Source organism: Pteronotus mesoamericanus, unplaced genomic scaffold, assembly GCF_021234165.1.
Source record: "Pteronotus mesoamericanus isolate MK-2021 breed Mesoamerican mustached bat unplaced genomic scaffold, CSHL_Meso_final contig_68, whole genome shotgun sequence".
Taxonomy (NCBI): Eukaryota; Metazoa; Chordata; class Mammalia; order Chiroptera; family Mormoopidae; genus Pteronotus; species Pteronotus mesoamericanus.
The window spans coordinates 6,445,990-6,517,390 of record NW_026555234.1 but is presented as its reverse complement, the minus strand read 5'-3'; the positions used below and the strand labels follow the sequence as shown (position 1 = coordinate 6,517,390).

The 71,401-nt window shown below is 44.9% G+C and overlaps 1 protein-coding gene across 1 annotated transcript; it reads left to right on the top strand.

Moving 5' to 3' along the window:
* Window positions 1-19,598: 19,598 nt before the first annotated feature.
* On the top strand, window positions 19,599-69,228 carry BOD1L1 (biorientation of chromosomes in cell division 1 like 1). The gene is made up of 26 exons (XM_054581943.1): window positions 19,599-19,969; window positions 25,636-25,760; window positions 29,737-29,927; window positions 30,418-31,029; window positions 31,625-31,774; window positions 33,709-33,875; window positions 34,971-35,082; window positions 36,085-36,223; window positions 37,219-37,291; window positions 38,457-44,472; window positions 46,286-46,350; window positions 47,731-47,815; window positions 51,151-51,194; window positions 52,813-52,873; window positions 54,365-54,435; window positions 55,029-55,101; window positions 56,437-56,516; window positions 58,031-58,115; window positions 58,475-58,548; window positions 59,562-59,637; window positions 59,720-59,754; window positions 60,715-60,760; window positions 62,619-62,668; window positions 62,766-62,850; window positions 63,266-63,419; window positions 67,899-69,228. Exons 1-26 carry the CDS (start codon window positions 19,733-19,735, stop codon window positions 68,017-68,019), a joined length of 9,027 nt encoding a protein of 3,008 aa, XP_054437918.1. The 5' UTR covers window positions 19,599-19,732; the 3' UTR covers window positions 68,020-69,228.
* Window positions 69,229-71,401: the final 2,173 nt, after the last annotated feature.

Sequence of the window (71,401 nt, the reverse complement as noted above, 5' to 3'; positions counted from 1 at the left end):
CCTTTCTGGGCCTGGTTTCCCTTGTCCACAAATAAAGCCATGTACATTAATACTAATTGAGTTGGTACCCTGTGTTGGACACTGGGCCCTGCACCATGCAACAGGATTAGAGAGGTTAATCGACATAAAGCTCTTCGTTCTGAATCCAACGCAGGGTAAGCATTTACAAAAATAAATGGTGGTGGTTGTTAAGAAAGACGGCATCCCTACAGCCCACAGTCAGAGGGGCTAACAGGTTTTTTATTTATCAGAAAGCTAAAGCACCAGCTCTGCCCCCCGCCTGCTCTAGGACCTTGGCTAAACTTCCGAAGCATCTCGGCCTTCACTTCTCTGATCTTCCAAACATGCATAACAATCTCGGTTCCCCAAGGTTCCTGGGAGACGCATGGGGCATCTTGGCGGAGAAAGAGGGTGAACTCTGTTGCACAATGGGTGGAGATGAGATCATTCTGTTCACTGCCCCCACCGCTGGGCTATTTTCTGCCCCTATTCCCACAGTGCATGGCCAGGGCTTCATGTTTACGGGAAGAGGAGAAACACCCCCGGCTTCCCCCGGGGCAAGTGAGGACACGGTGGCCAGCTGTTATTCCATACTCTATAATCCCCAGTTTACAAGTGTGGCACATAGAAAGTATTTAATAAATGTTCGCTTTCATCAATATTATTATTATTTTTATTTAATCACCATTTCACTCTAGTATGTGTGATAGTCTGAAAGCATTATCTTGGCTCTCTATTTATTAACGAAGTCATGATCTGACTTCACCACTAGGTCTTAACCTCAACAAGAAGGGACCTAGGCTATCTCCCCCGCAGAAGGCTTAATAAAATCAGCTGGTTGGAAGAATGAGTGATTTAATGAGTGAATCAGTGAAAAGGCATCGACCACACTCCCTAGACTCAGCTCTTGAATCCCAACAACAAATGAGTAGGACACAGTTGCTTATCAAACTAAACATTAGGCATAAGCAACAGGGACACTGAGAAGGGTGAGTGACTCGTCCACATCGGAATGCGGGTGAGCAGCGGGCTCGCTCTCTGCCAAGCACTATGCAAAAGCGCACTGATGGACTTTTCACCCTCCGGTTACTCATTCCAGAAATATATGTTAAGTTCCTGCTCTGGACCACACACTGGGCTTCCCAGCCCCATCCACAAGGGGGAGAAGTCTTTAATCCTGGCCTGTCTCCCACTCCATAATCTCAGTGCACCCATAAAAAAAAGCAAGGCGCGGAACCGGCCAGAGCCAACCTCACAATGAGAGGGAGGCAGGGGACCATGACTCTCCCCCCACCACATCCCCAGGACAGGACCCAAAGTGCCCAGAGCATGGTTGAGTTTCGTAACACCTGATTTCCTCACAGATGACTGTCACAGGCAGAATTCAATAGTCCCCAGGACAAGGACATCTGGGTTCAGTTTCGTCAGCCTGCAAACTCAGCTTCGCAGCCTTGTTTGTTCCGGTGGGGTGAGGGTGTTGATAAGGATCACCACAATCAGGGCTTGCAGTCAGTGACTTACATTCACTTCCTAATCAGTCATCACATTTTGTGCAAGCTTAATACTGACCTATTGTATTTAACGCCACATTCCCTGCAAGAAGCTACTGCTACGTGTAGTAGGGGAAAGCAGCCAGCTGCTGCAGCAAGCAAAACATAATTAGATTTTAAGGGTTTTTCCCTTTGTTAGTTAGGAGTTCAACCCAAATTACCTAAAGCAGCTCTATATCCAGCCTATAGCTCGGCTATTATTTTGCTCAGCCCACCCAGACCCAGCAGTGCACACACGCACATGCACGCAGGTGGTTAGCTAAGGGAACACGGCGTGGCCGCGGGCCAGTCACATCCCTCTAAGCCTCTGTTGCATCAACTCTAAAATGAGATGGATGGACTAGATTATCCCTTTCTGTTGGGAAACTGCACAATTCTAATTTCCCATGATTCTGGAATGAAAGTCATACATTGCCTGAGATGTAAGACATGTTTAAAAATAATTCACTACAACATTCATTCATTTTCTGTGCCCCTTCATTTTTGCTGCAGTTACATACCACGTGTCCCATTCTTTACTCAACTATTTTTCTTTAAGTGGATTTTTTACTTAAATGCATGCACCTCAATATGACCATAAACAGAAAACCATAATCATTTGCCACAACTAGAATTATAACTAAAGGAAAATAAAACCACCTAAGAAATTGCCAGCTGGATGCTATTGCTCGCCCAAGGAGCCCAGCCTGCTGCTCGAACCTTGTTGAAATGTCAGCATAGCAAGTGTTAAAATATGCTGAAAGCACGCTTGCACTGAAGGAGACTTTCTCCTCACCTTACTCAGCTCTCAAAGGGCTACAACTCTCTCCCAAGCAGTGTTGCTGTCATTGAATACAGAGGCTGAACGCCACCCAGGCGCTCCCAAGGACTTCACTTTGGGTCAAGTGACCATCCAAAGCTCCAAATTGTTGATTTCTGCCTCTTTACTGTCACATTCACCTGCGGGCATTGCCCAAAAGATGGAATGAGAAAAACAGAAACATACACTCAGGAACCCACACACAAAATGCTCCAAAAGAATTCCGTAAAGAGTGAGGCGCCTTCCCGGGCACTTACCCAAGTTCACAGCTCTAGGAATCTTTGACCTTGGGTAAGTTCAATATTGCTACCTTTTCTAAAAAAAAAAATCACTGCCCATGTGCAACAAAGACCGGTTCCACTGGACATTGAAGGAGTTCTTAAGGTTGCTTCCCTTTCCCCTGTTCCTGTCTTCACAGACACTGTGTAAAGTAGGGACAGGGTCGTGCACACATGCGAGAGAGCAGACACAGGGACTCGAGAGATGGGGGACAAGAAAGAGAGCCATAGGGAAGGCATGCCTCCTGTTTACTTCGCATGGCATAGGGAAATATTCAAAGGTCCAGCTTTGGATGCAACCTGGCTTCCACTTCCAGTTCTATCACTTTGCAGCCACATAAACTTGGGCGAGCTGCTCACTCTTATGAGCGTTCATCTCCTCCTTCATTAAGGGGATCTGATGACACATCTCTGTGTTGTGAAGCTGGGAGTTGTTAAGGCAGGTCCGGTGCCAGATGGGAACACAGAATAACACCAACACTCATTCCCTTCCCCTTTTAGCTTTTTTCTTTTTTTGGCACCATTCATAGAGGTCCAAAATCCTTCCTCTTTTGATTTGTTTGTTTTCCCCTCCCAAACCTGAGTTTCTTCTGCAAAATAAGAGAGAAAGAAAAGGAGATGTGAATTTTCATAATTTAAGGATTTTTTTTCTATGACTTTATTATGGAAAGTGATTCATAGGAGTGAGTGGAATGACAAGAAGGGGACAGAGAGAAGAGGGAAGAAAGACTTCACACCAGCAAACCCAACAATCAGCCCCTTTTGAGTAATCATTCAACAGCCTGCTGGAAGTTTCAAGCCCGCCCCCACCCCCCAATTTGGGGGATAAGAGAGAAACAACATGAATCTAGAAATGTGTTGCATTTTGTGCATAGATTTGAATTAGAGAATTTTGGGATGGTTTTGCATATGCAGTTGGGGAGGTGGGGGAAGACACAAAGAAAAACAGAGAAACACTTCCCCCTGCTGCCTGGATGGCAGATAGCAGCATAGATGTTTAATTAAAAAAAAAAAAAAAAAAATTCCGTGGTTAAATAAAGAGACTCAAACCCTAAACGTCTGCAAAGGATTCACTAGGTGTAGGTGCTTTAATGTGGGGAAATGCATCATCCATCTGAAGTTACTTTCACAGGTTATAAAAATGATCAGAGAACAAAATCTTGCCCTCCAATGATTATTTTTCACTGGGCAATTTGTTATTTCTTTTACTTGAGCAAGAAATACATTGACATGAGTTTAAAACTAAAGCAATGTGAAAGATGTAAGTAAAAAATATATATATATTACCACTTGTTTCCGTTTCTGCCTTTCTTACACAGACAATATTATTAGATGTTCATGTAAATACAGCAAATATAACTACATAATCTTTTTTTCCCTTTTTCTCATACAAGAGTTAGCTATTCCACCCTGGTCTACATGCTGCTTTTGTGACTTTACCACCACATCCCAGAGATCTTTCCAGCTCAGGACAGAGTAAGCTTTCTTGTTCTTTCCTCACAGAGCATTTTAGTTGTGGAAAGAACACATCACCAGCTGGAGAAACGTTATAAGCTGGTTAAGTTACTGCAAAATGTGAAGGACTTAAAATTTTTCATGTAAAAATACCTTTCTTCAGCCCGCAATACCCCCAGACAAACACTGTCCCTGTCCCTTTGTAATACTTTTGTCTCCTGCCTGTATTTTCATTGCGGTGTTCCCACTGATTAAAGTCTCCAGTCTTGGTATCCACTGTGTTTGGGGCCAGAACAGAGCTGTGTCGTCACTGAACTTTAGAAGCTGGTGCTCAGAATTAAAAGGGCTCAATGTCACCAAGATTTCTATTAAAACACCCAGGGAGACAGGAAAAAAACCTTTCGCTTCAGCTGAAATATTCTTGTAAAGGGCAAAACGGAAACTACAGACCCCACTGCCTTTTTCTGGTCGGGCACCCCGGCCATCGGCACCTCCTGAAAATGGCAGGGCTGCCAGCACTCCGTGGAAGTCAGGTTTGCCTTATTGTATTTAGATGAGTTAAAAAAGAAGAAGAAAAGAAGAAAAAGCTGTGTCTTCCAGTGCGAATGGGAAGCCAGTGAGCCTGCCAAGGTCAAAGAAAAATCCAATTATGCATAGTAAACACTGACTCTACAATTAAATTATGCCAGTTAGGAAAACATTTGATCTGCAACTTGAGTTTTGCAGAAAATCCACCCTCAGATTCAGCCACTCATCAGCATCCAGCTGATCGATTTCCTTCTGTCATTCAGCACCTGCAGCTCGCCTATAGTAAACACACCTGTGCCCACCCACATCCCCTGGGCCCAGCCTAAAGGTCACCCATGGTTTCAGTAGGAGTTCCCATGCACACAGATCTCTTAACCACAAGGACCTGCTTCTCTCTCTCTGGGGGCTTTTTCTGGCCCCAAAAGTATGCCTGGAACAGTTCAAGCACGCAGGGCAGGATGGAAGTGTCAAGAAGTCAAGGTCCCCAAGAACAACCCTCAACCAATGAGAGATGGGAATTGGTAGATAAACATCCAGCCCTCTCGCCTCTTGCTGGGGCAATGCAGAAGAGTGTGGTACCCAGACTCTCAGAGGGACACCAGTGCAATGGAGCCCCAGGGGCTCAGGGGTCCTGACCACTCGTTAACCCATTCCTTACCGGCTTTTTCCCCTTCCCCATCCTCTTGGTTCTTCCACCTCTTACGACCCATTCTGGAGACAGAAACCACACAGTTAATTTCAAAATAAAAAAAAGAGTTCAATGCAAAGAATCATTAACCATGATAAAGAGTAACTGTAAGATACAAGGAAGCACTGAAGGGCATCCTATGGCTTAGGGTGAGCACCCATGCAAGGACAGACTTGGGAGAGGTCCAGACATCTCTGGAGAAGATGTGGGTCTGCCCACTGAATAGCAGAGGAGTCTGCTGCTCTGGCCAGGCTGGAGCTGGTCTGCCAGTGTGGCAAGTGCAAGAGACCACCCTCCAGAGAGCATGGGACAGAGCAGACACCCAGCCTCCTGTTTTGGAGTGTAGAGTCCAGGGGCTGACAGAGTAGGACTCCTTTGGAGAGTGTGGGCTGTGCTGCAAACTCTCGTTTCCATGTTGAGGGGGCTGCATGAAGGTTATCACTGTGCCGAGGCCACAAAGTGGCCTAAAAGCCCGTTCTGCCCTGTGGCATAGGCAGCTTCCCCAAAACGTCCTCGCACCCATAGTTGAGCCCCATCTGGCCCAGAAATAGCAGGAGAACTTCCTTCTCTTGCAGTGTCCCTTCAGCGCCCTGAACTGAGAAAGCTTAACATTGTGCTCACATCAAAGGAGAAATACCAATACTGTAAGGGATTTCTTTATCGCAGAGCATAGAATGAAGGGTGCATCAGAGCGGAGGGGCCAAAAATTGATAACCAACACTCTTCCCATATAAAATACTTGCACCCAAATTCTAGTCCCAAAGTCTGCTTTCGAAGAACCCAAACGAAAGGGACGTCTATCCAACCCAATTTCCATCTCCGCTGTGTGTGACCTCGAGAAAGGGCCGTCCCAGCTCATAGTCCCTGCTTTCTCGTCTGTAAAATGGAGGTAATCATAAACAATACCCACCTCTCAGATTGTTGAGAGAATGAAAAAATAGACCATGTGCAGTACATCTGGTCAAAATAAGTGCTCAAAAATGTCATCACCCGTCTTCCTCATTTCCAAACCAAATTGCAGTCTCAAGGTTTGCTGTTGTTGTTGCTGTTTTTGTTTTCAGCATCAGGATGCTCTAAGCTACCCAGCCCAAGTCATTTTGGTTTTGACTGTGGCTTAGAACAGCTTTGGTGGAAGAATACTTTGCCCTGGAAAGGGAATATGTGAAGAATTAGTAGGACAAAGATAAATAAGTGTTTTTCTGCAGAGAAAAGTTCTAATTAAGAATTTCTCCAGCAATATGATACACCCAATTCTGTTGGCACTTAAATAAATGAGCTTTAAAGCGATGTGATAATAGCTACCACATACTGAAATCTCACTGTGTGCCAAGAATTTATCATCAAAACCTTGTTTAATCCTCACAAGTCTTTAAAATAAATGCTATTTTTAATAGCATTTCCTCAGCTTTGGAAATAATAAAACAGAGATCCAGAAAGATGAAGCAATTTGCCTAACGTCAGAACCAGGATTTGAACCTGGGTCTACTTGAGTCGCAGCCCCAGCTCCAACTGCTATGGTGGATGGAATCCTGATTCAGAGCAACGAGTCAAGAGATTGAGGTCCGTGTTTAATCTCTATGGCCCCGTGAAATCAGGGGAAGTTCTTCCTTTCCCAAGGGAATGATTCTCCTGTCAAACAAGGGAGTTGAGTTAGAATAGAGGTTCTCAGGGGGGTACCCCCCCAAGGATATTTTACAAATTTGTGGGGATGATTGGCACTATGACTAAAGGACACTCACTGGCTTTTCATGGTTGAGGTCCAAGAACAGTGACGATGCCTGTTGTGATGCCTGGGACAGTCTAGTCCAATGAGGAATGTGCTCATGCCACATATATTCCACAGGGCAGTCCTGTAGTTGAAAAACCCATCTGAACCTAGACCCAAACTCCATTTTACACAAAGAAAGAAATCAGCCCTGGCTGGTGTGGCTCAGTGGATTGAGTACCAGCCTGCAGACTGAAAGGTTGACAGTTCTATTCCCAGTCAGGGTATAGGCCTGGGTTGTGGACCAGGTCCCCAGTAGGGGGCACCTGAGAGGCAACCACACCATCCCCTTTCTCTAAAAGTAAATAAAATCTTTTTAAAAAAGAAAGAAAGAAATCATGCTTATACAGTTTTAATACACAATGAAATTTCCAGAACCAGATGAGGAAAGATTGCACTTTTATTAGAAATCTTATCAAGATTTGGTTATCTTTTCAGAAATCATATCACCAGCAACAATGCAACTCATGCTAGGACTTAGCAGACCACACCTCTCTCTCCACTCTGCATCCAGATTGATCAAATGTACATTTACAAGTACTGTATATTTCACTGTGTCTTCTGAAGCACTAGCCCCCAAACATTTGAAGAACCCATTACCTTACTATAGATTACTTTCTTTTAATTTTTCCTTTGTAGAATACTTAGGATGCCATATTGATGAAAAAAAAAATACATGTGTAGACAGGTTGTATTATCTGTGAACTTCAAGATATTTAAAGAGGCATTATAAAAAAAAATACTTGTTTGAACAGGGATGCTGGGCACGGAGAATGAAGTTCTTTCCTCACTGTTCACTAAAACGTGGCAGCTACAATCCAAAGCCAAGAACCAAGGTGCACAATACGCAAATATTTTCACCTATTCAAAAGGGACTCGTTAGTACTGACTCTGAGCCAGGAATGGCTGGGGATCGTGGAGTGTACCAGAGACAAAGATCTGAGCCCCTGACCCTGTGGAGCTTTCGCTGGAAAAACGAAGGCCTTTAATCTCCTGAAATTAAATATTCACCTAACCTTTGGCCCAGTAATGCCACTGCTGGGTATGTATGTACTCAGGAAAATAAGGGGGTGTGTCCACTGGTCACCCAGCGACATTACAAAAATGTTGGTGGCAGCTTTACTCATAGGAGACAAACGCTGCAAACAATCCAAAAGTCTGGAAAAAGGAGAACAGAAAAATACATTGCAGTGTATTTACACAATGGCTATAAAAAATGGCAAACCACTAACACAACAGCATGGATGGATTTTACAGACATTACACTGAACAAAGAAGCAAGGCACAAAAGTGAAATTGCTATATAATGCCATTCAGGTAAAGTTGAAGAACAAAGTTAATCAGTGATGATACTGATCAGAAAAGTAGTTGCCTCTTGGTGGAGACTTTATTGGCTAGGAAAGCACACAGGAAACCTTCTAGAAAAGTGAGAAAATTCTGTATCTTCATCTGACTGATGGTTATACACGTGTATGTAAATTACCCAGGTGTAATTATAAGTTCATCAAGCTGAAAATTTAAGATTAGTGCACTTTGCCCTGAATGGTGTGGCTCAGTTGGTTGGGCATCGTTCTGCCAAGCAAAGGGCCACAGGTTCTATTCCCAGTCAGGGCACACACCTGGGTTGCAGGTTTTGTCCCCAGTCGGGGTGCATACAAGAGGCAACAATCGATGTTTCTCTCTCGCATCAATGTTTCTCTCCCTCTCTTTCTTCCTCCCTTCCTCTCTCTCAGATAAATAAATATTGCCTTTTAAAAAATTAGTGCACTTAGACAAAGCTAAAAGTAATTATACCTCAGTTTTGTTTTGTTTTTTTAAGGATTCTATTTGGGATTCTATTTGAACACCTGTTTAAACAATTAGTAATTGCAAACAAAAGACCGCAGACAAAGCTGGGTTCAAAATTCATTTCCACCACTTCCTACTTTGTAAGACATTGAAAAATTTACTGAGCCTGCTGAACCTCCATTTCCCCATTTATAAAAGGAGAGCAACGATTCTTTCCTCTTCAGTTTACTGAGAGAAGTGGACACATTCATATAAAAGTGCCTACCCCTACTGTCCTTATGCTCAATGGCTCTCCCTTTCTTCTCCAAGAATTTGAGACCCCATTAGCTTTCACTTCCCCAAAACAGGGCTTATCTCAAGGATCACAGAAGTGAGACATTGTCCCCCACGGTCCCCTCCTGAGCCTGAGGACTTGGCTAATCAACTACAACACCCTTCCCTGCTGACCCTTGGAATCCATCTCCACTCTGTGCTCCCTGAAGCTGCACCCTCCGCAGGAGCTGGCACGTGAAATAAAATCTATGTACCGTCCTGGCTCACCTATGTCATATTCATCTGTGCCTTGTTGGTAACATCTAGTACAAAGATTTGTTGAGCTTGTGGAAAATGATAAGAGAACTAATCTCATTTAGTATTGAATACTCAACATGCTCGGGCCAGGGTGTGTATGTGTATGTGTGTTGTACCTCTTAAACCTCTACTAAAACTCTAGAGAAGAATATTTGAGTAGTCAAATAAAGTGATACCAAAGCTTATTTAAATTAGAAACACCAGTCCGCAGATCATAGGTAGCTAAGCCAGGTTCAAATCCAGGCCGGTCTGCCCCAGAACCCATGACATGCCACGCTTCATCAAATATGGACACCCAATGCACAGCTAACATTAGGTCACAGATCATTGTAGATGAATTATCCAGAATCCAGGACAAGAAAAATAGACATGCATTATCCCATGAGGAATGCGTTAAAAAGGGAATGTAGGAAATGATTTAATGCCAAGAAGTAAATAAAAATAAGTGAGGTCTGATGGTTAAAAAGGAGCAAGACAGAATCAACAGTCTGCAAGGCTGACAAGGTATTGGCGACTAATTCTGTAGATTTGCTTTTGCAAACACGAGGACATTAGGTGTCCTGTGCATGGAGCAGAGAGCACCTCCGCTAATCCCAAGCGAGGTGCGGCAACACATCCTCTGCAGAGCCCTGTCTGTCTTTCTGGCTTTCTGTTGGCTCTGCTTCCCCGCAGATTTCCTGTGTCTCCTCAGAGACCAGAGGTGGGAAGGCAGAGCTGCCGTCTGCTGGGGAGGACTGAGAGGACCAGTGAGCACAGCGCCCGTGCACGTCGGAGCCACTGTTTCGAATCTGAAATATACGTTGCAATGCCCCCTCTTCTGGGGAGGCAGGGAAAACAGGAGGAAAGGCAGTGAAGAGGGAAGAATGCGAAACTGTCAGAGCCAGAAGGGTTTGGCAAAATGGGATTAGAGTTAAGATTAGGGTTAGGGTTAGGATTAGGGTGAATCTAATGTGTAGCAAGGCTGTGAAGTACAGAACTAACCCAAAATGACAGGTAGGTTGGTAGGTAGGTAAGTAGGTAGATAGGTAGATAGATAGATAGATAGATAGATAGATAGATGCATAGATAGATAGATAGATAGAGCTGCCCCCATTTTATGGATTAAGAAGCTAATCCATATGAGGGTTAGAAATCCAAATGAGTAGCCCAACGTCATTCAGCAGGTAAAGAGCAGAATCATATGTCAAATCTAGCTCTGATTGCTGAGCTCATGTGAATTTTATTTTACCTGTTGCCTTGAGGATTCTGGAGAATGAGGAAAAGAAAGCCAAAGCAGAGAACAGAAAAACCCCCCACCAAAGACTTTAGTTTCCAACCTCTTCAAAAAGTTCTTGCAGTGAATAAAAGGAGGATTTTGCTTGGAGACACCTGCATGTTCATGGAAAGCCGTCTAGGCCAAAGCAACATATTTCAAGAAAGGGTTTTTCCTCCCGCTTTTTTTCTAACTCAAAATAGAGCCGAGCTCAACGTATTTGAGGTATCACTGGGAGGCAGGCACTGAATGAAAGGGAGGAAGTGTGGAGCTGGAGGGGTCGCTGGGAATACACAGAAATCACACCTGTGGCCGGGGCACAGGTAGAGGGAGAGCACGCCACCTTGTGACGGAGGTGGTGCAAGCCAGGCTGGTTCCAGGGCTTCCGCCATCACAGAGATGTGAGGCCTCAGGGAACCAGCCAGCACCTTTCAAGCGGCTCAGGGCAGAAGCCCTCTGAGTGCCTGTGAACATCTAATAAATAATATAATTTCAGTTAGAGCTATTGTTTATTGAAAGTGTACAATACACCAAGCCCTAAGTAAAACTTTCCATGGGCACCCCTCTACCACACACACACACACACACACACACACACACACACACACACACGATGAGGCTGGCACTGCTGTCCTCATTACAGTGAAGAATCAGGCCTAGAGTCGTGAATAATTCACCAGCTCCAGTCACAGAGCACGTAGTAATGGAGTTGGTGTTCAACTTTACAGGGAAATTATAGCAATTCTCATTCGCTACCAGGAATGCGGCCTCTGTTTCACTACTGAACTCTTGGCAGAGTATATGATGGGAAAATGCAGGCAGGGGACTCAATGCCAGCCAAAAACCTGCCCTGGCAGCTGTCCCACTGTCTCTCCACGCCCTCGACTTGTTCTGTAACTAGCCAAAAGCAGGGTGAAGCATAGGGCCACTTGCAGTGGTGTGCTGCTCAGTGTTTAACACTGGGTCCGTGAGGGAAAGAAAGCTCTGCTTTGTGGCCCTTGCCCATTCCTGTGATGTAAATGCTCCCATTGTGGCCAATTTCAAGCTACCAACTTGGCATCCACTACTTCACAAGTTTCCTAACAAGTTAACCTGAGCGTGTGTGAACTGACTCCCGTATACTTAGGGAGGCCATTTTGTTCTAAGGAAACAATGGTTGTTGGTTAGAAGTGGGGAATGTTCCCCATTCTCCAGTCCAAGGTAATCCAGAGTGTTTTCGCATCCCTCAAGAACCTCATTCGGGTTTCTTTCTCACAAGGGTAATTTACTTCGGCTCGGCAGACCCGCGCAGTCTGGCTGTGTGATTGGCATGAATCGCAAGCGCTATGAAATTACAGCTCTGGGCTTGGAGGAATGAAGAGTCTGCAGGTAAGTGTCATCCTAGACCAGAAGAGTTCATTTCATGGCTCTTGACGAACTGGAGAAAAGCCCCCTCACAGTGAAGACTGGGTTCCAATAGTGAAAGAACAAATCAGAACTCTCTTTAACAATCAAAAAACAGAGTGAGTGATGAGCCACCCATGCAGGGGTGGGCAAAAGTAAGTTTACAGTTGCAGGTGACGATCTTCTGAATTAAGAAAGCTCAATAATAAGAAAGCTATTGTAATAATCATAACCTGCATGTCTTTTTCCACCTGAACTGTGAACCCACTTGTGCCCACCTGTGTATTTCTGGAGGGTGGGTCACAATGAATCACAGAATAATGGTTTTTAAACATCAATATGAAATAAAACAAATAATCATGGAATTGCAATAAAAGGAAGAGGAATGTGATCGTTGAAACCGAGGCCTTCCCTTGGGTTCAGACTTGCTTTGCGTCTTCATAGAACTCGGGGCTGAATTGAGTTTGGTCCGCCTAGGGGAGGGGTGATGGAGCGCTTAAATGCATAGGCTTTGCGTGGAGACCTGTGGGACTGATCGAGCTACTTATCATTTCTGAGCCTCGGTTTCCTTGCCTGTGAATGGCAATATTAATGATACTGTCACAGCAGTTGCTGAAATGAATTGAGCGTGAACATGTATCCACATTTTAATTCAAGCTTGCTGGCACAGGAAACTTCAAAGAAAAAAAAAAATACCAGTCGAAGATGTTCTTGAGGGAGAAAAACAAATGCGACTTAAGAAGCACTGCTCAGCCCGAGTTTGAAAAGAGGAATGCCTGGCTTAACAGTTATTGGGGTAACATCAGGCTTAAAGGGCGTTCACTGTGCCAGTGGTGTCTGGTTAAAGGTTATGGGGCTCATCTAGCGAACAAGAGTCAGCAGAGTGGAGTCCACCTCCCTACCCAGAAGGCCTCTCGATCACATTCAAGTCCGTCAGAAAACTACTCCGGTGCATTATCAGGAATGCGAGAGCCTTCCCAAATGGGCTGAAAATGACATCAGCCCCCCAAGTTCTGTTCCAGATCGAGCTGGGCATGATTTCCTTCCACAGTGGCCTCCACACAGGGTGGGTGGGAGGGCGAAATGAACTGGTGACGGCAGTAAGCACACACTGAGTGTTGTATCCTGTGCCAGAGCCAGTGGTAAGCACTTCACGTCCATTGTGGAATCATGTCACCCAGCAGTTTGCAATTCTCTAGGGACCTTTTGTTTTGCTTGAGACAAAACACATCCCCTGTCCCTGTTGTCAAAGCCTTCCATGTGGCACCGCTCTCCTCCTTGTTCAATATTCTTCACCATCAATGACCTGATACCTGCTCCTCAAACACGCCCTGCTGACTTCTGCCCCTGGACCCTAGCACTAGCTCTTCTCGCTGCAGGCTCGGCTCCTCTGCACTTCCCATGGCTGGCTTTGCCGGGACCTTCAGATCTGAGAACAGCCTTCCCCAACAGGCAAGTCACTATCGAGTCTCCCCGCACTCTATCACCCTGCTTCCCTTCTGCAGAGCACTTACCTCTGCCTTATATTATATTCATGCCTTTGTTTGCTGACCAGCAAACTCCACTAGAACAAAGACACTGGTAGGGCAAGGGTTTGCCTTTGTTGCCCACCTGCTTTCTCCCTCACTTGTTCTGGGTGCATACTAGGAGCCTAAAACACATTTGCGGAATAAGTAAATAACCTCAATAAATCCTCCCCAAAACCCTATGGCAGGTCTCTTATTCTTTCTCTTCACAAGTAAGAAAACAAGGAACAGACAGGCTGAGCAATCTGCCCACAGTCATAAAGCTGGAAAACAGCAAAGCTGAAATGCAACACCCCGCCTCCCCGTAGCTCCACCTCACCATCACTAAAAAAAGCAAGCATCTCCGTCCCCCTTCCCCTTTTATATATTACACGTTTAGTCTAAGAAATGAAAATAAATCTGCCTTTGCTTTAGACTTAAATTTAAATTAGTTTCTCTGACAGTCATTAGTCAAAGGCTATCCACTGTTTTATGTAAATCAAAATTAAGAAAAATGCCCACTTCAGGAGTGAATATGCCTATAATTGTATGCATATATCTTTTCTATGACTGACCTTGAATACTAAGCTACTTAACAACTTACTCATGCCTCCCTTTCCCTCTGCCCATCCAGCATCCATCATCTCTTTCAGAACCAAGTTCAAGGCCACCTTCCTGCAGAGGGCTTCATTGATTAACTCAGCCCATCTCAGCACCTTTCCACATGTGCACACACTCATTTTCTTCCACTTTGCCCTCATTTCTACATTATCCAATCACTCTTATTGTATCTTCTATGCACTATCTGTGCTTCACAAGCATGTTTTGTCTTTACAGCACCACGTCGGCTCCCTGAGACTGGGGCCCGTGCTCACAGCGCGGGATTGGTACAGGACCCACGGGTAGCAAGCAACTCTGCGTGAGTTTAATGGACAGTTTAATACTACCTGCATCACAGAATATTTCTAACAGAAATAAGCTAATGAGTATTCACAGAGCTCCTAAATGAGCATTTATTAAACACATCGCATGCACCCAGTGCTATACTAGAGACCTGGTTTCCTGCCTTGATTCTATTCTCATTCATGACCTGACTAGAGACTGTAACAAAAGCAAACTCTGACTTTGACTTTTTCCTTTAATCTGCTCTTTCAACAGGTAGGGCTTTCCCTCTCTCTGTCCAAACTCCACCCATTCTTAATAATTAATTTCATTTGCACAGCATATGAAAAAACCATTGTCATTTATATGATCTGGCTTATTCCTTTCAACTCTGTGAATCAGGCATTATTATCTCCACTGTTCAGACGTGCAACTTGTGACCGACTAAAGGTAGAAGTTCCCAACTCCACAGGCTCACAGCCACACCTTTGCTGCTCCTTTTAGCCCAGGGTTGGCAAACTCTTCCTAGGAAGGGTCACATGGTAAATACTTTCAGCTTTGCAAGCCATACAGTCTGTCTCAACTCTGGCCTTGCAGCAAAAGCAGCCATGGACTGAAAACTAAACCCAATGGGTGTGGCTATGAAACCGGGACTTCAAGCCAGAGGCTGGCTCTGCTGACTTCTATCTCCTCCGCTCCCTTCCTCTGTGGGTAACCTGCGTGTGACTGGACTGGCTTATTGCAGAGTCGCCCCTCAGAGACCCGGCACTGTGGAAAGACAAACATGTGAGCAACTCCTTTAAGGGATGCTCTCTTGCTCTTGACAAACCTGATTACCTGCATAGGACTCTCCTTTTACATAAAGGATGAATACTAAGGTAATTGATATGCCCCACTTCACCAGAAAGCCTCCCTCCGCGCCCCGTATCAGAATTTTTCTCCTCCTCTAGAGTTCCTGCTCCAATATCCCAGGGGCTTAGGAAACCCAATCCGAGGTCTCTGTTGCCGTCACTGCTCTCCCGTCCCAAACCCACCTTCCCTTTCCAACCAGCTGGCACTCAGCCACCCTCTTCGACGCCGCAGCAGCTCCAGGTCAACACATGTTCACACAGCTACCATTTCCAAAGCGCCCGTTACCGAGTGTGGACCTGTTGCGGGGGAGCCCCAGTGGTATTACGGGAACAATACCCCCCACCCCGGTCCCTGGGGTCTCTCTGTTCTAGATTCTTTGCCCGCCGCCCTTAAAAATTATGGCTCTCAATAGTAGAGTTTGGTGAAAAGGATTTATTCAAAAGTTATACAGGTTTTAAATAAGAGCTAAACGTCGCCGTTAATCTCAAAATCCCTTTAAAACACCCACCAACACACACAGTCCTGCCTTCCCCCCACTTTGCCTAGTCAGGGGTACCATCCTTCGGGAAAAAAAAGAACGGAAGTCCAGAGCTCAGGTAGGTAGGCCTCCTGCTATTTCCAGCATCATCTGGTGTGTCCTCACAACCTCCAGTTCTCAATCTAAACCCATGTGGCACCTTCTCATAGCCCGCCAGCAAGAGTCCTTTCTCCCCTTTCCTTCCTTCGTGGTCTTCGCATTGTTCCCCCGCGGCGTGCAGCAAACCACCTCTGAGCTCTCACACACGCTCTGCGACCGGGGAGCTGCTCTACGTGGCAGCCACATCTTGCTTTACTGCTTCCTAAGCCGTGTGGTCAAGGGAGCCCCCACTCCGCTCCCCAAAACCACGTGGTCAAAAGCCTCTGGTACAGCTGCCGCGCCTCGCTGAACCCTGCGGCGACTCTTTCCCTGGAACCCCATCTTCCACTCCCTCAGCAGGCACTGTAACCCCGGGGCCTACTGCCCAGTTACTTCCTGGGTTTATGTTATGCAAACCTTACTGGTTAGCCTTGTTGATATGCAAAATAATCGTCTTTGCATATGAGGTTTAAAAACCGATCCTGCTATTATTGACAGGCAAAACGACTCTCAATGGCCCTGATGGCCTGTTATTGATATTCAAAGTAACTCTCAACGGCCCTGCTCCCTCTCTTCCATCCACCCTGGCAGCCCGCCTTGTGGAGGCGGGGGGATATCTTATATTTTTCTTGAACACCCCAAGTTCTAGACCCCCTTACCAATCCCCCTTGGGGGCGCCTCGCTGCACCATTACACCCTTACTTTCGGGCACTCAGGCTGGCAGGGAATGAGGAGGGTTCCAGCCTCTGCCAAATGTTACAGAACCACCCCTGCCCCTCTCCACCCTGCCAACTCCCGGTGCCACCCTCTTCTCCATGTCCTGACCCCAGAACAGTGACAATTCCTTCAAGTGCTTTCTGGGGAAAAGCAACCTACCTTCCTCCATTAATAACTGTGCAATGCTCCGCCCAACCACCATCCCCAACTTCAGCTATTTTATTCTGCGAAAGAAATAATTAAATGGCCAAGACCACAGTGTTTGCTTTGCAAAGGCAAATAATGCATCTTCTCCCCTCCCCCACCCTCTTACACGGTTTCAGCCCCACCTAAGAATGTTTTCCGTTATTATGGAAAAAGTGACCTACCAAAGTTCCATCTGGGCTTTGAGTTGATGAAGTCATTTAGGAAATGATACTCATCAGACTTTGAGGACAAAACGGTGGGCCGAGGGCACGATTGGGAGTGCGGATTCCCTGCCGGACCTGAGGGAAAGGAAACAAACAACAGCCTAAGACCAGGTGGGCTCCCTGGGGTTAGGAGATCACCATATTGTGAGCCACTGTTGGACTGTCACTGGATTAGTCCCAGGAAACAGGGTTTGGATTGGATGCGGGGAAGCAGGGCGCAAGGCTGCGCATAGAAAAGAGAAGGAGCCTTCTGTCCAATTCTTCTCTATGTAACTAGAATATTTTCTAAGGCTACAAAATTGTTCAAACTATACTATGTCCAGGATATGCGCGTGCCCGGTGAGTGCTTGAACTCATGGACAAACTATTACATTATTTCTTTCATTTATTCAGTACGTGTTATTCAATAAGGCTGTTAACATCCACTTTATAAAATCAGTTGGGATTTATCTATTTATTTATGTTATAATCAATTCTCACCATACTACAGCTTTGAAAATACTTAAGATTTTCTATATGCTGTTCACAAACATAAAATTTATTTTCTAGTCACTGGACCAATTCATTTTTAGGAGCAAATACCTTTCTGTTTCACTAAAGGTTTGGTCATTATGTTTAGTTGAATGTGTGGAATTTTGCTGAATTTGTATGGATGATTCTTAGTTATTCCCAAAAATCCAAATAAATCTGATACATCTATATACATAGAAAAAAAAACCATGTCTTTTACCATATTACATACTTATTACAACATACATTTAGCAACATGTATTGCATTGTTGGTAATTAGATATAGGGGAAAACATGTCATATTTTCATCTTGTTTTCATAACTAATTTTGAAAATGGATAAAATAATTATATCTTACACCATTTTAATCTTGATTGCTTTTAGTACAATAATAAATCTTTTAAGATTCATTTCATGATTACCTCTCTGCAGTGTTCATTACATTCCTCAAAATGCATGATGCTTTATTGGAATTGAAGCAATTAAGTCAAACTGTTTCTGAGGGAAAGTAAATCCAATTTGGCTAGTTTGATGATGAAAACAGGCGTCTGTGAATTAGGTTGTATGACAAACATTTTTCATATATGAGTTTCACCTTGAATGAGCTGTATCATGAGCTGCAAAGTTTTGGCAAAACAAAATTGAACCACCCAACGACAACAAAAAGCATTTTATCCAAAACTTCATGAAAATGAAAAATGTTTAGATTTTCCCCAAAGTTTGAGTGTTAGCAGGTTAAACATGGTACATCTAACTGAGGGGGGAAAAGGTCTACTTCAGAGTCATTTGATGTCCTGGTAAAACCTATTTAGTACATTTCTCAGAAAGGAAAAAAAAAGAACTCCAAAGGAGTAAGGACTAGGTAAAAAAAAAAAAAAAAATCCTTTGGCAGGTCAGGTAGTTTTCAATTCTTCGCTTTCAATAAAACTGGAGGACCTAATTGAATAGTCAGCTCACAGATTATCAAATCTTATTTTTTGAGATGAAGAATCGAGTGACATTTCAACAATAAAACTCCGTCCCCAGGTTCAGTACTTGTTTAATATGAACAAGGTTTCTGAGTGCATACAGTTATAGAAACTAGAAATAGGAATTGTTGCAACCCTTCTCATTCTATAGCAATGACATATTCATTCGCAGATATATGAATTTTAAAAAGCAATATCCATTTATTTCATCGAGGTGCATTTTCCAATAAACTTTACATTCTAGTTAATAGTTACGAAAATTGGTAATATTTATTTTGCTTTGTGTACTGATATTTTACAGATAACAGTCCAAATCAGGCGATGTGCTTTCTCTGTAGCCTTTAGCAATTTAGTTAATCGCTCTGAGCCTCAGTTTCCAGTTTCGCGAATTGAGGGTTGTGGTGGGACCTAGTGCAGTGTTGCTGCAGACTGAATGAGTTAAGGCAATAAAAGCTCTTGACGCCAAACCTGGTACACAGCGCATGCTATGCAAGCGTGACCTGCTCTGATTATAGGAATCAAAAGCAAAACCCTTAAAACAGCCTGTGGGTTCGTCTTCACAGGCAGGAAAACGGTGCTGGAGGGATCGGTCCTAGCTGGCTGGTACATAGGAAGTAACAAAGGATGGGCCCAAGGAAAAAGGGGATAAGGCGGGGACGAGGTAGGAGGCCCCAAGAGCTACCTGTTTGCAGGAAAACTGGGCTGGATCATGAGAACAAGGGTTCGGTTAGAGTTTAGAATAAGTAGTGCCACGTACGGTTCGCACTATAAACATGGATCTCGACTGCTCCGTTAAACAGGAGCCAAAGCGTCAGGCCTCAATGCCACCGGACCAGCGTTTCCCTTCCCAGCGTGGGCTCGCTCCGAGAAACCGCCCAGTGAACTCCAGCCCCTGCCCCCCGCCCGGACCTCGCAGACCGCTCCGCCTTCCCGCCGCCGCCTCGGACACAGCCCACCCTGCGCGTGCGCCTGCGCAGATCGCGGCCGGAACTGGCCCCTCGCGGCTTCCGTCTTCAGACCTCCGTTGCTATTGTCACCGCCTTTTCCTCCTTTTCCCCCGGTTCCCTTTCACTTCCGGGGTTGCTCGGGATCCGCTGGTTCCGTAACAACATCCCGTTGGCCTCCCTCAGGTGGCGGGACCGGTGCAGCCGCCGCCTCCCAGGAGCGCCCGCTCGCCTGCTCGCCCGGGCTCTCCTTCTCTCCGGCCCAGGCCGTCATGGCCACCAACCCGCAGCCGCAGCCGCCTCCTCCCGCGCCGCCGCCTCCCCCGCCGCAGCCGCAGCCCCCACCGCCACCGCCGGGCCCCGGGGCTGGCCCGGGCGCGGGCGGGACGGGCGGCGCGGGGGCCGGCGCGGGGGATCCGCAACTCGTGGCCATGATCGTGAACCACCTCAAGAGCCAGGGGCTCTTCGACCAGTTCCGGAGGGACTGCCTGGCCGACGTGGACACTAAGGTTCGGGGCGCACGGGTGTCAGGGGAGGACCCCCAGGGCCGCCTTCTCGGGCAGTCTCCCGCGTTTGTGGAAGGGCTGCGCCTCTGCTTCCCCAGCCGGGGCCCCTATGAGCGCCGCTCCCCGAGTTCCTGTGCAACCGCTTCCTCCTCGAGCTGCAGCTCAGTGCCGGGCACTGTGCACGGCGCGGTGCATTCATTCATTTGCCTGCGGGTTCCTCGGTTCCGCCGACTGGTGGGTGCTGAGCCCCTACTATGCTGCTTAGACGCTGAGAATATCCCCGTGAGCAAGACTCCGTCATTGTTCTTGTGCAGATGCGTTTGGAAACACTAACCTGTGCTTTCGTCTTTGGTTAATTTTTTTTTTCGCGGTTTACTTTGTATCCGTGCTCTTCAAGATTTCTGGGCGGGAAGGATCATATCCTTGTTCTTTGGAGAAGTTAAGTGATAATCTAAATCGAGTTATTTGTAGTGTGCATTTCTGGATGAGGGTTGGGGGGTGCAAAGGTAAGAAAGTAGAGCTGGAGAGCGAAAATATGGGTTGAAGAGATCGGAATTTAAGTGTTTACCAGTGACTGATTTCCGTAGCTTGGGCCAAGTCACTTCTCCAAAGTGAGAGTGGTGTTTGAGGTGGAGGGGTGGGGGTGGGGACCGTGGGGGACAACCTGGCGGTTAAATGGAGGAAAGATGGAGGGCAGGTGACAGCAGTTAATAAAGTGGAAGAGGGTCAGGAAACAAAAGTTCAGTTCGGGAGAGTAAGGTGGAGAGGGCAAAGGTCTGCAAAAGGGTCTTTGTCCAAAAAGCTGGGGGATGCAAAGGGGCTTAATACCAAGTGTTGGAATGAAGGAACCAGGTAGTCTCACCTGGTTCGGCAGAGTGAGCAGAGGGCACCAAGGAGCAGCAATCTTGGTGAGATGGTTGGAAAACCAATCGAGTCTGGAACTCTGGGAGCGAGTAAGGCAGGAAGCCTCAGTTGGGAATGATGAGAAAATTGTTGCTTTGTTTTGTTTTGTTTTGTTTTTTGGTTGGTTTGGTTTGGGGCTGTGTGGGGGCTGGCGGAGGGGTTGTTTGGTTGGTTTTGGCTTAGATCTGGTTGGGTCCAGGGGATAGTTTGATGGGGTGAGGGTTTTCTCATGTTCAGCTGTTCTGAGGAACCTCATTTCTTTGAGGAGGGAGTGTCCGTGGTGTCCAGCAATTCTTCCCTGCGACGTTGGGTTCAGCGGCCTTTGGGGTGAACTGCGTGCAATTCTGTGTCCTCTGGGAAAACCTTGGTGAAAATCTAGGAACATCTTTCCTTGTGAGAACTCTGGACCACCATGACCATGTGGACCGGAGTACAATGTGCTTTTTCAGGGCATTGGAGTTTTTGCACCACAGAGAATTCAATTTACTTGGGATGTTTATCTCTGCAGGAAGTATACAATTTTCTCCCTTTGTTTTAGGGAATATGCAGGGCCACCTTTTTGAAAATAAGGTGTTGCCTTCCCTTTTCTTTTTTTTTAAATGGGAGAAGATTAGAGAGATATGGCCAGATAAATGTTACCCAGATAAAGCTGGTTATTTGTATCCTGCAAGTAGAAAGTTCACTTGGTTTTCCTCAGAAACCTACAGAGCTGTCCTTTTGTATGCAAATTGAAGATTTAAATATGCTGATTGGGGTACCATATATAATGTTCAGCTTTTTCTTCCCTCCATTCCCCACTAAATGTTATTGCTCTGTCTGATAGTTCTTCCAGATCCTCTTGAAGTGAAGCCTTAAAACCCTTCTTGGGGAAAAGGAGAGAAGCGCAGTTTCTTAGGCTAGTGAAATCTAGGACCTTCTCCCAAGAAAAATGCACATAAACATATTAAAATGCTATTGTTACAGTTCAGAAATGGTTCAGTTGGCAATTTCTTGTGGCTGAACCTAATGTGTCAATTTCAGAGAGTGTTCAAGGACCATAGAATGAGGTCCCCTATTTTAATGTTTGATGGTAGAAAAGAATAGAACTGAAGTGAGATCCACTCCCAACAGAGTATGATCTTGTGTTCTGCCTCTGTCTCTCAAAAATACTAAGTTTGAAAGTCTCAGAAAACATACAAAGCCAAAATTTTCTTTTATATGAGCTTAACATTCCTATCAATATGGCGAGTGGGCCAAAGTAGAAATAGGACTCCATGTTCATGCAAAGGAGCATCACTTTAATGGAATCCTGGGTTTCATCTGTTGAGAACACCTTAGAATTTAGACCATTTCTGGTGTGATGCTTTTGATAATTGAACCCTGAAGACTGACTTTGCCAAACCTGTACTGTATGGTATATAGGGCTATAGCAGTAACTGGATTGTCAGTCACCTGCATAGTTAAGAATCAAGACATTTGACACCTACCAGATGCTCTCCAAGAGCAACACTATCATCTAGCCTGATGTATTGAAAGCAAGACGAGAAGTTCAAAGTCCGCCGCCATTCCAGGAGACCATAGGACCCCTCAAACTGTCCCGGGGTCATTGCTGGTCCAGCCAGGAGAGAGATCTGAGGATAGCAGCCCTCCCACCCAAAGCACTGGAACCCTGGGCAGCCCCAGGATCCAACTAACACTGAGGCTCCTCTGCTCCAGACCTCTGGAGCAGAGGGTCTGTGGAGTAAACTAAGAGGTTTCAAAGCTATTCTGACCCCTTTGCACTGACTGGCAACTGGAGAGCGCAAGGAGGGAATGCTGAGTGGTCCACCCTCCTTCCCCAGACAGGGAGCTTACCAAACAAGTAAATAAGACACCTCTCTCCCAAGTAGTAAAGGCTAATTTTTGGATACATTCTCAGATGTAAATGACTCCTCACTGTAACTGTTGTCTACTTTTTTCTTCTTAGATTTGAAAGGAATATCAAAGACAACAGTGTATCAATTTATTTACCCAACAAATATTCACAATGGACTAGGCACTGTTTTAGATACCAGGGACACAGCAGTAAACAAAAAGTCCCTGCGGTTGTGGTACTCAGTCCCAGCAGAGAAAAAGAGACAATAAATAATGTGTGATAGAGCCTGTGGAAGAATTAAAGCAGGATGAGGCTGGAAAGGGCTCATTTGTTTTGAGGAAATTCTGGGAAGATTGCAAGTAAGATCATTTGAGCCATCACTGAAGGAGGTGATGGAGCCCCCGGGCTGAGTGCCACTCAGACAGTACAGAAGGCCTCAGGCAAGAGCCTCAGGGGAGAAAGTGATGGCAGGAGCGCCCTCTGCCTCCGCAGCTCTGCCTGGCCTTGGAGGCCGTTGGAAGAGTTTGCCTGTCCCAACGCTGAGAAGCCACTGGCAGGGGTTGTGCATGAGAAGAACATGCCCTAACTTCCATGTTAGATGTGTTGGCCTTGTGTAACTATTAATAGTGTCCCCTTCACACTCAGTCATGATCTGGTTTTGACAATAAATTATATGGTTGCCCTAATTTTAAAAGATTTGCAGTAGATGCTGTGTAGAAAGTAGACTTCAGGTGGGTAGAGGTCGACGTGGGAAGATGCATTGCTGCAATCTGGACGGATGAGAAGGCCGCGGGAAGTGGCCAGGTCCTGGATGTACTGTGACGCCAGTGCTGACAGAATTCGCTAATGGCTTGGGTTTGCGGTGGAAGGGAAGGGGAGCAGTCGACAAAGACTCCCAGGACTTTTGACCAGAACATTGGAAGAGGAGGAGGAGACAAAGAAAAATTCCCCGAAGAATAATGGAATCCTTATGTCTTGAGTCACCAGGCTTTTTGCTGAAAGGAGAACTGGAAACAAAGAAAATCACCTGTTGTGGTTCAGATTTGAGCTTGTTACGGGTGACTAGAGTGCCGGATGCACTGTGATGTCTTTAGCCTCATATTTCTGAGATTCGGGGGTAGTGGCAAGAGGAATTATGGTTTACAGTTTTGCTGGAAATCACCAAGAGACAGGATTCGTTGTTTAGTTCACATTGACTTTGGATAAATGGAGAGGAACATGAGATATGATCATGAAGCTGTTTCTTGTAGCATTGGTAATAGGAATTAGCAAAAGTCCGAAAGCTGGAAGGGATACGAGGGCATCACCAAGGGATGAAACCTACATCCCTTCCAGAGATGGTTTCCCAGTCATCTCATCTAACAACCACACTTTAACTGCTTATCTGCCAGGCAGTGTGATAAGCTTCCTGAAAACAAAGTTCAGGGGAGCGGAAGGAGCAGGCTCACACTTCATGGGGGAGGTGAACTTCTCCCCTTCCCAAAACACAGTGCAGTGCAAGAACTGCTGAGATGGTGGCATGTAGAGAAGATGGGAAGGCCGCGGAGGAGGGCGGCAGGAGCCTGCCCTTGGGTGTCAGGATGACTGTACAGATTAGGGTGAGCTCTGCAGGTTGAAGAGCTTGCGAGATGGACAGGTAGGGAGAACAGTAGGCGCAGAAGATCAAAGGCGTGAGAACTTACTGCTGGAGGGTAAGGGAGCAAATGGCAGAAGATAAGGCTGTACAGTTTTGTTTAGAATCATTTGGAGACACTCAAATCCATCTACATTAAAAGCCACTTAAAAGACGGATATGAAGAAAGTGAGTGGTGGGAGACAACTGGGAACAAAGTGTGCAGTCCTGCTTGAGTGGCCAGACATTCCTTCCACACAGTGGTCTTTTAAGAAGAGATGACAAAATATGTGTTCCCTGTCCTGCTTCCCTTACATTGGGAGTTTTCAGTCTCAGCAGTGTTAACATTTTGAGCTGGGTGGTTTTTTGTGGTGGGTGGTTCCCCTGTGCGTTGTAGGAACTTCAGCAGCATCCCTGCCCTCTACCTGCTAGATGCCAGTAGCGGCCCGCCCCCTTTGCCTCCAGACAGTGCCAAATGTCCTCTGGGGTGAGAGTGGGGGGTAGTCCGGTTGAGAGCCACTGCGTGACATCAAATGTAATGCCTACTTCCAGTGGCTGTCTCTCCATGGCTTCTTGAGGATTCCTGCCTTTCAGTCCATTTCTGCCACCCCAGTGGGGACCTTCATCACTCTTGCATACCTTGCTCGGTATATTTTGTGTCTCGTTACGCTTTCACTGTAAGAAGCTTGGTCATAGGAAAGCTCAGCTATCGCACACGTCACTCTGCTCAGGTGTGCAGTGGCTTACCGTTCTCTACCCCGTATTCCAAACTTCTGCAGGCACCCAGATCCAGCCCCCGGCCCTGTGATTTGTCTCCAGTCTCACTTCTCTGCTTTTTTGTATTCTCTTTTCCAACCAAATTGTACTTAACACTTGCGGGGGTTGGGGGTACAAATGCTCCCAACCCCACATCGTCTCGTCCACTTGCTGTTTGCTTATATTGTTGGCCGGGCTGCCTGGTGGCCTGGCCTTCACATTTCCAGCTGCATTGTGAAACCTCAAAGGTGCAGCTCACATGCCACAATCGCACTGAAAACCTGCTTCTCTTCTCTCTTTCTTTGCTCCAAATCATCACAGTAACATTTACTGGCTTCTTACTTCTTTTCCCTTCCTTGTCTACAAATAAGAGGTATGCTTTTCTTCTTTGTACTCCTCCTGTCTTCAAACATAAGCTATAAAACTTTGTTACCATGTTGATGCTCTAATCTAAGAAATGTCGATACTGTTAAAGAAACCTGAATCCTGAGACTGTCAGTATTGTTTGTATAATATTGGAGATTTTCAACATCTGTTTTTTGGTGTGTTTTTTTTCCTTTCTAGCCTGCTTATCAGAATCTCAGACAACGCGTTGACAACTTTGTTGCGAACCACTTAGCAACTCATACATGGAGTCCCCACCTCAATAAGAACCAGCTAAGAAACAACATTAGACAACAAGTACTCAAGTAAGTCTCAGAATTGCATAGTTCCTAGGCAGGCTCAAAATGTCACAGCCTGATTTGCCTAAAAACAAAGACGTTATGCAGAAGTTTGTTCACCTCATGCTAATTTTGTGAAGTTTGGCTCCTTCATATTGAGATGCAGTGTGATTTTTCTATAAAGACTTTAATCACTTCACATTTCTCCAATAAATTTTAGCAGTCCAACTTTTCTGTGGCGTTTTGGAACTTTTGAAGGACGGGAAGGACAATGTGTTGGGTTTTTTTTTTAATCCTAGATCTAATACTAATAGATTGTAAGTGCCAGAATATCCTATACAATTTACATTCACAGTCATTTTTTTGGTCCTAAAAGAGAAGGCTTTATAATTATTTTGCAAATAAAGACATCATAGACCACAGAAATTAAAATATTTTTCCTGACTTTTGAGGCCGTGTCTTCTATCTGTAGTGCAGCCTGCCAGTTTTGTCTCTTGCATTTTATTGTGATTTTAACTCTGCATTTTAGTGATGATATTAAAGAAAAAAAAAGTACAAATGTACTTTTTTTTGGATGAACATAAGATAAAGAGAATGAGAAGAGCTGGAATGTTTATAGGAACTAAAAAATCATATTTATGCCCAAAAAGAAGATTTACAATATTATTACAATATTACCTTGTCCTAATATAGAAATATTTGCCAAGACAAGAAGACTCAAACCTTCTGTCCCTTCTTCTGCCCTCAAAAAAGATGGCTAAGTTGTCTGAGGAGCACCTACTCTTCCTGCCTTGACAAATATTTATATTCAAGCGCACTGTTTAGAATGAAATCTTGCTATAAAACAGTTAAACAAACGTGTCTTGTACCTGCCACCTCTTAATTGCCTCGTGTCCTGTGGGAACCTTGCAAGCCTGCCTGGCCTGCCATTCCACAGAGAGCCCCGGCCCACAGGAAGCCCCACAGCGCAGCTCCTACTCCGATTCAAAGACCTATTTAGCCACAGGTGATACTAGAAACCAGGAGCCCGGGCCCCAGACTGTCTCCTTGTGAAGAAGAGAAGAGGGATATTTAACAATGACTTTGTTGTCTGCATTTTAAACGATGTCTGAGGAACCTGTATAGAGTCCAGGTGAGATCAAAAGATGCCTTCAGAAGGCTGCATGATAATACCTGTAGGGAAAAGTCAAAGCCTTTCCTGAAAAAGAAGAGGCCGAAGGGGTCTGTTGGGTTGACAGGCCTAGAAATTTACTCACTCCCAGGCATTTAGGAGAAACCATAACCAAACTGGGGGGCAGGGGCCGGGGGAGGCAAACTGTCAACCTGTGCACTTGTGCTTTCCCTGGACTGTGTACGTGGTCGCCTCCCTTTCACAAATGATGACATTGCTTTAAAAGCACATTTGCATTCTTTTTCTTTGAGTTGAAAGACTAAATGAAAGGCCAGTTTCCTGTAGTTGCATTTCCTCCTCAGCACACAAAACCTGTAAAGTAGGGAAGCAGCCATTTATTCTGTTCTTTTACAGAAACTAAACTCAGTGGTTTAGATTCTCAGCCTTACCTGTGTAAGACCAAGCAAGGAGGCACTGTTCACACAGAGTCGGTGCCTGGGGAGGGGTCGCGGCCCGCTCAGTGCAGGGTCCCGTGACTGTCTGGGAGCAGCCCTGGAGCCCTCGGCCTGTGGGTGAGGGTGGCGGGAGGCTGTTTTCTTGCGCAGAAGCCAGTCAGTGCTCTTCCTGGGACGTGTGTCCGTTTTCTTCTGGCTGTGTTACTTATTTTTAATGAACTATCGTCTTACTTAAATTCTATTAATACAGTTTTCTCTTACATTTTAAAGCTACCTTAAAGAGACTATTTGGTTGTGTTGAACAAATGGTATAGGGATATACTGGCCCTGATAAATGTCAAACAGTTTTTAATACATGTACTTTGAGAAACAGTTGAATCTGTTCTATTGAGCCTTCTACAGTTGTCGTTTTTGTAGAGCAAAAACAATCTAATACCAGCAATTCCGGATGGTTCAGCTTAATAGCTAATCTGCAGGCTCAATATGGAGGAAATCTTATTTTATTTATGTCTTCATTTGTACAACAAAACCTAAAAATGCTGAATAGCTCAGAAACAATTGTCTTTACAGTACTTAAAAGGAAGACAAGGAATTGGTTTTAACCAGAACAGCACCAGCTGCTGGCATTTTGGCCTTGTCCCTGAGCTGAGAGTGGCTCCCCTCTGCCGGGCGCCCGCTGAGGGCAGTGCGGCCGTCGGTGCCAGCCCCTGGTTCTGTCACGGCAGCGCTGACCCCTGTGAGAGGAGCCTGGGGTGGGAGACAGGCCAAAGTGTAGCCAGACACTTTGTAGTCCAAAGTGTAGACAGACTGAAGGAGTCACTTTGGATGGATGTGTTTTATTTTTTATTGTATGCCTTTATACTTGTGCCTAAAAACATTTTTCAGATTGCTTGTCCTTGTTTCTCTTTCACCTGCTACATTTAAAGACACCTCTAAGATGTAGCAATGTTTGCAGGATTTGCATTTTTGTTTTTAATCTTAGAACTTTAAAAAGCAGGTTACCTACTTCGTGAAGAACCGAATCATTTTTCTCTATGGCCCACATAAGTAGCATTAGAGTATAACAAGCCTGCAAGGTGCCTCAGGAAATGGAAGTCAGATTCACCCTCCACTGCAGACAGAGCTGCACTCAGAAATAGCATCTAAGTTATAAGGAGGGACACCGCACCCCCTCTGCAGAGAGAGCCTGAGCCCTGGAAGCTGGGCGGGACCAGCACCCGTTCCTCCAGCACGACCCAGCCAACTTCTCAAGCCCTTTTTTAGGAAGAAGCGAGGTTTAAGCGTGTTTCTTAAAATAAATTCACGTCTTCTTATCTTACTTACACACCCTTGTGATTTTCTGCGCATTTGGGATTTTGTTGCCGTTTGCTCACCCATCTCCTGTTTGTGACATTTCTATAAGTTCTTCTCTTTTGTGGAAATCAAGCCTTAGCCCAGATGTTTCCTCCTTTGTGAAGCGTTCCTCGTATTCTCAGATATCTCACCATTCCTTATTCCACCCCTTTCCTGCAGTACAAGGGTGTCCTAGTGCCTGTCACCTCCTGTTTTAGTTGTTTGTGTCTTATCTCCTCACTAGAGCAGGGGCCAGGTCTGATTAATGGCAGCCCAGTGGCCAGCATGGTGCCTGTTCATATAGAAGGTACTCGTGACATAATTGTTGAATGAATAAATCATCTAATTTTTTTTTATAGCAAGAAGTTAATAAAAAGAAAGTCAGAAATCTTGTTTTATTTTTGTTCTAAAGTTGTCCTCTTTTTGTTAAAATTAATTCTTTAAATTATATTTTTGATAAAATTATATTCTGCAGTTTTCCTGGAGACTCTAATACTTATAAAAGGCTTACACTTTCCTGTTTAAAAATAGAGGTGCAGAACCCATTGATTTATTGTATACCCAGAGCTTGGCTTTAATGCTCATTTATTTCTCTGTGCTACGGGCAGGATCTGGAAAAGAGCATCATCTGTAAACCTGGGTTCTAGGCAGTGGACTTGTTTAGTTCTGAGGATAGGTTTGTTTTGTTTTGTTTTTTAAGAATTTATTTACTTAGTTTTAGAAAGAGGGGAAGGCAGGGAGAGCAGCATGGATCAGTTGCCTCTCCTCCACATGCCGCACAGCCCCTACACTGGGGGCTGAGCCACTCCAGCCAGGGCCTGCGTGTGGTTTTGTTTCTGTTTTACCTGCTTTAGTGGTTCTTTTGATGCAGTGGTGAAAAGTCTAGAGACTCTGTGGTGTGGTATATCTAAATGCCTCTAGTGTGAAATTTACTGTCCATTGCCTATTCTTTCTCTACCCAGATGAATGGGTTGAGAAAATTTAAGGTTGGAGAGATACAGCTTTACATAAAAGTAACTAATGCAAATAATAATGAAATTGTGTGTGTGTGTGTGTGTGTGTGTGTGTGTATTTTAACCTTTCCGTAAATTGTCCTGTGTTTCAGATCAGGAATGTTGGAGTCTGGTATCGACCGCATTATTTCTCAGGTTGTAGATCCAAAGATCAACCACACGTTCAGACCTCAGGTGGAGAAAGCTGTGCACGAGTTTTTGGCCACACTAAACCATAAAGAGGAAGCTGGTGGCAGCACTGCCCCCGAGGAGGAAAAGCCTGACTCTGCCGTCACTACACAAGGTGCTTTGCTTTTGCTCTTGGTCAGTTCCAGTGTTTTTCTTACTGAACTGAGTATCAAGTTGAGGAAATTTGGTTTTTAGAACGTTTCTCTCCATGGTAGTGAAATTGTGTTATATATCACTCAAATTCCTTAACTGGCATAACCTTTTTTTCCCCTTAATACAAAATATTGGACATTTTAATGATGTATTATTGGGAGTGTACATGTTTCAACAGCAAGAATAATTAAAATAACTAGAGAAGATGTCATTTTCCTGGAAACTAGATGGTTCTCAGGTTTGTGTGGTGCCTTTCTAAGATAACTCTCTTAGAAAGTAGAGAATTAGAGTGTGCTGAGCACTAGCACTGGTATAGGAAAGTCTAAAGGTGTGTAAAGGTGTGGCCTCCTCAGCATACGCATCATAAGGATGACAGTGGCGTGTAGCATTGACTCAGCCAAGGAGTTTGCCGCCTGCGTGAATTTATTCTGAAACTTGTCTCTCCCCCAAAGGTGTCCCCGCTCCTGGGCCCAGTGCTAATGTAGCCAATGATGCCATGTCGATCTTAGAAACCATAACTTCTCTTAACCAAGAAGCTACTGCGGCCAGGGCTTCCACAGAAGCCTCAAACGTGAAGACCAGTGAGAGAGTGTCCAAAAAACTCCCGTCGCAGCCAAGCACCGACACCGGCACTGAGAAAGAGAAAGCTTCAGAGGACATGGCTGATAAAGACAAGTCTGCACCCGACTCCGCGGGCGAGGGCCAGGAAACAGCCCCTAAATCTGAGGAAGTTAGTGAGCTCCCTTGTCCAGTTGAAGAAATTAAAAATCATACAAAAGAGAGTAATAGTTCAGTTCTGCCAAATAAAGATGTTCAACAGGAAAACAGTGACCAAAAAAATAAATCAGACAAAGGTGAAAAGAAACCAGACAGCAGTGAAAAAGGCGAAAGAAAGAAGGAAAAGAAGGAAAAGACTGAAAAGAAATTTGATCACTCGAAAAGGGGAGAAGATACACAAAAAGTCAAAGATGAAAAACAAGCAAAGGATAAAGAAGTAGAGTGTACAAAAGCTCCTTCAGAAAAGAACAGTAATAAAGCTAAAACCACTGAAGGAACAAAAGAAGGTAAAGACTTGCAAAAGTCTACAACACTTTAAAGAACAAAAGAGTATCCATTGGGGGATTATCAAATTTGCCTTCAAATTTTAATAAATTTGATTCTTATATTTCAAAAGGCTGAGAACTTATGTCTACTTTGCTAAAGAAATGGGTAATAAACATTTGTGTATTTGTTTTCTATTCTAGTGTACAAATTCACAAAGTAGATGAACAGAAAAGCTCTGTACCTTATAATTTAACTCTTAAAATTTATTGCTATACATTATTTCAAGCAACTTCATTTATCAGCATATATCCTAATCTTTAAAATATTACATAGTAAATAGTTGCTGAAAGTTTGCTTTTGTTTCTGTCATTCACATCATAAATTAATACTTTCATCATTTTTACTGGATGATAGTTTGCCTTTGTATTTTCTGGAAAGAGCTCTACCTTATTTGATATTGGTTGCTAATGAGAGATTTTTATTTCTAAAATTGAAGTTCTTTGAAATATACTTAAAGCAGAAAATCTCAAATGTAATTTGGGAATTGGGTGCTGAGTCTGTTCTTGCAACAGGATGATTTATCTGATTTATCTTCTGTGTTTTATCATCTTGAAGATTGCTCTGTGATTGACTCTGATGTGGATGGACTTACAGACATTACAGTTAGCTCTGTCCATACCAGTGACCTCTCATCTTTTGAAGAAGACACTGAGGAGGAGGTTGTAATGTCTGATAGCATGGAAGAAGGAGAGATTACATCAGATGGTAAAGCATTTTACTTAATAATGCCTCTGTGAAGCTTCCCACCAAGCATTATTTGTATATTCAGATGGCTTTATCGTGAAAGACAGTATGGTATAGTGGCAAGAGCATGGGACTTTGTAGCTGGAAGATTGTTTCTGAGTCCCAGCTCCAAGGTTTTCTGTCTGAACAAGCTTGGTAAGTTACTAAACCTCAACAAGCCTTGGTTCTGCATCTCTTATTACCATTCCCTAGGATTATGATTCAGTTTAGATGAGATAATGTATACGAAAGCGGGGGGAGGTGTGTGTGTTTGGGGGGGGGGAGTGTCAGAGTCCTGTCCACAAGACTCCTTTCACTTCTGACATCAGTTGCGAGCTTGGGTTTCCAAGGCCACCCTCAGGTTTGATAATTTGCTAAAAGGACTCCCAGTGCTCACTACAATCTGTTAAACTCTCAGTTGACGGTTTATGACAGCTGAGAGGCGCCAATTAAAATCAGCCAGGGGAGGAGGTACATAGGCCAGAGTCTGGGCAGGTTGTAGACAGCTTCCCGCCGTGCGGGCGTGGGCAGCACCCCCCCCCCGCCCTGCTGTCTGACAGCGCGCACGGCTTTTGCCACTTAGGGGCGCCCACCCGAGTCTTCATGTCCAGAGTTCCTGCTGGGCCCCCACTGGGGCATCACAGCCGACTGTCCGTGCCACGGGTCTCAGTCTCCTGCCCCTGTGGAGGTCAAGCTGGTACTCCATGACCCAAAGCCCCCACCCGGAATGACGCCCGGTGGCGACTTGTCTCGACACAAGACCCCGAGGCAAACAGAACCCTCTGTCAGGCCTGGCATTCCAGAGGTTTAGAGATGACCTCCCAGAAGCCGAGGGCAAAGACTGGACCTCTCTTTACCATACAGTTCATTTTTCAGTTGGCCCTTTTTAAGTACATACTATATTCCAGGCCCTGTACTAAGTGTTTGCTCTGTTCTTTGTACTCCTCCCTGTAATTCTCACAGCAATGCTGAGAAACAGATCCGGGTGAAGAAACAGTCCCCGAGGGTTGCTGCCTTTGTGGCTAGTGAGCACCAGGGTCTATTTCAAACCCGAGTCTGGGCTTCTAACCAACACCACATGCTGCCTTTTACCACATGATTTAATTCTGTTTATGACTTTTTAAAAAATCAATAAGATTGAGTATTGCTTGCAGTTTCCTATAGATAGCATCTTATGAATTTGATCCTGGCTTCTGGGTAGAATACCTAGAGAGAAAAAGTAGCAGCTTTTAGTACTACAGATCTATTTCTAGTGTAAATGAAAATCTAATTCTAGATGCTTTTTGGGGTCTTTTCAAGTGTAACTGGGCAAGGCTGGAGTTTATATGTATGGAATCCAAAAGGTAAAAAGGTCGCTATTATTTTGAGAGTACCAACTGGTAGGAAATGAAAACCTTGTTTCAGTTTTTTTTGCTGTGTCATGAGGGGAAGCTGATCTGCCTCCCTAAGGTGGAGAGGTTTAAGCATTAGCTTGGTGTGGGGCCAGTTATTGATTGTTGCATCTTCCACAAATGAGAGATACATGGGTGGTTGTTCAAATCTCTGGTTTACTTTAAGGTACTGCTTCAAGTACATTGGTTCAATTTAATGGGTAAAGTGGTTAGGTCAAGTCCACTAACATAACAAATGAGAATTAACTCTTTGCAAAGAAAACATAAATAACTACAAGGTTTAATTTTTTCTTTATCATCTTTATGCGTAAGAAGCTGATTGTTAAGAAATAAATTAAGATATGGATTCTGGGCTTTGAAAATGTCTAGACTTCTGCATCTTCACATAGTGATATTTCCTATTTGACCTACAAATACACTTGAGCTACATTGATACTGCTTTTGCTGCTTGATGTTGATCAAGCATAATGTTGACTTTATTACTAATTCACAGGGACATTCTTCTTTCTTTTGACTTTCTTCCAGATGAAGAGAAGAACAAACAAAATAAAACAAAAACTCAAACCTGTGATGCCAGTGAAGGAAAAGCAAAAAGCGGACGGCATGCATATGTTCACAAACCGTACCTTTACTCAAAGTATTACAGTGATTCCGATGACGAACTCACTGTAGAGCAACGGCGGCAGTCCATTGTAAGTCATACTTGATCTGTTACTATATTCACACATTAAATCAGGTTGACAAATTTGTCTAGTTTGAGTGCAGGATATTATTGGTGAGCATATGAAACAGCAACACATAGGTTCTGCCTTCAGGAGCCTTGTCATTTAACTAGGCAAAATAGACATAAACATGTGACAGAGGTGTTCATGTTATCATAATTAATAGTGAAAACTGATAACAACCTGCGTGTTTCAAGTATGGAAATGTTTTAATCAAGTATGAAGCAAGCTTATTGTATAAAGCTATGAACCTAATAGTGAGAGGGAAGTACAGTCCACATACAGATTTGAAAATATTTCTAATTATAAGATGTGTGATTGGGTTAACAACAGCTTTGTAGGAAAAAAAACTGCTTCCTTATTGTATGCACCTATCAGATTTACGATTACTTAAAATTTCAGAAACATTAAAATATGAAAAGTGCATCTCAGAACAAGGAAATATTATTACATAGAAAAATTATTTGAAGGACATAGACTCAATGCTAAAAGTGGCTTAACTCTTGAAAAGTTTGCTTGATCAGGCGTTATGGCTGTGGCGCTTTGAGACAGTGAGTTGTGGCCACAAAGGGGGAGTGGGAATAACCCAATGACTGGATGTTCTGTGGCTTTAAAATTCAACGGCAGACAGTCCCACATCTAAAACCTGGGTCCTGAGAGTACAACCAACAAGCCACATTTGTTTGTAGGACTAGCCTGTCACTTGAATCGCATTTTAACTTTCTCCTTTAAGAGTAATGCAAATATTACGGAAATCTACTTTGCACCCCTGATGCTTGTAGATATTTTCACAGCTATCCTTTTACTTGTGGCATGCAGTTTCATAAACCACCATTTTTCAAAATGATACCTTTCCCATTCTGTAACCTACTGGCATTCTGAAAGAGCAAAGGAAAATGTTCACATCTGTCTCATTTATTCTGGTTGTTTCCAAATTATGTAATATGGGTGCACTTTTGCAGTCTGTTAATTTATAAAAATGTTTGAAGGGGAAACATTTTTTTTTCCAAAATGTTTTGCTTTTGCCTGATAATCACAATAATTGTGAGTATTTTGTGGTTTTAGGCTAAAGAAAAAGAAGAGAGGCTTTTAAGAAGGCAAATTAATAGAGAAAAACTTGAAGAAAAACGAAAACAGAAAGCAGAAAAGACAAAGACATCGAAAGCTAAGAGTCAAGGTATAGGAGATGTTAACTTTAATATTTTAAACCATCTTATATACTCCATTAGTTTCTAGAAATTTATATTATGACATTTGATTATAAAATAAAACAATCTAAATTATATCTCAGTAAAGCTGTTTTATGTATTTTTTTAATCCTCACCTGAGGATATGTTTATTGATTTTTAGAGAAAGAGGAAGAGAAAGAAAGAAAAACATCGATGTGAGAGAGAAACATTGATCAGTTGCCTCTCATAGGCTCCCCAACCAGGGATCGAACCCACATCCTAGGTATGTGCCCTGACCGGGAATCGAACCAGCAACCTCTTGGTATATGAGACGACGCTCCAACCAACTGAGCCACCCGGCCAGGGCAAAGCTGTTATATTTTTCAGAAAGTATCTATTTTCAGGTGTGGAAGGTTTTTCTTTTTAATCTGATGTGTTTGGTCACTTTTTAAAAATTATATTGCTGTGTCTAAATTAAACTTTCTATCAGGTACCAGTTTACAGAACTCACATGTTAGCAATTTATCTTCCAGTGTCTGTGGAATGAATTATTACTGGAAAATGGATTGTTAACAAGTGAGTAATCCAGCTGTGCTGGTAATATTAATGGAATTAATGTGTGCTTTATGTTAGTTAAAATGTCAAATATTTGCAGTATTTCATTAAACAAAACTGAATTTCCTCTGGACACTGATCCTGTGTAATACCCAAATACACACACATGTGCAGGGCGAAGCAAAAATAGCTTTATAGTTGTATTGCACAAAACAGTTTAATCTTGTAGTATTTACTTATTAACACTTGTATTATTTATTACTGTTCTTATTAGCCTGTATAAGCATTTGACATAAAAAGGCAAGTCTGCTTCATCTAAAATATTATTCTTATTCTAGCACAATTTGATATTAAAGCCTTTTTGCATTTTTACAGTAATTAGAAAATCTTAATGAAAAATAAATATTACACTGTTTAGAACTATTGTGAAATAGTTTATTGATTTCCCCCCCCAGGCAAAAATACTGTGGACTTAGAAGAACCATCAACAAAGAATCTGGAACCTAAAGCCCCCAGAATTAAAGAAGTCCTTAAAGAACGGAAAGTTTTAGAGAAAAAAGTAGCCTTAAGCAAAAAAAGAAAAAAAGACTCAAGGTACATGTTTTTCCTGGCAACACCCCCATGGTCACATTCTCCCGGAATGCTTTCAGGAGAGAAGCACTGAAAGTGATTGGTCAAGAGCCAGACCTTGAATGTGTACATTGTTGCATTCTTACTAAAGACCTGAGAATTTCATTCCTTGTATCTTAATTCATTCTGCTAATACCTGTAATATTTCATGTGTTAATCTTAATACTTACTCTTTGAGGGGGGGATCCAGACCTCTGTGGGAAGCTTTGGATTCTCTCCCCAGAGAAATACACGTGCGTAAACAGTGTCCCCGGAGTTTCAGAGGGTGTGTGTGTGGCTGCCTGGGAAGACTCAGGAAGTAGCTCCGCTCTGAACACGCAGTAATCGCCTACTTGCGGTGATGGCGTTCATCTCCCAGGCTTCCCAGGCAGTTCTCTTCACCAGTGTCCCAGGCTTTTCCCCATAAACCAGATGTCTAACCCAAATTCTTTTTTAATGCTGCATTATCATAGTTAGTCCTATAAGAATTAGAAAGCTGAAGAGACAGCGTGGCTACGAAGTCACCATGGGCTACAATTTGCTATGTCACTGAGATGCAATTATGTAAATTTATTATGACTTCAAGACACCTGAATCAACATTTTGCTAAACTGAAATAAGTCAGCTCTCAATTTTTTCATGCTTCATTCCTATTGATCTGAATCAATAAGACTACCCTGTTTACTCAAAAGATAGGAAGACTTTCAAAATGTAATTATAGATCACAAAGTATTCAATTTCAAGCAACAATTCAGGAATTTCCATTTCAAGTATACTTTCCTATTGCTCCAAGGATACTCCATGTCACATTTGGGATTGTGTTCTCTGTTGACTAAGAAAAGGATTTTCAATTGACATATAATGAGACTTCATTTATGGATCACGTGTTTATAGAAAAGAAAAGCTAACTTTTTTTTTAACCTTCCCAAAAATTTCTTATATTTTATTCAAGTTCATGTTTGACTTTTTCACCCATGTAGGAATGTTGAAGAGAGTTCTAAAAAGAAACAGCAAGCTGAAGAAGATTCCAAAGAAACCCTCAAAACCAGTGAGGTGTGTCCATTCTACATGCTCTTTTGTTAGGTAGAGTCTATTTGAACCTTTGGAGTAACACTTAGATATGCAGTTGGATCTTTTCCAAGTTCAATAGAAACCCCTCACAGTCATTATTAACCCCTATCCTATTATGGTCTGAATTCCTCATTTTGGCAAATTGATTCATGTGATTATTTATCTAGATAGTAACTACTTTTCTACTTCACACTCCCTCACCCACGCTGTTTCTTACTTTGGCAATAACGAAATTGTCAAAATTAGGTTGATGAAACCCTTTTTAGTTTTTTCTTTGAGGAATTTAATTTTAAAGTATTTTTTTTAAAGACTTTTCTCTGTCTTGGTCTCTATATTAGTATAAGTATATAAGTCTTTGGGTTACATTGGAAGGAGGTACCATGGTAAGCTGACCCTGGGGCAGAGCGGTCTTTCTGAGAACTTCTGCCCATTGTTTGTATAAGAATAATTACAGCTAGTAGTCAGTGAGTCTTTATGAGAGTATGTTTGGTCAGCATCTACTTATTAACATTAGTAATCTATTCTGTGTCATACTGGCATGTAGAAGGGAAAGTTTAGATGCTGTCGTCTCTTGAGTATCTCCCCTTGCATACACATAAATTTTATATGATGTAGTTACTGTGAATTATTGTATGCATTTGAAACTTCCTAAGTAGATTATCCAACAAGTAACCTAATTTCATGAGGTTTCCCTAAAAACTTCTGGTGTCTAAATTAAAATATTGGAAATCTTTATGTAAATGTAAATTTTTAAATTGTCTTCATCATGCTTTTGGACTGAAAAGAACATTGGAGTATCATTCCTTGATTTTATATTTATTAACGGACTACTGGGCATTTGTGGGCTTTAGCGAGTGAGAGTTAAGTAACTAGTCTCTGTAAAGATTACTGCAATATAGTGGGAAGAGTTGGACTTGGGCTGAGATCATCTAAATTCGTTGCCTGGGTGTCAAGTTATTGAACCATACTGAACTTCAGTTTCCTGGTGCACAATATATAGTTAATAATGCCAACCACAGATTGCTTACAAAGAGTAAGGTATAAAATATGTGCCAGCACTCAACATATTAAATGCACCCAGATGTTAAATTTGAATATAAAAGTTGCCTTTAGAGTTTCTCATATTTTAACCTTTGTTTTCTTACAGCATTGTGAAAAGGAAAAGGTATCTTCTTCAAAGGATTTGAAGCATGTCCATACAAAAAGTGAAGCAAGTAAAACTACTCGGAGACTCTCAGAGTGTTTGCATTCAGTGGATGAAAACAAAAATGAATCCAAACTAGAGAGAGAACATAAAAGGCGGACATCTACCCCTGTTGTGGTGGAAGGGGCACAAGAAGAGACTGATACACGAGATGGAAAAAAGCAAGGGGAACGTTCAGACGTGGGCATAGAAGACAAAGAACCGCAGAAACAGAAAAGCACACTTAAAAATGAAAAACACCTAAAGAAAGATGATTCTGAAACAGCACATGTGAAAAACCTCCCTAAGAAAGAGACGAAATCTTCCAAGGAAAAGCCTGAAAAAGAAAAAACTGTGTCAGAAGACAAGTTGTCTATGAAGCATAAACATAAAGGGGACAGTGTGCATAAAATCAGTGATGAGACTGAGCTTCACTCTTCTGAGAAAGGGTTAAAAGTAGATGAAAGCGTTCAAAAGCAAAGTCAACAGACTAAGCCTTCTTTGGATGATAAAGCCGAACGAAAAAGTAAACATAGGAATGAAAGGAAGTTATCAATTTTAGGCAGAGATGGGAAGCCAGTTTCAGAATATATTATAAAAACAGATGAAAATATTCGTAAAGAAAACAAAAAAGAGAGACACCTGTCGACTGACAAAACTAAGGTAGAGCACAAATCAAGAAGATCAAGTGATTCTAAAATTCAGAAAGATAATCTGAGTTCCAAGCAACATGGAACCACATTACAGAGAAGAAGTGAAAGTTATTCAGAGGATAAGTGTGACACGGACTTGACTAATTTAGACAGTAATTCAAAACCAGAAGAGGTTTTTCACAAGGAGAAGCGGCGAACAAAGAGCTTGTTAGAAGAGAAACTTGTGTCCAGGTCTAAGTCAAAAAGTCAAGGCAAACAGTCAAAAGTTGTTGAAACAGAATTACAAGAGGGTGTCACAAAACAGACAACCACTTCAAAATCAGAAAAGGAGAAGAACTCAGAAGAAAATGACCCAGATAGACAACGAAAGTCGAAAGCTGAAGACAAACCTTCTGAGGAAGCTGGTGTTGAACCTGCATTAGAGAATGTAGCATCCTCAGCCCACGGTGCCCAGAAGGACTCTGGTCACAGAGCTAAGCTGCTGCTAGCAAAGGACAGATGTAAGGGCGAGAAGGATTCAACCTCCTCCAGACTGGAGAGAAAGTTATCAGATGGACACAGAAGCAGAAGCTCAAAGCATAGTAATAAGGACGTGAAAAAGAAGGAAGATAGCAAATCGGATGACAAGGAGAGTAAAGAACTTGATGGTAATCATGAAAAGGCCAGAGGAAATGGTTCAGTCACTGAAAAGAAATTAAGCAGAAGGTCATGTGAAAATCGAAAAGGAAGTGCATCCCAAGAAATGGCCAAAGGAGAAGAGAAATTAGCAGCAAATACTTCGAGCTCTCTCAGTAGTTCCTCCCTTCAAAGACCAAAAAGAGGTAGTGATACCACAAAGATCCCTGAACAAGAGCCAATGGAAACTGATTCTGAACCTGCTGTTGAAAATGTACTGGAAGTATCGAAAACCCATGAAAGCAGCAGTAATAGTTCTCAGCAAGACGCTGACTCTGAAAATGTGATGAAACAAAAAACAGCAGGCACGGTTCTAAAGGATGAAGTAAGAACTTCCACCGTGGATGCAAAAGCAGCTGCTCCAGCCTATAAATCGGGACGTGGAACAGGGGTTGCTGGTAATTCCGAAAAGCACGCTGATCATAAAAGCACCATGACCAAGAAAGTACATATCCAAAGTGCTGCGTCCAGACCAAACCCCAGAGAGAAAACACCCACTCAACAGGGAACTCAGGAATCAAATGCAGACTCTGAAGCCAGTCATCGAATGTTGCCTTGTGCTTCACCAGAAAATGACAGGGCACAAAAGAACTTGAAACACACAAGACCTGCTGAAGAGCATGTGACTCAAGGAGATGCTGTTCTTGAACATTCCACAAACTTAGACCCCTCACCTTCCTTAAGTTCGGTGGCTGTTGTGCCTCAGAAACAATCTCATGATGCAGATGTGATTGCTGTAGTTGACAGAACTGTTTTTGAAGGTGGCACAGGCAGCACCTGCCTGGGGGACCACTCTGACCTCCCTAACCAAAGTTTGACTGTTAGGGAATCCGAAGTCCCTAGGACAAGTCACAGCAAAGAAGATGGTGCAATTTCCACAGCAGATAGGCTGGCAAAAGCAAGCCTAGATAGCAAAAGACACATTCCAGAAGGTTCCCAGGCCACCATAATGCATAGTAAACAAGGGAAAGGAAACGTGCCTCTTGATAGCAAGTTAACAGACACAGCTATGGGAAATGAGAATGTTAACAAAGAATGTGGCTTGGCGGACATGGCCAGGAAAGAAAGTGACTTAAGTAGATATCCCACTTCAGAGCAGACAGGTAGAAATGCGATAGCAAATGGCCAAAAAGATGGCATCTCTGTCGACTGCACCGTAGGCCTGAGTACCAAAAAAGATGCTAAAACTCTTCAACTGGAGCACAGTAGAGGCTCAGATGAAGTAGAAAACGTGTCAGCTGATGTTGAAAGAAGTAACGAAAACAGCGAGGTAGACACCAGTGCTGAAGGTAACCCTGCCCCCTCTGTTTCACACCAAAGGAACAGAGAAACTGAGAACGTGATAGCTGAGTCTGGCAAAGCAGAGAAGATTTCCCTTGCCACTAGTACAGAAGGGAAGGACAAAGGCATTCCCTTGAACTCAGTAAAAGCCGGGGATGCCACAACCACTTCTTCAGAAAGAGGAGAGGGGAAGGTGACGGTGCCTTGCACAAGCATTGAAGCGGACGAAGGCCTCACGGGGGGCTCCGGAAACACGGCTCTCCACGCGGGGGCGGGAGCCAGCGGGTGCACTGTGTTTGCCGCAGCGGAGGAAGGTGGCGGGGTGGTCACGGAGGGCCTGGCGGAGCGTGAAACCTTCCTCACCAGCACCAAGGAGGGAGAAAGTGGGGAGTGTACTCTGGCTGGATCTGAAGAGCGAGCGGCAGGCCCAGTGACTGCGCAGGTGGTCACAATCGAAGAGAGTGTCAATAGTGCTGTGACAGAGGAGAAAGATGACGCTGTGACCAGTGCTGGCTCTGAAGGAAAATGTGATGGTTCTTCCAGTAGAGATTCAGAAAGACTCGGGGGAGCTGTTACTTTCACCAGTGAAGGCGAAAGTGACGGAGCCGTAACAAGTGCTGGGACAGAAATGCGAGAAGGGTCGTTAAGCAGTGAAGAGGCAGACAGGTTCCAGAGAAATGTGACGAGGATGGGCCCCAAAAAAGAAACGGAGGGGACTGTGACGTGTACAGGAGCAGAAAGGGGGAGTGGAAGCTTCGTGGTGTGCCCCGTCACTGGTGCGGGGCCGCAGGAGGAGCGCATGGTGACAGGGGCAGCTGTGGTCCTGGTGGGCAATGACACGCCTCCAGGAACAAACGCCACCCCGGAAGGCGATGGTTCTGGGAATGACGGTACAGAGGGGGAGAGTGCCGTCACCAGCACTGGGATCACGGAGGAAGATGCAGAGGGACCAGCAAGTTGCACAGGCTCAGAAGAGAGCAGCGAAGGCTTTGCCATAAGTTCTGAGTCAGAAGAAACTGGGCAGAGTGCCATGGGCAGCACTGTAGCCAAAGAAGCCACTAATGTACCATTGGTCGCTACCGGTCCCTGTGATGACGAAGGCATTGTCACCAGCACGGGTGCCAAAGAGGAGGATGACGAAGGTGAGGGTGTTGTGACTAGCACTGGAAGAGGAAATGAGGTTGGGCACACCTCAGCCTGCACAGGGATAGAAGAAGAAAGCGAGGAGGTGCCCATTTGTGAGAGTGCAGAGGAAGGAGACGGTCGCATTGGGACGGCAGCCGGGCGCGGGGCAGCAGGGGCCGGAACTGCCACTGGAAACGCACAGGAAAGTAATGTCCACAGTGTGAGTGAGGCAGAGAAGGAGATGAAAGACGCAGAAATCTGCTCCAGTGCCAAAGGGATCGTGGAAAGCAGTGTGACCAGCGCAGCTTCGGGAAAGGGGGGAGTGGTACCAGTGCCTGAAGGTTGCGAGGGGCCCATGACTAGCGCAGCTTCAGGTCAACGCGACAGTCAGCTCGCCAGCAAAGACAAAGTTGAAGGCACCACTACTTCCACTGGCCTTGTGGGGGGCAGTTGTGAGGAACTGGTATCCGGTGCTGTCCCGGAATATGAAGTCCCTCACACGTCCCCAAGTGAGAAAGAAGATGAGGGGGTCATCACCTCCGTGGAAAATGAGGAGTGCGATGGCCTCATGGCCACAACGGCGGTGGACAGTGTTACCAACCAGACTTGCTTCACTGAGGGCCAGAGTCAAGGCACAGGCTTGGTGATTTCCACCAGTACCACACACGATTACACCTCCCAGTTAACCACCATTAGGGACACGGATGGTCATTCCAGTGCTCTGAGAGCTGAAGAAAATGACGAAGGCCCCAGAGGGAACACAGAAGAGTTCGAGGCCCCCATGCCCAGTGCAGTTGCGGGAGAGGAGAGCCAGCTCACGGCGGTGAGAAACGAGGAGAAAGATGAGTGCGCCATGATCTCCACAAGCCTAGGGGAGGAGTGCGAAGTGCCCGTCTCCAGCGCCACGACCACCCTGTGTGCTGGCGGCCAGCAGCCAGTGGTGACAGCTGGAGAAAGAGCCAAGGGCCCCCTCTTGGTCAGCACCGACGACTTCGAGGTGCCAATGCCCAGCGCACCCACAGAAGTGGAAAGTCCTCTTGCCTCGACCAGCAAGGAGGAGAAAGATGAGTGTGCTCTCATTTCCACCAGCATAGCGGAGGAGTGCGAGGCCTCCATTTCCGAGGGAACCGCAGAAAGTGGCCACGGGCAGTCTGGCACAGCCGTGGAGGAGAAGGACGGGAGTGCGGTCATCTCCACGAGCTCGGTGGAGGACTGTGAGGGCCCCGTGTCCAGTGACGTCCCTCGGGAGGAAGCCCATCCCGCGGCCACTCCCGTGGAAGAGATCAGCGACACCACCATGATTTCCACGAGCACCTCTGAAGGACGAGAAGCAGCCATGAGGGGTGCTGTCCCCCAGGATGAAGAGCGGCCCGCCGGGGCGAGGTCGGAGGACTTGAGTGATGCTGCCATCATCTCCACCAGCACCGCCGAGTGTGTGCTGACTGTCATTGGCCTGGACAGGCATGAAGAGAACCCACTGGCTGCGAACAACCCAGACGGAAGGGACGACGTGTCGGCGGCAAAGGTGAGCAAGTGTGAGGTCCCCATGCCCAGCCTAATTGCCGAGGACAGCTGTCAGTGCCCTGGGCCACTCACAGGAGAAAAAGAAGTGAGTACCGGGGAAGGGCATGTCAAGGCGCCGGTCAGTGCGCTCTCTGCAGCGGGTGGCCTGCAGCCTGAAGAGAAGAGTGTGTCCTTGAGCTCAGTTCAGAGCCGGGACAAAAGCCCTGAGGCAGGGCCAGCGAGAGACAGCGCCGCAGCACCTTGTACGGCAGGGAGGGACTTGGAGAGGAGGGCTGGGTCTCCTGAAAACCTGAGAAGGCCAGAGCAGACGTCTCGGCAGACAGCTGAGGGCTCCTCCGTCAGTATTCGCTCTTTGACAGCAGCAGATACTGGTGCTAAACTATCTGATGACACGCCACATGTCAGAGGCACTGGGACAGAGCAGCCCTCTCTTCCTCCTGCCCAGCGGGAGTCTGAGGGCAACTTGAAAACCACCACCACCCAGCAAATTCATGGCCAAGAATTAGAAATCGCTCCTTCCCACACGGTCCCTCCCGCTGCCTGCCATGCTCCTCTGCCAGCAGCGCCGTGTGAACAGGACTTGACCATAAAGAGTGATCACAGTGGCAAATGGACTGGTCAGGCGTCAGCGGAGAAAGCAGGACACGGCACGGTGAAATCCTTCCAGAAGGAAGGGGACCTCGCGGGCACTGTTTCTTCTGAGGAAAATTTGGGTGATATAGGTGAGAATGTCTTTAATTGCAAATCATAGCATTTTACAGAGATAGTTATATAGAAAGTAAATTTACAACCAACCAAAACATGGTTTTGGTTCCAGAATGTTGCAGAATAACTTGCCAAACTTGAAGGTCCAACCTCTCTAAAAAGACACTGGTGCTCAAAGCCCAAGGCCTCAGCCCCGCTTCCCGAGGACGGCGAGGGCAGAGGCAGGAGGCTGCTGCAAGTTACTGCGCCTCCAGGACCTTCGGGTTCTTGGCAATCCAAACAGCCCTGGGAAATGCGTAATTTTTTTTTTTTATCACTCCTAATTTACAAATAAGCAGATAGGTTCACAGAGTTTAAGTAACTTGCATGGTACTTCGGTGCCTTTTAAAAAACATTACTTCTGTTATATAAAATAGGGATAATAGCACAAAAATAAGCATCATTTCTATTCTCATCTGACACAGATTTGCAGTGTCAGTTCAATCCAACTGGTTACTTTAATCAAGGGAGCACTTTTTAAAAAAAAGTTTAGTGTTCAGGTAAAAGGATGTAGTTTCTGCTTTAGAATTTGTTTAAGAGAGAAGTGACCTGTGTTCTTTCCTGACAGATTTCAGGGAATGATGACCTTATTAGAAATGGTTGGTAAGTTTCAGAACATAGGCTCTGAGCACAGCCATTCGGTATACCCTCCAACTTGGGACACTTTATTACCAACTCCTACGGTGCTAGGCTCTGGGGATGCAAAGGTAAATTGTTAAGATGGGAAGACAGCTGTGAATGCAGCCATGTACTGCAGGGAGGCCGTGGCACTCATGGCACAGGTGCGTAGAACCGGGGGAAGCGCAGGATGCTCTGCGAACGCAAAGGGACCTGGGCTGGACTTGAGGCGCTCAGGGACGTTGACTCCTTCCCCGCCCTGGCTGTGTTGGTCGCAGCACCCTGGACTCCCAAGCTGGGACAGACTCAGGTGTCATCTCATGCACCCTCAGGAAGCTAAGGCCGGTGATGTAGTGCTGTTCACGATACGCGCTTAAGTAGCACACATTAAGAAATGTTCCCAGGGTTGAAATAAGTAACTTTAAAATTTTCCATTGAGTTTAGCCTGAGGTAAATTGAATGCTCTGCAGGTTTTATGACTTAATCATTCCTGCAGTCTATTACTTCTTCCTTCCCACCCTTGCCCCGCCTTTATCCCTCCTCTCCTTGACGGAGCAAAAATAGAAATGCTTTAGCAAGGAAAAGTCTGCAGCCTTTTGGAGAAAGGAAGGATTTTCTTTGGAGACTTATGTGAGCCACAACTCAGAGAAGGACGGGAGAGAAGGAAAAAAAAGATCCAAGGCAGGGGATAGACTTGAGTCACCACCAGAGAAAAACTCAATTTTCTTTCATATACCTCACAGGTTTTTAGCTTTATGTTCAATTTTGCTGTGTCAGCATAAAGTGAGTGAAGTGAGTCTATTCATAAATCACCTTCTTTATCAAGGATATTCTCAGTGGCCCAGAACATTTTCTTTTAGGGACAAATGATACAGATTGCAGTAGAAAAACATTTGGAAATAAGATGTCCCTACAAATAATACTGTATCATTCTTTCTGGGTAACCATCTTAACAGCAGGAAATAATTTCACCCTCTCCTCAAAAAATCAATGACCCCTGTGTTTCCTGATAATTTTCATAGATACTCATTTTTATTGTTTTATACTGACTGCAAAATAAAAACAGCAAAGTGGGCATGGCCCGCTAAATAAGAACATTTTGTTACCTTTTGATTCAGATTGTATTTTGCAAGCAGATTCTTAAATTGGGTTGATGGTTTTCAATTTCATTAGGCAAAGAAGACTCTCCATCAAATGTTTTGGAAGGATTGGACTTGAAAGCCAGCTTGAAAACTGAGGTATGGCTGATAGAGAAATCAGGTATGCTAAGCTGTGAATGGTGTAAGTGCCATCTCACCATATGTATACACGTGTGCGTTTAAGCAGTGTATTCCTCTCTTGTTTTCATTGTACTTAAGACACTTAACGTATCGTTATTGTTACATCATGTGGAGGGAAAAGCAAAGAACTTAAGTGATCGCTGTAAGTAATGCCGTCATCGGTTTCATATACTGAAACCAGAAACCCAAGAATCTCCTCTGTTTCTCCCTGTCACCCCACATTTAATCCATTGCCAATTCTTTTTCTTTTTTTTATTTGTTTCTTAGTGGGAAAGGGAGGGAGAAAGAGAAAAACATTGATGTGAGAGAGAAACATCGATCGGTTGCATCTCGTATGCACCCCGACCAGGGACTGAACCTGAAACCTAGGCATGTGCCCTGACCAGGAACTGAACTGGTGACCTTTCACTTTCCAGAATGATGCCCAGCCAAGTGAGCCACACTGGTCAGGGCTCCGTTGCCCATTTTTATAGTTTCCATTTGCAAAGTATAACGAGTCCGTCTGTTTCTGCTTCTGCAGTTACTGCCCTAGTCCGAGCCGCACTTTGAGAGGTCTCCCTGTTGAACTTCCTCCCTCTGCAGCCCCTTCAGTCTGCAATTATTAGTGCAGCCCTGAGATCTCTCCTGAAAACCATTAATTAGGTCGTGGCTTTATGCTGCTTAAAATTTCCAGTGGCTTCCCATCATACTCAGAATGAAATCTAGTTTATCATTGCCTGTTGGTATACATAATTGAGTTTCTGTATCCCCTTTCCACCTGGCTTTGTGGCACCCTCAGGTATGTGTGGCAGGAGAGTGGTAAGCGTGGGGCCTGTGCAGCACAGAGGGGGCTCTACTCACCGAGCCGGAGCGGCGGGCAGGCAGACAGGAGGGCTTGCAAGGAGGACACTGGAGTTTGTGGTTGAATTTTGCAATTAGCGTAGAAGTGTACCAGACAAGAGAGAAAAGAAAGGAAACCCTACAGTCAAAGAAGCATGTTCTAGACAGAGAGGGGAGGGCCAGAGGTGAGCCCCCGGCACTGCGGTGGTCTCGGGTCAGCTGTGGGGCAGCGTGAACCTGGCGAGGGAGTGGCACTGAGCAGGAAGGAGTTTTAATTTTAAAGCAGTAGGAGAGACACTGATGGATAAAAAAGAAGATTAGATTATTTTGTTTGTTTGTTTTTAAAGGCTACCATCTATTCATCTCGAAATTGTGCATAGACTTGAAAGTAGGCCTGTATATTGTTAGAAGATGCTGGGTTTTGGGGTTTTGTTTTTGTTATTCACTCAAGGTTAGTCTTGCCTTCTTGTTAGAAAAACTGCAGTTAACTTCTTTTTTATGGCGCTTTGGACTTTTTAGACATTTCTACCAGCAGAGGAAGAGAAAAATCATGAAATTCCAGCACCGTCAGATAGTTCACGTGGGAAAAAGCTGACTGGAATAGGTAAGCTCCTTTTAGCAGGTTGTACCTTTCATTGCAGCTTAAAATCAATAGCCGGTTCATAATAATACACTGACAGCCTGTGTGAATTTGCCCCTCACTTTTTAAAATAGGTTAGAACTCTCTGCTATTTTATTTTTAACATATACCTTTTCTTACGAAGTTTCAATCAGTTTTAATGAGGTAATTGTATAAATATGAAAGCTCCAAATCATTATGGCAAATAGAAAGTTGCTTTGAGCAGACTCTCACTCTATCCCCAAGTGTGTCTCTGCTCTTTCCTTCCCTTCTAGGTACTATTATTGCAGGTCACTTCCAATAGGCAGGTGAGCGGCTTGTGTGCCCACTTCTTTACAGCCCGACTCTTGGCCCTTGGACTGCGCCGGAGCTACTCCCAGCCTACAGAACCTCTTCTGGTCTCTGTGCCCAGTGTCAGGAAGGGTTAGGGCAGCAACTCAAACGCTGTGGTTCAGGACCGCTTGACACTCTTGAAATTCACTGAGGACCCCAGAGAGCTGTTGTTGTATGAATTGTACCTAACATTTACCAAATAAGAAAATAAAACTGAGAAAGTTATAAAATATGCGTTGAGTATAACTAACTCACTATAAGTTAACATAAACAAACATTGTTTTTCATGAAAAATAGCCAGATTTTCCAAAACAAAATTTAGTAAGAAAGGTGACATTGTTTTACATTTTTGCAAATCTCTTCTAAGTCTAGGTTAATAGGAAATAGCCAGTTTCTCATACCTGTTTCTGTATTCAGTCTATTGCTGTCTGTTGCCTTAGTTGAAGTATATGGAGAAAATCCAGCATCACACGTGTGGCTGGATTTGTATAATAGTCTTCTCGGGTAACTCTGGTACCCCTGGCTTCTGGAAAGCTTGCTGTGTACTCGTGCATTTAAAAGGCAGATAACATCTTAGTATCATGACTGTATTTTGGACCTCGTGGACCCCTTAATAGAAAGTCTTAGTCGGGGATCCCTTCATCACACTTTGAGAACCACAGGGCTGGGGAAATTGAAATGAGAAGAACTGTGACAGTAGAGTTTTCCTGGTTTGTACTCTAGTCATTATTGTACATTTTCTTCTGATTTGCATACTAACTAGGAAAAAAAGTAATAGGAACCTTAGCATGTGTGACCAAATATAAGCTAGTTGGTTTTTGTTTTTACAACATTGAAATGTCTGTGCAAGTCAGGTAGAAGAGCCAGGGTGATTTGGTTGCAAGTAACAGAAAACCCTACAAATATTTGCTTAAATTAAATTTATTAGCTCACTGTCTTAGTCCAGCTTGCAGGAATTCCGTAGACTGAGGGGCTTAAACAATAAATATTTATTTCTCACGGTTGTAGACTCTGGGAAGTCTGAATTTATGGAGTCAGCCGAGTCAGGTTCCTGGTGAAGACTCTCTGGTTATGTCCTCACATGACCATCCTTGGTGTGGAGGTAGGGGTGGGGGAGGGAAAGAGAGAGAAAGAGTATCTCATATCTTCTCTTTTTATAAGGGGCATTAATCCCATCATGGGAACCCTACCCTCATGACCTCATCTAAACTTGATCATTTCTCAAGACTCGGCTCCAAATACTATCACACTGGGGACTAGGTTTTCTACATGATTTTCAGGGCACGTAGACGTCCAGTCCCTAGCATTCACAGAGCTGAACAGTAAAGGCAACGCATGGTTTACAAGCTCGCTGGTCTCCCCACAGACACACCTTAAAAAGGCCCGACCTCTCATCTTCCTTGGCCAGCCACAGCAGGGCTAACTGCTTTCTCATTTATGATCTCAGGAAAATATCTTGGTCCTACCATTCTTGGCCAAAATCCTAAGACTTACTTTAATTCAGCTTTGGTAGCTGTGTGCACCCTAAACTAATTACCATTGGAGCCTCTGAAACCACATTGTGCCCTGGACCATAGTCTGGGCTGGGGCAGCGCTAGGAGAGAAGACAGTGTCACCTGTCGTTAGAGAGAGGGGGAGACAGGGAGAAAGAGAGGGAGAGAAACATGAATGTGTGAGACAAACGTCGATTGATCCGATACCTCTCGCACATGCCCCTCCCGGGGACCAGGCCCGCAACCCAGGCATGTGTCCTGACCAGGAATCGAACTGGCAGCCCTTTGCTTTGTGAGATGACGTCGAACCACCTGAGCCACACTGGTCAGGGCCTGAAATCCTAATATTTATACTGTGCTATAATCTTTTTCACTCAGCCATTAGTGTGGGCTTCCTTCATTGTCAGTGTATACAGGTTGACTTCATCTTTTAGCTGAATGGTAATCCCTAATCCTTTTCCTCTTTGTAGATCATAGCAATCTCCAATTTTTATAGTTTTTACTATTATAAGTAAAGCTGCAATGAACTTCCATGTGCATGTAACTATGTGTTTCCCCCAAGTATTTCAATAGAAGCGAATTGGGAGGTCAAAGAATATGTAAGTTTTGAACTTTGATAAACAGTGGTCTCTTCCCCTTTCTTGGAGCCCAATACTGAAGGATGAGCAGGTGCGCAGCAGGTGGAAGAGGCAACGAGAGGGGCCACCTGTCCGGGGCAGTGGGTGTGAGTCCTCGCGCAGGCCAGCCTGCGCCGGTCAGGGCGGAAGCAGCTGCTGGCCAGGCCTGTGCGGCACCCCAGGTTGCGGAGTTCCTCGGGCCAGCTTGTTGAAACCCTGACCCTGAGGGAGCGATCCATACCTCAGACAGGCGTTAGTTAGAACTTGTGTGTGTGTCTCACAGTACAAATAATTAACACCCCACTTGTTAATTGTCCGAAAGGTACCACTGTGGAGGTTCATAGGTCCTTTGTTCGCGCAGTTATATTTCAGATTACTGTGTTTAGGTACGGTTCAATAGGAGATCTACTACGTAAAAGGAAGTTGTTTAAAAGAAAAATGTGTGGTCTGTCACTGTTGAGTAGAAACAGTAGACCTTGTACTTCAAGTTTCCAGAGAATATAAATAGACCTTTGCTGTTTGAGGGGCTGGGATCTAACTTTTCATTTCATGGCATTATTTTTAAATGAACCAGTGTTATCCTGTGGCTTAACAATCAGTAAAGGTCTCCCACCTTCCCTCTGAGCCTCAGGCCATGAGCACACAGGCACTGGAGTGGGTTCAGGGACCGCCCGTTAGAGCAAAAAGGCAGGCAGCAGTCAGTTCTGTTCTCACAGTGTGACAGACACACCTTGTCGAAAATGACTCATCAGGATTTTATAATTCACCAAGGCAACCGGCCCCTTAGCAACATAGGCCTGCCTCACTGCCCAAAACATCTCTAAGTCTGTTTCTCTGCAGTTCAGTTTCCTTATTTCTCATTTTTGTTTTTGAACAGCTGAAGTACAGGGAGAGCCTTTGTTGTCAAACGAATCACTGAAGGTAAGTCACTGTAGTGGCTGGGCTTGTTGTCATCCTTTGGTGGTTTTGGTTTAGTGTTTGGAGAGTGATGGTGGAGGGGATGTAAAGAGACAGGTTGTCTGTGCGTTTCTTAAGGAGACAGGAGGCCGTTGATAGCGTGCTCCACGCTTGAGTTCAACATACCAGAATTTTTACTTGTCCTTTCCTACATTCAGCTATAATCTACCCACTGATGTCATGAAATATATATAGTTGTTCCCCACCAGCCCCTGAAAACGTCACTCTGCCTTCAGCAGCACTGAATCTAGGCCAGTGTCATGCAGTGAAACCAAGGAGATAGGAGAAGGCCCACGTGGCTCAGACCAGAAAGCTCACCCAGTGCGTGGGTGCCGATGAAATCCTTCAGAGAACTGTGAACTTGCTCTTTGTGATGACCATGATGCCATTGCAGATCAGATTTTGACATGAATTGATCACAGTGCTGTAGACAAAACAGGTTTGACTTCATTTTGAGAACTGACATTGATTGACTTTATGTTTTTGGAAGGCTTTTTCTGAAGATACCAAACTATAATGGCCATATATACATATTTTTTTCACATGTGGCTCTCACAGTCCATTTTGTGCTTGATAGTGTTTTTTCTTTTTTGTATTTCTGAAGGCATTTTTGAAGACCTGATATCCTACCAGGAGCACACATTTTGTAAACACTTGCAGACTGCAGGCGGCCACATCCTGTCCCGAGCTCCTAGAGGACTCGGCACCAGGCTGCTATGGCGTCAGAGGGCTTTCCTCACCCTATTGAAGCACCCCATTTTGTAGCTGGAAGCTCACACATAGTCTGCTGAGTAGGAAGGAAGAGAAATCCTGCTTGCCTGGTTCAGGTGTACCCAGCAGAGCCAGCAAGGTGATTGTGGGCCCCCAGAAGGTGCTCTTCAGAGCTTTCCCGAGGCCTTGAGTTCCCACTCAGCATGACCATTCTTTCTAAATAGGTATGAAATTCTGTAGCCTAGATTTCAAACGTTGTGGGATATTCTGAGACTTCCCCTCAGTAAAAAAAGAAACAAAAGGCCCTGGCTCGGTAGCTCAGTTGATTAGAGTGTCGTCCCGATACACCAAGGTTGCAGATTCAGTCCTTGGTTACGGCAAAAATGAGACCAGTGAATGCACAGATACATGGAACAACAGATCAACCCATCTCTCTCTCCTTCCCATTCACTCTCTCCCTTTTTCTCTCTAAACATAAATAAACAAACAAAAAGAACAATTGACAAGATTTACCAAAGGGAAATCTTAGGACAGAATGACAGACTACTTTGGCATTTTTGAATAAAAAGAAAATCATGAAGGATCATTGGATGGAAAGAGAATGCATAGAATTCAGAAGTATTTTATTATTCTTTTGCTATACCATTTAAAAGAGAATAAACATGGTAGGATGAGAATTTGTTAAAGGAAACTTCTTTAAAAAGAATAAGCTCTATGCTCTCGGACTTCTTGGTGAAATTTGAAAGAACATGCGGTCCAGCTCCTTTCAGCGTCCCGCAAATAGCCAGTTGTGTAAACCACGTTTTTTCCCCTTTCTGCTCTCAAGACTTCTCAGATTATCCATTAATGACATTTTCTATTGTATGTTTAGGTCAAAAACTCAGGCTCAAGAACAAACGAAGAAATTCACAGCAAACATCATAACAAAGAAGGTAAGTTAATGAATTTCATAATAGTAATTTTAGTAGTCATTATAATTAGCTTTTATTAAGTGTCTCCTATGTGCCCAGCCCTGTGCTAATTACTTCTCAGAATTTTTTCTCTTATTTAATCAATGAAACCCAGCAAGGTGAGCATTAACAGCATTGCATCAGTAGTTGAGGAGAATGAGGCGTGAGACGCCCAGTGGCCAGTCCAGGGCCATGCAGGCTATTGTAAGTGGTGCTTTGCCTTAAATGCTCGTACTTTGCCAGTCGCCCCACAATGCGCTCAATCCAGTGTGAAAGCAAAGTGTGCAGTCCCCGTGGTTTGTGCTGTTGGAGAAGGTCTGTGCTGAGTACTGCACGCTGTTACCTCTGACAGGCAGCCTCGGGCGGGCACAGAGGAGGAGCGTCACATCCAGGGCCAGGTGCCAATTCCAGAGGGATCGTTCTTTTCCCAAACAGAGCATAGCACTTGCTCCACCCCTACTGATTTTGCTAAATCTCTACTCCGGGAATGGGGAGGGGTTGTAACCCCCTGTGCAGTTATTTTTACGATGTGTTACACTATATTTTAAACCAAAGTAAAGCAGCGGTACTTACAAGTCCATGTACTCGTCACCAAGTATTGCCAAAATCTTAAAACTACTGTATTTTCTTCAGAAGAAGCTTTTAAGAAATATTACAGATAAAGTTGAATCCACACTAGACCCTCGCAGTCCCAGTCTCCTCCTGTCTTCTCCACAGGGAACCGGCGCTCTGCCCTCGCCGAGTGAGTTCCCGTACACGGTGAACAGCCTCCGGGGCCTGCGCTAGGAAGGGGTGTCCCACTGTAGAACCTCTGCCCTGCACATTTGTTCATGCAGCGTTATGCTCTGAAATGTCATCAGGTTGGGTGGGGTCTGTCTAGTTACTTTTCTTCTGTCGCTCTTTAGTATTCCACGTGTGAATTGAGCAGTTAGTATCTTTTGCTTCTTTAGGTTTTTGGGGCACTTCTCCCAGTTCCAGAGAGTGCTCCCACGTGGGATCCTGCCCCTGTGTCCCAGTGCCCGTGTAGTGAGTGCACCTGTCACTCCAGGCGTGCCACTGCCGGGTCAGTGGGCACCCCCTCCCCTTGACTGAATGTGCCACATTGTCGCCACATGGTTTTTCAGTTGTCGCTCCACGCCTCCTCTCATGTGGCATTGTCAGGGGGGTTGGGATGTGTGCTCACCTGACGACTGTGAAGTGATACCTTCTTGTTTTCTTTGGCTGCTCCTGCGTGCTGTGCGGCTGCAGGAGCTGCTGTGTAAAGTCCAGGTGTCTCCTGCCTCCTGGGACCCTCTTTTCTCAGACCTCGAAATGGAAACGGGGCCTTGCCTGACATAGTTGTTGGGGATCCTGTCACAGTCATCCGTGCAGTGTTCTTCCCTCTTTCCCTTCCCCCGCTAGACATACCCCTAAATAATGTTGGCGTTAATGACTACTGAAGGTGGTTTTTTCTTTGTTATATTTATTACTCAGATAAATCCAGTGGTAGCAAAGACAACGCAGAAGCTGTAAGAGGTCACAGTGTTGAAGCGCATTCTAAAGAGGTGGGTTTTCATAAGAAACACAAGGATTTCATGTTTTATATAAACTGCTTTCACTTGTGCACCAAGGCTTTACTTCTTGGTATACGTGAAAAATACAGCAGAGTGGCCAGGGCTCTCCCGATCCTGCCGTCTGTGTGTGCTCACGCAGCGCTCGGGGAACTGACAGGCCCCGGCCGCGCTGGACGGCTCCGTGTGGTGTGCTCACGCGGCCTCCCGCATCGGTGGCCTCCCCTCGGCCCTCTTGTGGGCACTCGGAGAAGTGCCACCAGGTAGTTCATGATGTGCTGTCAGTTGTAAGGCACAGCTTGACTTCAGAGATGGTAAGATGAGAAATACTTTTTAAAATGTATTTTACAACTGTTGAAATATAGTAGGTAACCAGAAACAGATTGGAATATTTTGTATGGATTTACATTAGAATTAAAAAAAAAAGACTCAAGCTTAGTCTAATTCAAATCTAGATGCTAAAAGTAGTGTTCTAGACTTTTAAAATTTATACAAAACTGTGTTCCAAAGGCTAGAAGCTAATGCACCCATTTCAGGAGACAGGATGCAAATTCGAGTGCCTCTAACAGAGTTGTTCTTAATTCCAGGTGGAAGAGAAAGAAAGGCATATGCCTAAAAGAAAAAGAAAGAAGCATTACCCCTCTTCAGAAGACGAACTGGGTATTTAGAATATACATTTTTGTGTTTCAGACATCTTTAAAAATCCTGTTATTTTTGCATGCAAAATAGTGGGCTGATAACAGAAAATTCTAGAGGGTAGTGCAGTTGACCTTGATCAGTGTGAGGGTTAGGGGCCCTAGCCACCTACAAAGTTGAAGATCTGAGTGTATCTTAAGTGAGCTCTCCACATACACAGATTCCCAGCTAAGGACGGAAAATACAGTTGAAGAATGTGGGTTTGAACTGCATGAGTCCACATATACGCAGGTTTTAAAAATCAAGCCTACGTTGTTCAAGGATGAATTGCAATTGTTTACTTCCCGGCTCTTGAGTCCAGTTTGTTGCCAGCCTAGCTTCACGCCTGCAGGCTCACTTCTGCACTTGACCTAGAAACGAGGTTGGTTCCTGTATAACCCAACTCCTGGAACACACACAGACTCCAGGCCTGGGGCCACAAACATGCCCCGCAGAGCTCAGGAAACGCTGCGGTGAAGGCGCACAGCGGCCCTCCAGTGCCTCCTGCTGTTTGACTTTCTCCTGGTCTGTAACAGTGCGGCTCAGGAGAAGTTGCTGCAGTGATGAAAAATCTTCTGTTCTGTAATTGCTTTGTCTAGTGCAGTAGCCACCAGCCGTCTGCGACTATTGAATGTGGCTGGTATACACAAAAGACTGAATTTTTAACTATTTCATTTTAATTAATTTAAATTTCAATAGCCTTGTGCCGCTAATGGCTACAGTATTGGACAGAGCAGAGATGTTTATACTTTAATGCCTGACACCAAGTACAAATTCGTTAAGTACTTATTAAATAATATGTGAGAAAGAATGGATACTTTGGTGGTGAGGAATGTAACTATTTTATAATTATTGAATTCATGCTATATGTAGGTATTATCCATGATGCATATTAATAATAGCTATGTGTTAGGTATTATCACCATTTAATAAAAAAGAAAATACGAGGTGGAGAGATTCCCAGCTAAGCCCATGATCGTAGTCACTAAATTGTGCCTCTCAGGTACTCATTCAGGAAGTTCAGGTACCTCTGGGGACCCGGCCTGCCCTAAGCCCTTTCCATAGAATGGCTGTGTTTTGGTGTCATGAACATTTGTGGATTTTTTTTTTTATTACTATTATTATTTTTTTTTGTCTTTGCCAAGGCCTGTCTGTGTTCAGTGCTCAAATCACATGACATTAAACATACATTTAGAATCACTAGCTTCACTGCATCACAGGTCTAAGAAGGAAGCCTCAAACTGTCTAAAAATAGAGCTACACATTTCATTTTTCATTTAGCCTTTATTCCTTTGTGGTTCTGTCCAAACCGATTTACAGATGATAATTCAGATGCCCTAGATTCCAAAGGAGAAGCAGCACAGAGGCAACGTTCTGAAAAGGAGCCACAAGACACAAAGGTATTTTTTCCACATATTCGTTATAAATTTTGGGGGTAGCCTAATTATATGACTGTGAATACTTATATGTATTTTTTCCATTCTATTTTCCCTTTTACTTTATGTATCTCTAATAGCAACCTCTGTATTATAAAAAGGTATTTTTTCAGCTCAAAAAAAGAAACAAATGCTGAACCTTTTTATTTTTATTTTCTTACAGAAAAAATTACATTTGACATATCCAAGGACAGTTTTTTCTTTTTTCTTTTATTAAATTTGTTGAGGTGACATTGGCTAATAAGGTTATATAGGTTTTAAGTATAGATTTCTGTATAATTTTATACTGTATGATTGTATTTTATCACAGTTTTACATATAATCCTTGCTCGTGTTTTGTTCAGTCATATTGTTGACAACTTTAGGTTTTTAGGTGCTTTTTTCCAGAGTGTAATATGCTGTGTTACAGAGAAACATTATCAAATCAGTGAAATACAGGAATGCATATTAATTTAAAATTTTGAGATTCTCTCTACCTTGTCTCCTGCCCCTAAAATACATGCTGTGCACAAATGGGCAGTCCCATTACCTTTTCTCCTGTGGTTTATGTCCACCTCACGGCTTCAAGTTTTTTATCTATGCCCCGCCGCCTTGTTCTGGGCCCAGCTTCCTCCCTCTGCTGGCTGAAAAGTATGTAAATCAGCTTACAAAAATACATGCAGTGACTTCCAGACACTAAAACCAGTTCAGAGTCCCTTTTTTACTTAATAGCTGATGAGCTAAATAAAAAGTAGTAAAAGAATTTTACTAAAGAAAGGCACACATCAGGATGAATATCAGCTGTCTGTGGCCAAGGCAGAGGCGGGCCTTTAGGCCCTCCCTGCCCTGCCCTCCCAGGACAGCGGTCCCGAGGTGACACTCCTCGGTGTGCGGGAAGCCGCTCGAAGGGCCTCTTCATTTTCCCGTCCTTTTCAGTAAAAAATCATATATACAGTACTTTCAATATTGTAAAACAGCACGCTTATGATTGAGCCTTATTTATGTATTTGTTCATATATTGGTATTATAATAAAAACATTTTGGTGTTTCATACTCAAAATTGTTTTGCAACCAAACTGAGCAGTTGAACCATGGAGAGAGATCGTTGTTCTCCATCAGCCCCACCGAGGACCCTTCCAGTCTGTCCCTTTCAGGGGAAGAAAAAAATCTGTAGAAGTTTTTGTCTCCTCTGGAGTTTTCCTCCAAAACACAAAGTCCACAGTGAGCGAGAAGAGTGATTTCCATTTTGCAGGGGCAAACAAAAAAATAGCAGCCTTGGTGCTTTATGGCTGAACATTATCTCATGTTCTTCTGCCTTCAGAATTTGTATCTTTTTTGTAGTTTCACTAGCAGCAACAGTAGTTACATTTTAAAAAGTTTGCAGCAAACTCTTCTAAAAGGCCGCTGGGAAATCTGTCTTTGAAATAGAAAGGGAAACTTTGGGAGGGTAATTGGAGGCGGTTTGAAAAGGGCTTCTTGTCTTGTTTAACTTTTCCCAGGAAGAGAGCCCTGGGGATTTGGAGGAAGCATCTAAAACAAGTCCTAACACAGGCGGTGCCGCTCCAAGGGCCATGGAGGAGAGAGGTGAGTGATGCATCCACTAGGTGAACTGTGGGCGGACACGGGCCCTTCAGGCGCCCGCGCGCTGGCCAGCCTTCGCCAGCCGCAGCGGCCTTCCCTCCGCTTCCCGTGACGGTCCGGTCACGCACCTGTGCATTATCTGTAGGGCTCGGGCGTCACTTCTCATTCGGATCCTGCTCTACCCAAAGTGTGCTGCTTGCTTACCAGTTAACCAGACCCTGGCTCATTAACTTTGGTGGCACAGGCCTGAGAGTGGAGTGCGTGTGCGTGGGTGACAGGGACTGCGCCGGTCCCCTTGGTGGTGTCCCAGCTGTGAGGCTGACCGTGTCCCCAGCTGTGACTGAGCTCTGCCGTTTCTGCAGATGAGTATAGCAGCAGTGAAGCCGCTGGCGAAAAGACAGAGCAAAATGACGATGACAACGTAAAATCTCAGGAGGTAAGGAAGATTTTCCTATTTATTTTTTCTGATTGACCTAAAGAACTAAGAACAAATACAATGCGCTAAATGCTGTTACCTAAATTTTCTTTAGTACTTTTGAAGGAGTTAAAGGAGCTCTTTTTTTTTTTAAGTACAGTGAGACACCATTTCATACAGTGTATTTCATCAGTGTCATTTTGATTAATTTTGTTCTTTTCATCTTCATTTCATCCCAACTTTTGTATGAGACCTCCTTCTGTCACAGCCGCATGGGATCAGCCCGGAGCGGTGCCTCCTTGACCCCACCAGTTTCCCGCCCCAGCAGCTGGGCACACTGGGCCGCGCACCGTGCAGTCCAGAGAGCAGGGTGCTGCTGCGCTGGAGCCCGGACGGGCCGAACGGGGGCGGCGGCAGCAGGGCATGCGGGGGGCCCGCTGGCCGCCCGCGTGGGAGCCAGAGTCGCGAGGCCAGGCTGGGACTCTCGGGGGGCTGCTCGCGCTGCGCCCGCTCAGATCTGCAGGGAGCCCAGGGGGGCACAGAATCGCACTGGCCTGTGACAGGCCAAAAAGCGGGGAGAGAGTGTGCCCTCCAGCCAGCGTTTCCGGACAGCCATTTCCACGTTTGCCAGGGTTTTTATGGTTCTTTCTGTTTTCTCATTCTTCTGTGTGAGAAATTCAATGGTTTCCTTTATTCTTTGTGAGGAATCACATTTGGTCACAAGCAACTGGACCAGCCCCAAATTTAAATGTATGTACATGTTTATTCCAGAGGTAAAAGCTGACACGAATCACTTGTGTTGCATTATTTCAGAGCCCTCACGACCAAAGGTTCCCACTGCATCTGCTGGTCTTTGAGGCGCGGGGGCCACGCTGAGAAATGAGGCGCTGAGCCCCAGGGCACGTGTTTCCTAAGTGACAGCTCTGGGACTCGGGTCGGGTCTTCTTAGGAAGGAAGCCTAGCTCTCACTTTGGGGAAATGAGTACTATCTGTATAATGGAGGATACAATTTTTTTTTTTCCTTTTCTCCTTAGGAAGATCAGCCAGTAATTATTAAAAGGAAAAGAGGAAGACCTCGTAAACACCCTGTGGAAACAGCATTAAAAACAAGTAGGTATCTGGTGTGCTTTTAGTTCACACAAGAAATTTTCAAACTGACTTTCTAAGTGAGATTTATTTTTGCCTTTTTTAGAAGAAGACTGCAAAGCAGATACTGGCATTGTCACTGTAAGTAATCACAAAAGCTGAGGACACTTCACATGCTTGCTCTTGACCTAGAAAGGGTGTACTACAGTATCTAATATTTTGAACCAGTTTATTTTTAAGAAGTATTTGAAAATCTTTAAAAGACTTTCTTAAATAAAATGTTGAATAACCATTCAAATATCCAATTACTAATATTTTTACATAAGCATTATGAGTTCTTCAGTTTAATTCCTTCCTCACTTGTGAGTTTGATTACATAAAAATTTTCTAGGGATTTACCTGTTGTGGTCATCCTTAATTAAAATGTAGAAATTCGCTGTATTACATGGTTTTTAGGTAGTGGCTTCTTTAGGGAAACTGCTGATGTCTTACTGATTTACTACTTCCTGTGGCATTCCTCTTGTACAATTTGTAATAAATTGTACCCTGATTTCAATGCAGAAAATTTCTCAGTGGTACTTGCTCTTTTTAAGCATTCTTTATCATTGACCCTGAAGTATATGGCCAACCAAATTGTTGAATCAGGATTTCATTGCATGGGTTCCAATGACAACATTATTAGAAGGACAGACATATGTCCACTGACCTAACAAAAGCACATGGGATTCGAGCCTCAGCTCTGCACTTGCTCCCAGTCCTGTGACACTGTGACCCTTTTGAGCCTCCATTTCCTTGGAGACCATTGAACTATTGTAAGACAACAAAACCGAAGGAGCGCGCATGAGCTGGTTCGCCGGGGTTGGGACTGTTAACGCGGGTCGGCACTGGGTGTGCCCCAGTGCCGGGGACTGGAGCGGCCAGGGGAGAGGGCTGAGGCGGCCCCGCTTGGAAGCACGGGTCCATATTCACTTGGTGCACTTGGCCACCTGCAGAAAATAGGACCTAAACATTCTGACTGCATAATCAGTGGCAGTCCTAACCCTTCTTCCTAAGGGATGATTACAAACTGCTAACTCCAGCGTTCTGTTTGTTTAAATTTAGGTAGAACAATCTCCTCCTGGAGGCAAACTGAAAGTAATGCACACAGGTTGGTACCAACAGCTTTGCTCTGGGTGTGGGGTGAGGGAGGGCGCAGGGGCCTGGCTGTTGGGGTAGCTTTTACAGTTTCATTGTTTCTCACTGAAGTGTGTGGCCTCCTTGGTAAAAACAGTTGTCCTCATAGCCATGAGACCCTGTGCCTATTGGCTTTTCTTGCGATCTGAGCCATTCTTGGTTTTAGAAACCTGGGAAGCCTTCAGAGAGGAAGGTGAAGGCAAGAAAAAGCAAACTAGGGAAGGTGCTTTGCCATGTGCAAACCATAATTTACTGGACCTGCGTAAGAGAGAAGTAGACCAGGCTGGGAACAGGGCACTCTTATTAGGAAGACACAAGTTCAGCTCAAGAGCCTGTTGTTCTCAAAAGAATTCTGAAAACACACTTTGCAGCTTACAAAGCCGGAATGCAAGAGATAAAATTGTTTCAAGTGGCTGTGTCCTTCCAAATGTTGATAAAGATTTGCTCTGGATGGGGGGATGATGGGAACATTCCATGTTATTTGTTAGTATTGCCTACATTTTCCAGAATGTTTTACAATGTGTATATATTCATTTCATGGCTTAATATCTTTTACATAAAAGCAAGAAGATCCATTAGTGGTTTTTAAAGGGTTGACACAGTCAAAAAGATGAGTGTGACAGCTTATTTGGATCAAGTCAGTGGCATGGTCAGATCAGGAGAGACATATTACAATCACCAAAGGCACACGTATGTAGACTGTAGCGATGTCGCCAGTTAACTGTGTGATCTGGTGATCACGCTTCAGTTCCTCTTACCTCTTGGAAAAATAAGATTGGTTGGTTTCTTTGTTTTAAAAAGGAGATTCTGCTTATGTTTGGCTTTTAACCAATTTTTAGTCACAATATTATACTATAATATAATATTTTAAATCCATGTAAGAAGAATTTATGTAACTTGAATGCCCTTTAAAAGACTCAAATTGAAGCTCCATGATTATGTTTGGGGTTGTTCAGCAGTAGTTTTCTGAATCTGGATAATGATGACCAGATTAAGGCGGGACTCTGTCGGCCTTTTTCCTGGTTCGGCTCTTCCGTATGTTAGCATTGAATATGTTGAACTTGCAGAAAAGGGCAAGTGCTGCAGTCTCGTTGCTAAGAAGAAGCATCTGAGTTGTTAAGTGTCTTGCAAGTGTCCCATAATTTTAGCTACTTGAATATAGTATATTGAACTAAACTTTATTTTTTTTACCAAGATTTGGTCTCAGAAAACTATAAATCTACAGAAAGAAATTTTTATAAACCTATTTAAAAATAGGCAAATATAACCTAAGACAATCTTATGTGTTTTTTTAGTTACCAATTTGTAAGTATTTACTCAAAGAATTCCAACTATCACCCAACTTCTCAGTTATGTGACTCTGAGCAAATGGCTTAAATCAAGTTGCTGGAGCCTTGTTTTTCCTAACTGTAAAGTGGGATTGTAGTATTTACAGGGCTACATTGAAGTCTGCGGTTCCCAGCACATGTTCAGGGACCTCTCACTCTCCCCTTCCACCTCCCTTTCTGGGTTCAGAACATTTGAGCAGAAACGGACCATAAAGGTGGTCTAACCCAGCTCCTTCTCATACAGATGAAAAACCTAGGCTTGGGGGATTTAAGCAGTTTGCCCGGATCACATAGCTTATTAATGACAACTCTTCAGTGTCTTGACTTGCATTCCACCATGCTAGTTATTCTGACTCAGACTTTGTTTGGGTAATACAAAACAATGATGAATTGTATAAAAATGCATTAATTAGCGTAATTATATTCATAGACCACAAGCCAGACTGTTGACATTTAGTTTTGCACTAATCAAGTGTTAATGCCGAGATTTCCCTTTTCTTAAAGATGAGTCCAATAAAGAAACGGGGGCCCTGCAAGAAAGAAGTACAAGCAATGTAAGTGTTGATCTTCTTATCAAGATATGTCCTTGAGAAATAAACTCAGCACATGCGCAGTGGACTGCTCTGTCATCGTGAATATCATTGCTTCTAGGATGACGGTGAAGAGAAAGCAGTAGCGAGCGTACGTCGGAGAGGAAGAAAGCCCAAGCGTTCGCTCACTTTATCTGATGATGCTGGTATGTTCTAGCAGATGCTTAATTATGGAGCCTTATTATTTCAAAATCACCTTTTTAAGAGTTTTTCTTTCAATGAGGAAAAAAAGCCAGTGGGGGTAAAGCCAGTATTAATATTACATAAATATGTGTGAAATGGCTCTAATCCCGTGTCAGAAATGGTACATCCCAGATGCTTTTCTGAGTGCATGTGAAGTCTGCGTGCATGTTGGCTGTGAACTGCCTAAGTAAACTCTCCCAAATGTGTTTGAGGCTAAGTTAAACAGTTTTGGATTGCAAGTGCTGAAAGAGAAAGGAAATGGAAAACCACTTCTGCCTGCAAGTCCCTAATACCCTGCGTTCTGAACCCCATGACTCTGGCCTTTGGAAGTATCTTTGGGAATTGTACAATCCAGGTGTTACCCTTCTGTTTGAACAGAATCCTCAGAACCAGAAAGAAAACGCCAGAAATCCATTTCTGAAGCAACAGAGGACAAGAAAGACCAGGAGTCTGAGGAGGAGGAGGAAGAGGAGGAAGAGGACGAGCCCTTGGGAGCCACCACAAGGTCTGCCACCAGATCAGAGGCTCAGAGGTAACAGGGCAAAACAGAGCTTCCAAAGACCTTTCCCAGCTTCTCCATCAGGAAACAGCTCGGGTTTCATGGGGCTGTTTTCAGTGACTCGCTCATGCCGCAGTGTAAGTCGTCTCTGTAACTTTGGTCTTCCGCAGAGGGCATGTGCCGCAGCCCTCTGGCATTTCGGTTCTTCTCGGAGAACCTGGTTTCCATCTTAAACCGTTATTGAGGTTCACCTCAGTCTTCGGCAGGTGTGAGATGCCCATGTGGTGGAACCCATTCGGTTCCTTTACAGTAGTTACCAGTCACAGGTACCGGTCTCTGAGGTGCAGATCACTGTGGGTAAAAGCACAGATAGGCACCCAGTCCCTACGAGCAACAGGCTTTGTCCAGTGAGAGAGCGAGCCACCTCTGGGACGGCGCCCTGAACCAGCGCCGTGGAAGGCGTTGGCCACGTGAAATTGCCCATATGTGGCCATTTTTAACTGAAATAACCGGTAACTTCATGTTTCCCAAACCCTAGCATAGCCAGCAGCCTCTGGAAAAGTGTACCATGGTCAAATGAGTTTGTGCAACACCAGTGACTTCTCTCTCCTCAAGTCACAGTGCACGTGAAAATAGTCAGGGCTCGGCACAGTCCTAAAGAGGAAAAAGCCTGTCAGCTCAGTCTGAGCAAACGTTGTTCACCGCTTGTACGCCGCACGCCAACGCACGTCATTAACCCTCTTACCATCAATCAGTGTTCCTCGCCCCGCTGCGTCTCTCAAGAAATGTTACATCAATTTACAGTTCAATGGCTTTGTCTAAAATGAGAATATTTTCTATTTTTAATGTGATTCACAAGCTGTTAAGGTATCATTGTCTGTAATTTCCTTATCCAAGATTAATTAAAAAGTTCAGGAATATTTATTTCCAGAGTAACGCACACTAACACCTGTCATGGTGGGTGTCTTATGTTTACATACAGACTTAAAATCTGCCGCTCTCTAATTCCTCTGACCGTGCGCATTATCAGCCCCTCGTGTCATGATGTACTTCCTCAAAGGTCAGATTTTAGAGCCGGAAGCCTTTAGGTGCTCACATGGCTAGGAGGATGGTAGAGGTTTCATAGTCATGTATTTGTGGGGTTGACTCAGATAAATAGAAGAGAAGTCGGAGTCAAGATTCCTGTTGATAGGAGAGGGTGGGGTGCTGGAGCCCAGCACCCGTCTTCAGGTACAGAACACCCCACCAGCGCCGCCACCTCCCTCCTTCTTAAAACAGCCGTGGGAAGATCGCCTGGTGCAGTATGGCCCACCTTGGAGAACGTTCCAAAGGCCTTCCAGGCGTCTTCCAGCGAGTGTCTAGAAGTAGCTCTCATATTTGCCTTAAAATTCATTCTTCAAAAATAAATGTTACTTACAGTTCTGTAATCCCCTGGATTCATCGTTGCTCTTCCTTACTGTGCTTGGTTTACAAATGGATTCTGTCCTCTTTGGTTCAGATTCCCTGGCATTGGTTGATTGGTCCCAGGGCACTGGCATCTTCATAACCCTGGATTCTCAAGATGGAGCAGGGTGTCAGTGGGTCGGTACCACTAAGCGATCGGTGCCTCAGTCACTGCGTCAGTATGTACCGCAGTGGCCGGGAGAGCCACGTCCTCCTGGCTCTGTGTCCTGGTTCAGTAGGAGCCACCCCTCTGCGGCTTCGACTCTTGGGGCCTCCGTCCAACATGCCCTCAAATACTGAAGGGCAGCTGCTCGGGCTGCTCTTTCTATTTGAGCCCCTTGCCATCTCTGTTCCAGCTTGTCTGTCTGCTCTTCAAGGAGCAAACGCTCTGCACCGAGGGTGGGCTGGCGAACTCGGGGAGGACTGTCCCCCCGTGCGCCCCTGGCTCTCTGCTTCGGCACACAGCCAGACCTGGGTCCCCTCACCTCTGTCTTCATGCTCGCTTGGCAGGTCATTTTTCTTAGCGTCTTTGCTGGCAACTCAGATCTTCCCGCACCTGACTCTCGCGCAGTTGGCCACGAGGACCCGGTTCCAGGGCCTTAACGTTCAGCCTTGTGAATTGTGAGTTCTCGAATCTTGGCCCCTTTTCTTCTCTCATGAGCACTTCTGAGAGCGTTCTCTTGTCAGCCAATATGTTTTCTGTGTATCACAGGTTCTTCTTTCTCTGCATCACTGTAAACTGTCTTACACAGTCAGAGCAAAGCAGAGCCACAGGGGACGTGAGATCTCCTTACTAACTGTGTTTCAGAAGGCCAGCTGTTTCCTGCTTTTAGTCCCATTCTCTGGCTCGCCCTGAGGAGCCCATCCTTTCTGAAGATGCCAGGGCCTGGCAGGCTCAGGGCTGCCACAGCCCGCGGCTTCTGTGCCCCAGTGCGGAAAGCCCCAGAGCGAGCCACCCGTACCATCTCCTAGGAATCGCCAAAACCAGCCAACGGGAAGTTACCTACGGTGTAAAAGTTAGTAAATCTGCCCCATCAGTGAGGTGAGTCCCTGCTTACACTTCAGCTCATTTTTAACCCCCTGAGACTATTCTTGACACAGTAACACTTTCTCCTGGAGTTCCTTGAAGACTTGCCCCGCAGGCTGTGCGGGTCCTGCTCTGCTTGGCTCGCACAGGTGCTGCCTGCCTTGAGTGCCCTCGCGACCGGGCCCTCCACGCCCACCCCACCTGCGTCGGCTCGTCGCCACCTCTCCTTCCTGCTCATTGCCACTTCTCCTTCCTGCCGTGCCCCCAGGCAGGCTGCGCCGGTGACGCGGTGCATGCCATGGCTTTATGAGCTTCGTTTTCCCTCTGAGCTAGAGGTTTGTTCCTTGGGATCAGAGACTGCCTTACTGTCTGGGCACTGTTGCGTCAGAAAATACCGGGCCCTTCAGAGTGTACAAAAACCGTTCCGACACCTCTTACCATGTGGATCTTCACCTGATACGTGTAATGCGTGGATACGTCGTCCCAGTGCACAGAAAGGGAAGCCAACTCAAATGCCAGGCTTCTTGCACATAGATTCTCCCATGAGCCCTCAAGTACGATGTATTTTCCTTATTTTTTATGTGAGCAGAATCTCGGGTCTTTTCATTATTTCTGAGGGGCTGGGCAGGGCCCGAGAGTCTGCCTTTGTAGCAGGGCCCAGGTGATGCCGACGCGCTGGTCACACCATCCTCTGGGCGGAAAGGTGAGGAGTGGCGCCTGGCACAGCACCGGACGCCCACCTGTCCAGTGAACAGGGCTCCGTTGATGGCAGGCGGCTTGCCCCAGACAGGGTTTGCAGTGGGCCGTGGTCAACTCAGAGTAGGCGGAAGGCGCCAGAACTTCATCATATGCAACCCTACTTGACTCAGTGTGGGTGTAGTTGCTTCTGCTGTCAAAGGGCTGATGAACAAACATGTCTTCTACGGGTGAAGTCCTGTTTCTGCATCTCCTGCCAGCTTAGCTTCCGGGGGCTGACGTGTGCTGGGCTTTGCACCAGGCACTGGAGACAGGAAATGACGGGAACCCAGCAGCTGCCCTGGGGACACACCCTGTTTAATGGGGGGACGTGTGGGGCTCCCGAACCTTTGACAGCAGCCCACAGCAAGTACGTATTTTGCAGTCCCGCTGCTATAAGTGAAACCAAACTTTCATAACCAGACTTAAAGGTGTGGTGCCAGCGGTATTTTCTATGTGTTCTAGTAACACTTCGTTTTAAAATTATGCCTGTATTGTACCTGCCATGTGGGGGAAATGCGGTGGACGGATTACAGCGGTAGATGCCGCGGGACTTCCAAAGGGCGGCTTCCCACAGGAGTTCCTTTTAACGGGGGTCTGCAGTGAGGTTTGCCGAGTGGGAAGTGTGGAGTGACTCTCCTCCCCCCCAAAAGTCACATGCCAAGGCATGAAAATGTGCAAGGACATCAGGTGTTTGGCAGGACGGCAGGCCAGACTGTGCAAAGTCAAGGGTTCTGCTCTAGAGGACTTTATCCTGAAAGCATCGGGGAGCCAGATGTAGAGACGTCCATACAGATACGGACAACCACGACAGAGGCATGATTAACTGTAGCTTCCGCAGATCATTCTAGTCGCGAGTGGAGAGCAGGCCTAGGCTGCAGCTGGGAGAGCCTGCGGAGCCCGCCTGTTGTGAGGCCGCCAGCTGTCATTCGGGAGCAGCGCTGTGTGGCAGTGCCCCTTCCGGGAGGGAGTAGGTGTGAGCCGGCTGTTTCCACGGGGGGCAGCGTGTGTGGGCCTGGCTGGTGGTGATTTCATAGGGAGAGTGGCCGGGCCGAGAGAGGAGGGTCGGCTTGGCCACGTCCACACCAGAGGTCCACACAAGAGCCGGCTTCCAACCACTCTGTGGGCGGGGCTGTCAGCAAACACCGCCTAGCGCGAGCTCCTCTCAACCCATCTCCTTTTCCTGTGTGTAAGCCTTACTCGGGTTGTCTTTTCTTGGCTCTCAAGTTCAAAAGGCTTTTTCTATTTTTTTTGAAGCAGCTCCTTTGAACTCTCACCACTCACTGCCTGGCTTGTGTCTGCTGCAGGTCGAAGGCGCAGCTGTCCCCTCCCACCAAGCGCAAGAGGGAGGCCAGCCCCCCGGGGGCGCGCACGCGAGGCCAGCAGCAGCGGGCCGAGGACGCCCCCGCGAAGAAGGCGAAGCGGTAATGCGCGGACGGCGGGAGGAGAGGGAGAGAAACTGGAGAAAGCGCCAGCCTCACCCACACGTGGCGGCTGCTTGGTTTTTTGGTTGGTTGGTTTTTTGTTTTTTGTTTTATTGAACCAGGGAAAGGACCTGCATGTGCTCTAAATTCCTAGGTGCAAGCTTTTTCTTGTTATATTTTAAACAGCTTTATAAACTATTGTTCATAGAAGATAGATATTATGTACATTTATTTCAGATAAAGGAAAATAAGTTTACTTTGTATCAACTCAAAGCAAAGTAGTTGTATATTTTAACATTCGAATTGGGATTTCCTGATGGGGCACATGGCGAATGCAGACCCTTCAGCCCACCAGACACCAGGCTGCCTGCCAGTCATCCGTGTACAGTATATAAACGTGTAAAAATAGGTTGTATTTTACTCTGTGTATGATGCTAATCAATGAACACTTTATTTATTTTACAGAGAAAACTTATCTGTGAACTTTACTATATATCTGTTTATTTTATTTTATTATTTTTTTAATTAAAAAAGGATTTTAAATGCTATGCAGTCATTAGTAGCAGTGTTTAGGACCGCCTGCCTGTAACTACGAATATGGCCTGGCAGGACACACAGAGCCTTCTCGCATGTGTTCAAGTGCAGTAGCTTAGCTCAAGGGGCTCCATTGATTTTCTGTTCACAGTTGTGACTGTTTTTTTAAGAATGTCACTTGTTTTTAGATTACACTCTCACCTATGACTTTACGACCAGCCCCGCTGGTGAAAGAGGTTCTGGTTCAGGTAAAGTTACATCCTGTTTGTCACCTGCAGCAGAACCGCCCACCCCCGCCCCGTCGGTGTCTGCTCCTCTCTGCCGGTCCGCGGCCTAACCCCTGTCCTCCCCGTACAGTCGTTTTCAGAGAAGAGAGATGCTCTGAGGATTAGGCCACTCCCATCATGCTTCAGGTTTTATGTTGTTTCCCACGTCATTATTTCAGGATAGAAACTGGCTTTATTGCCAGGTCCTTTTTTAAACATCTTTAATCTCCCATATGAACAAACTGTCCAACTTATGTTTTTCATAAGATTAAACTTTTCTTAAGATCAAATTTGTCTCTAGAGATGATGTGATGAGTTGCCAAATAATTGAGATTATTTTAAAATGTTTTATTCATATTCTTGTTTTGTAATTAAATTTACATTCAGTGTGAATTTTTTTTGACGCAATGTAAAGTGGATATTTCTGTCATTTTACATGGTTTCTTACTGAGATTTTATATATAAATTATAAAATGTTTCCCAAAACTGTAGTAGTAAGATTTCTTCTTTTCTGAACTTTAAATTTACCCACTGTGAAAACCATTTCTTCTCTTCAGCTAATTTGGCTTAGATGTATTGTTCCATTTCACATTTAAATACAAGTCATTGATGATATCCCTTGGCAGAATTGAACGTTAGATGCCATCAGGTGGCATTGCCCTTCTGACAGGGTCGTGCCGTGCATTGGCAAGGTTGAGGCTGAATCGTTCGCCAGCCCCCAGGCCAGGCCAGGGTCCTCTGCCCGGCCGCAGGGAGGGAGGCAGCGTCTGCTCCTGGAAGGTAGGCTCACAGGCCTTAGGGCTAGAGTACAGGGGCTGTGCCCAAACATCTCAGCAACTGGTATAACCAAGCTTGTTTGGCGGGGGGCGGGGGGGGTAGTTGGAACTCAAAGAAATGTGTGAAAAAAAGGTGGCTTGCTTATTTTTGTTTCACTTTGATTTTCATTTGTTTTTATTTATTGTTCATCCTATATGCAAGAGTACCTTACATTCCCTAAAATTGGTGCTTAGGTATCTCTGTGATTAAGTTAAGAACAAGATTTTCACAATGCACTGACCCAGGTGCTTTTTTCGGGGAGGAGAATGGTTTGCATACCCAGAACTGCTGTTCTGGGAGATGCACATGTGATGGGCACCTGCTCCATGGCCAAGTCCAGGGATGCGAAGATGAGGCCAGGCCCCGGGGGTGACAGTGCGTGAGGCAAAAAGCTGTGCCACACCGAGACCGGTGACCGGTCCCAGGACACAGCTGGGGGACAAAAGTACCTTCCTGCCCAGGAGACTCATGAAGGACTAACTCCTGGCAGAAAAAGAAATTTTATTTATTTTTAGTATAAGAGTGTTTCAAGCAAGGTTAGAACCTTGAGGAGGGGCTGCAAGCGGGGGCGGTGCCTTCCTCGCCGCGGTCCACCGTCCACCGTCCACCGTTCAGACGCCCCTGCAGGCAGGAACCAATCCAGGAGCTCTGTGCCGCACCGAACACTGGCTCCCAGCCACGCTTCGTTGCGCTGCAGCCCTTCCGCGTAGTTCCCTGGGCACCTCAGAACACCGAAATTTCCGAGAAAGCCAGTTAACTTTGTTTAACCCAGGATTTTCCAAGTTATCAAACCTTAGAAACCCTGCTTCTTCCCCAAAATGATACACACACACCCGTGCACACACACAAACTTGACAAGTTAACAGCCATAGAAATGATGTTGCACAAAACTCAGTTTCCTAACAGCCCTACGAAGGCATACCAGACCCCTCCCCCTAGAGCTGGGGGCACCGAAGCCCGCGTGCCAGCGTCGCGAGGCCTGGAAGCATGACCCCAGCCAGGAGTCTCAGGCGAGGGCTTTCTGCACCTGGCCTTGCCAGTGCCACAGAGGTGGGACCCATGTGACTTGTGGATATAAGTGGGCTACAGTTTCCCTCCACATTCTCTTAATGGTATGCTTGATTTTGTTAAAAACAAAAGATCTCGATGCATTCTTTTTTCTTTTAAGATTTTATGTATTTACTAGAGGGAGAGAAACAGCAATATGCAAAAGATACATCTATCCATTGTCCCTTGCACACACCCAAACAGGGACCTGGCCTGCAACCCAGGCATGGATCCCGATGGGGAACCAAACTGACATCCCTTAGGTTCACAGGCTGGCACTCAGTCCACTGAGCCACACCAGCCAGGGCTCAGTGTGTTCTAATAATAATTTTGTTCAAGTAATGTCTTGATTGTAGAAAAAGTCAAAAGTAACAGTAACCGGGGGTAGGGTGGGGGTCACTTGTAATCCCACAAGTCAGATATATATTATTATCCTTGATGGGTGATTCCTTTAGACTTTGATATATGTATATTCAAAATATACTACATTTCATCAACTCCAAATGCTCTTGGCAAAAACACTCATCATTCATTTCCTTTTTTTCCCCACTAAGATAAAAAAAGAAGCTATGACACAGAAATTAATCTGCCATAATCTGCTTGTTTCTTTGAAATGTCTTTCCTCAATTCCACCTGCAGCTGGGTGACTGGGCATGGATTAGATAATCCTTTGTGCATATCTCAGGAACAAAACACAAAAGCATTGCCCACTTGTGGATATCT

Bases quoted from the DNA above. Each gene is read 5' to 3' on its own strand.
- BOD1L1 (XM_054581943.1), top strand. From the start codon at position 19,733: ATGGCCACCAACCCGCAGCCGCAGCCGCCTCCTCCCGCGCCGCCGCCT. The intron at 51,195-52,812 runs GTAAGTCACTGT...TTGTATGTTTAG, and splicing joins TGTCAAACGAATCACTGAAG to GTCAAAAACTCAGGCTCAAG. The intron at 58,116-58,474 runs GTGAGTGATGCA...CCGTTTCTGCAG, and splicing joins AAGGGCCATGGAGGAGAGAG to ATGAGTATAGCAGCAGTGAA.